Source organism: Helianthus annuus, chromosome 9 (assembly GCF_002127325.2).
Source record: "Helianthus annuus cultivar XRQ/B chromosome 9, HanXRQr2.0-SUNRISE, whole genome shotgun sequence".
Taxonomy (NCBI): domain Eukaryota; kingdom Viridiplantae; phylum Streptophyta; class Magnoliopsida; order Asterales; family Asteraceae; genus Helianthus; species Helianthus annuus.
Genome location: NC_035441.2, coordinates 187,495,586 through 187,567,674, shown reverse-complemented (window position 1 = coordinate 187,567,674; position 72,089 = coordinate 187,495,586). Strand labels below are relative to the sequence as shown.

The 72,089-nt window shown below is 39.7% G+C and overlaps 4 protein-coding genes and 1 non-coding gene across 5 annotated transcripts in view; 3 read left to right on the top strand and 2 right to left on the bottom strand.

Annotated features, from left to right (window-relative positions):
• The window catches only part of LOC110875142 (alpha-ketoglutarate-dependent dioxygenase AlkB homolog), an 18,496-nt gene extending 15,830 nt beyond the window's left edge, over positions 1 to 2,666 (top strand). Inside the window, exon 2 of the mRNA XM_022123350.2 lies at positions 2,391 to 2,666. Coding sequence (XP_021979042.2) covers positions 2,391 to 2,666 — 276 coding nt within the window. The remainder of the gene's footprint in view (positions 1 to 2,390) is intronic.
• Positions 2,667 to 12,065: 9,399 nt separating this feature from the next.
• On the top strand, positions 12,066 to 14,556 carry LOC110875141 (alpha-ketoglutarate-dependent dioxygenase AlkB). The gene is made up of 5 exons (XM_022123349.1): positions 12,066 to 12,212; positions 12,655 to 12,747; positions 13,202 to 13,405; positions 13,616 to 13,918; positions 14,145 to 14,556. The coding sequence occupies exons 1-5, from the start codon at positions 12,129 to 12,131 to the stop codon at positions 14,418 to 14,420; spliced, it is 960 nt and encodes a 319-aa protein (XP_021979041.1). The 5' UTR covers positions 12,066 to 12,128; the 3' UTR covers positions 14,421 to 14,556.
• A 9,652-nt stretch (positions 14,557 to 24,208) lies between these two features.
• LOC110876979 lies at positions 24,209 to 24,918 on the bottom strand. Its single transcript, XM_022125135.1, has 3 exons — positions 24,828 to 24,918; positions 24,609 to 24,756; positions 24,209 to 24,512 (listed from the first exon to the last, which is right to left on the bottom strand). Exons 1-3 carry the CDS (start codon positions 24,916 to 24,918, stop codon positions 24,209 to 24,211), a joined length of 543 nt encoding a protein of 180 aa, XP_021980827.1.
• A 13,256-nt stretch (positions 24,919 to 38,174) lies between these two features.
• On the bottom strand, positions 38,175 to 38,280 carry LOC118482441. Its single transcript, XR_004868479.1, has one exon. It is a non-coding gene; the product is annotated as a small nucleolar RNA R71 (small nucleolar RNA).
• A 5,545-nt stretch (positions 38,281 to 43,825) lies between these two features.
• On the top strand, positions 43,826 to 46,644 carry LOC110880227. The gene is made up of 2 exons (XM_022128813.2): positions 43,826 to 44,085; positions 44,418 to 46,644. The coding sequence occupies exon 2, from the start codon at positions 44,421 to 44,423 to the stop codon at positions 46,128 to 46,130; it is 1,710 nt and encodes a 569-aa protein (XP_021984505.1). The 5' UTR covers positions 43,826 to 44,085; positions 44,418 to 44,420; the 3' UTR covers positions 46,131 to 46,644.
• Positions 46,645 to 72,089: the final 25,445 nt, after the last annotated feature.

Here is a 72,089-nt window from a genome sequence, read left to right as displayed (position 1 = left end):
TCTTCATAAACGGTCGAAATTTGCATGTTCTGAAAGTTAAAGACTAAAATTGACAAATTTATTAAACTTTCAAACTGTCGGACGGTGTTTGATTGTGACATGGTCATTCGTGTGTCATTTGTTTATACTAACTATTCCAAGCAGTTGTTCTCATTACGCGTTTAGATTTCTTGCATGTGCAGATTCTAAAGGCTAGGAGAACATGGTCGATGACAAGCATTGGAATGAAGACACGACGTGAAGGCGCTCAAAAGATGAAGATGATCGAGTTGCCGCTGACCATCATCAACACCACAAGGATCTCACTTCATAAAGATCAAGTTTCTCACGAGCATAACTCAAGGGGGAGCTTATGTTAAGGGGGAGTTTGTCAACACACTTCCTACATGATACGGGTAGTTTGTTGATACACTCTCTGCTTTCAAGACGTGAAGACTTTGAAGATCCTCCGACATTAAAGACTCGAAAGGACATCCGAGACTTGAAGACATGAAGATCAAAGATGATCAAGATCAAGACAAATCTGCAAACATCGAAGATCGAGACAAAGCTACAGCCAAGGGGGAGTTTGTTAGTGCACTTGTGTCTGTACTTTGTCTGTATTCAGTCACGTTATAAACGATGTCTATGTTAGTCTTGTAAGTTTGACCAAGTCAACTATCCTCCTAGTTTGACTTGGCCAAACAGTTTGTTTATGGTTGTCATTTGTCTGGCTCGAAGGATGCTCATCGAAGGATAATGTTGATCCTTCGATGAACTCGAAAGATGAACTTTCGAGGGATGATTCGATAGATCATCCTTCGAGGTTAATGCAGATCCTTCGAAGTCTTTGTAATCGATAGATGATCCTTCGATCACCTATCAGATCCTTCGGACAAGACAACCTGGGCTGGGTATATATATACCCATGCAGTGTATGTTGTAAGATAGATGCACACATAGAGAGTTGAGAGCATTCTGTCCGAAACACACACACACATAGTGAGAGTTTGCAAGTTAGATTTGTAAACATTGTGCTTGTAACCGGAACCTTCATACGTATTAATACAGTGGTGTTAATCGGTGAACCCTTGTGTGTTTGTCTTTCTACTTGCTTCATCCCGGTTTGCTTGCTAGCTTGGATTCCGCACTCGCTAGTGGGTTTGTATAACAAGGTTTAGGTTCGTCATCCTCCGAGAGGGACCTACACATTGGAAATCCAATGTTTCTTTCTGCTACCGGTTAGGTTTGAAGATTAATGTATCGAGCGATATTCCTACATGTGGTTATAGGTCGGTTCGCGTTAATTTGATTCGGGAGTAGTTTGAGGGGGAGGATCTACAGTGTTTGATGTTGGATTCTTCGGGTTTCTCAAAGCGGCTTTAAGTGATCGTCAGCAAGTCTTTAATTAGAAGGGTTGAAGATCGCTGTGCTCTACCAGAAAGATCAAGTCTCAGCCAAAGTTGAAAGCTGACATGATATCTTCAGTTAAAGGGGAGTCTCTAAGTGCAGTATCCGGTGATTGAAGTTTATCGATGCCACACAGAACTGATGCAACAGTTAAGGGGGAGACTGTAAGTGTAGTTCCTGCCGGGTAACTGTCGCTTATCAGTTCTGATCAACCAAAGCAGAAGTCCAAGTTAAAGTCAACCATAACGAAGAATTCAAGACCACATGAAGACCCGCATTGATCAAGGGGGAGTTGTTATTGCACTTTGGGTGAAAAGTGTATGGCTTCCAATTGTTAGGGTCTTTATTGTACAAGTGTCCAAACTTAGTCCCTAAGAAGTTCCTAGGGAGAATTTGTCCCTAGGAAGTTCCTAGGGAGAACTTTTGTCTGAGTTTTGGTGGAGATTTGGTTTGTCCGAGGTTTAGTCCCTAGCCTATATATATGTGTGTATTGTGTAGATTAGGGCAACGATTTGAGAGAAAGCTTGGTGCTCCTCTCCCAATTTGTTCATCCTTCTGTGTGAATTCTAGAGAGAGAGACTATGTGTTAGTGAGAGAAAGCTAGGGTTTAGATCTTTGTGATCTAAACCAGCTTGTAGATGATGTATACTCCTTTGGTTTGTGTAATCTGTGATGACTGATTCATAATAAAGAGTTCATCTTCTACATTTTTCTATCGTGTTCTTCATATTTTGTTCTTCATGTCTTGAATCAAGTGCAATGTTTGATGTTCGTCATCGATCCGGTGCTTTCACATATATTTAATCATAAAATTAGGAGTTCTTGAATAGTTTAAAATTTTTAGAGTTCTGAAACGATTATATAACCTTAATAGACCATGTTGTAGATGATAATTCCTCACACGACACAAACTTAAATGGATTCGATACGACACAAATAACCCCTAGGCAAATGATATTAAATACTAGTGTTATTTTTTGAGCGTTTCTGTTTGAATGTAGGATAATGATGAGAGCCCTGATTCTCTAGAAAGAGGATTGCCTGTGGTTTCCATCTCCATTGGTGATATGGCAGAATTTGTGTATGGCCATACTCCAGATAAAAAAGAGTTGAAAAGTGTAATGTTGAAGTCAGGTGATGTATTGATATTCGGTGGCAAGTCTAGACTAATTTATCACGGGGTGACACAAATCTATCTGTACACATCTCCTGAGCCATTAATAGAAGAAAGCGGGCTTAGGCCAGGCCGTCTACCCCTTACTCTAAGGCAATTTTAAGCCTGATTGTTTTTCTAGAAGTGTTGCTTTGTGTTTTATATCTATCATCCTCGGGATCCTGTCGGTGTTATTTGTTTGAGTTTTAACAGTAATGTTTCGTGTTTGTCATAGAGTAATTTGTGTGTTGAGCCTGTACTTTGGTTTATTTTAGCTTGTTGAGTTTTATCTATTTAATTTTCTCATCAAGAATTATCTTCTCATTGTTGTTGTAAACCCTTTTTAAAAAAATAAAAAGACAGTTTCTCAATTTTCTTTTTTTGAAAAAGTTTTTAAATAATGCTTTAAAAAAACTTTTTAACTAATAATAAAAGACGACAAGATAAACAAAAAGAAGTTTTGTATTGATTATATTATATAGCAATACAAAAACGATAAATGAAATAGCAGTTTCCTATAGAGAAGTTTTGTATTTTTACTAGGCAAATTCATTCCTTGTCTGGCCTAATTTCTTTGATCAACACTAGACTGGATATTGATAACATGTCATATGAAGTTTATTTTATTGTCTGAGACTGTTATTCATCTTTAAAATGTCCTATGGGTTTTTATGTAAATCATCACCTGCTATTAGTCGGAATAATGCTACATTTTGTGACAAGAGCATGCACCTAATCTATAAATGCAACCCTCAGATTCATCCAAAGTTCAAATTAAAAGTCTTTAATCGTACTCTCTCTCTGGTTTTTTTCTCTCACGTGAACTAGAAAATGGGCAACGTGAGCAAAACATTATCTGAAGAACATTCACAAATAGAGGACGGAAAATGAGGTGTAGCGTTAGCGTAGATGACAACGAATACAGTATTGTTAGGTGATATTTTTACATTTGCATAAACTTAACACAATGCTTTATCTGTATCCATATAAGTTTTTGAGGCGATCTGTAACACCCTTTTAAAAATCTTCCTACCCATCGTCTAGATGACACATGACAATTACATCGTCAATTGAGCCCGAATACCTGAGGTATGGATACATATATATCTGGGCTATGAAGTAGAGATGGGCATAAAAACCGGTTCCTACCCGATTCCAGTGGACCCGACCCGGACCCGGTTCCGGTTCCTACCCGATGCTCAGAGGAACCGGTCCCAGGTTTAAAAAACCCGACGGGTATTACCCGGTTCCCATTTTTTCTAAAAAAAGTCAACCGTACCCGGTTCCTATCCGTACCCGGTTTCTACCCGTACCCGGTTCCTACCCGTACCCGGTTCCTATCTGTACCCGGTATGTTACCGTTGGAACCGATTCTTATATGGACCAGACCGTTGTACCCGGTTCCTTGATATATGGTAACTCATTTAATGCAAATCTGACCGTTGGAACCGGTTCCGTTATGACCGTTGGAACCGGTTATACTATAAATATCACATTTTTTTTTATTTTTTTTCACAACTCATCTTCTTCTTGTATCTATTTCTTCACCTTCTTTACATATTTCTAATGGCTTCCAAGAACTCTAAAAGCACAAACTCCCCATCCGTCAATAATGTTCCAAAAGGTTCAAATGCTCCATTTGTGGTGGGAACATTATCGCATAGCCGCAATATGGATGTTTGGTGCAATTGGGATTTAGTCGAGATGAGCGATGGTTCGCAAAAGGCTCAATGCAAATATTGTGGCTCCTTGTTAAGCAAGGATTCTAATTCTAATTTAACGAAGCATGCGAAAAAGTATTGCAAAGCTCTAAAAGATTTGACACCCGGTCAAGTTCAACTTTCAAAAGATGGTAACATTTTCCGCTACGAACAAAAGATAACTCGTGATAGGATGGCGAAGTTGGTCATCAAAAAAGCGTTGCCTTTTGGACACTTTGACGACCCCGATCTCACTAAGCTAATTAGGGAGACTCTTCAACCTAGCTACAAACACGTAAGTCGTCGAACTTTAAAACGTCATTGTTTAAATATATGGGAAAATGCAAGAAAAGATTTAATTGCATTTTTTCAAAATTTAAAGACTTGTGTAAATTTAACTAGTGATGTGTGGTCGGCTCCACACGGTTTACCCGAATCATACATTTGTGTCACCGCTCATTGGGTTGATCCCAATACATGGCAAATGATGAAACGTACGATCGCATTTGAAGAGTTTCCTTCTCCTCATTCGGGAGAAAATATTTATAAAATTATGAATGCCACAATTATAAAATATTGTTTAGAGGATAAAATATTTTCAATATCTTTCGATAACGCCTCAAACAACTCAAATGCGATCCAAAAACTAAAGTTGAAGTACAAACCAATTTGTGATGGTGCTTTTTTTCACACAAGATGTGTTGCTCATATTATTAATTTAGTTGTGCAAGACGGTTTAAAAAATAAATTTGTAGCGGATTTTATTATAGCTTTTAGAACTATGCTTCAAGATGTTTTTAAAAGTGGTAAAGAAAGATATCAAGATTATAAAAAACTTTGTAAAGAAGTTAACCAAAAATTAATTGGTCCTAATTGGGATATCCCAACTCGTTGGAATTCAATTTGTCATATGTTTGAAATGGCTTTAAAACAAATGGGCACTTTAAAAGCATTTCATACAACTTTAAGTGATGACCACCAAGTCGACCCTTTTCCCGACACGGCTTGGAATAACATTCAAACACTAAGTGAATTTTTAAAAGTTTTCAAAAAATCAACAACTTTAATTTCCGGTGTTTATTATCCCACTAGTTCTCGAGTTATTTCCGAATTATATTTGATAACAACTAATTTTAAAAAGTTTGAAAACTCAAGTGACATGTTGAGGAACATGTTGACACCAATGATCAATAAATTTAAAAAATATTTTTTGGACTTACCACCCGTATTTTTATGTGCCGCCGCTTTAAACCCAATTTTAAACGTAGCGGGTGTTAACGCGTTAGTTGATGAAATTTACGACAAGTTGGATATGCACGAGGAGGATCCAACATTGAAAGCCAAAACTAAAAAACTTTTCGATGAATCTTTGAATAAACTTTATGATCATTATTTAAAAAAATATGGGGAAAAAATCATACCATTTTTAATGGAGCTTCATCATCGGCCTCTAAAGATCAAACAATTGCCGACCCCATCATAACCATGTTGAACGTCGTTAGAGACGAAACGGCGAAACAACAAAGGGGTAACGAACCATCTAGTGAACTCGGCCGATATAAACTAAGGGATGATGCACTTACTATGACGGACGAGGAGTATAATAATTTTGACATTTTGGCATGGTGGAAGTCTAAAGAATCGGAATTCCCGATTTTAGCCACCATGGCTCGTGATTTACTAACGGTCCAAGCTTCCACGGTAGCTTCGGAAAGTGTTTTTTCTCTTAGTGGTAGGGTATTGTCGATTAGAAGAACAAGATTAACCCCGGAGTCGCTAGAGATGACAATTTGCCTAAAAGACCATTTGGACGGCGTTGATTGTGTTCAACATAAGTCGAGTCTCGAAGACGAGGTGGAGTTGGAGCACAAGATTATTGAAGAAGAGGATGAAGAGGAAGACGAGGTAGAGACCAATGATTCCGAAGACGATTGTAACGAAGTGCCCGCACCAAAGCGTAGCGGAAGTGAAAGTGTCGCACCGTCCTCAAGCAAACGAGCAAAAAAATAAATTATAGGAACCGATTCTGATCAGTCCCGAAGGAACCGATTCTGATCAGACCCACGGAACCGGTTCTGTTAAACGATTTTGACTACCGATTATGATTACCGAAAGAACCGACTTTTTGTACTACTTAAACGATTATATATGCGAATTTTTTTTTCCACAAACGAGCAATTATTTCACAAACATAAGACTTAAAACATAACACATCAAACACTTCAAACATCACACATAAAACATAAGACATCAAACATAACTAAACAAACGCATCCACCAAACTACATATTAGAAGAACCGGATCCTTCACCCTTTTCTTCCTTTTTTGCCTTTGTCACCGGGCAATGTTTGTCGGTATGCTTCTTGAGGGTGGAGTTTGCCGCCGCCTTCATGAACTTACCACAATTCTTGCAACGAGCCATCTCATGGTTATCCGACATCAAACACAAATCAAAATTTTTCCAAATAGCGGGGTTACGCTTGGTTTCTAATTTCAAAACAACTCCTTCTTCCGATGCCATAGTGTTCTTCCGGGTTTGATTGTTTGAATGTAAATTGGAAATGTTTGAGAAAGAAGAGTGATGGAAGATGTAAATTGGAAATGTTTGAGAGTTTGATGAAAAAATCGATTTTTATATTTGAAAACCGGTTCTAACGGTACAAATTTAAAAAAAAAAACAGCTTTTCAGCCGGAACCGGTTACTAACAGTAGCCGTCAGTCGCTTTTTCTGAAATACGCAGTGGAACCGGTTCTGCACAGTACCCGTAACCGGTTCTGCACAGTACCCGGACCCGGTTCTATAGTACCCGAAACCGGTTCCACCGGTTCTAAAAAAAATGACGTGTACCCGGGTTATACCCGGACCCGGTTCCACTAACAACCCGGTTCCATTCACTTGTACCCATACCCGGTTCCGGGTTGGAACCGGTTCCGGGTTGGAACCGATTCCAGGTTTTAAAAATACCCGAAAATGCCCATCTCTACTATGAAGAGGCATGCCACTAAGCCTGAATACGTTGCCGTTAATCTCATTTGGGCCAAGGATTAGACATTCTAATCTCAGCAAGCCTTTTTTTTATCAGTCTCATATGGACTTATGATGGATCAACCACTTTTGTCTTGGATGAGTAATCTAATCTTTTTGGGGCATGTGGATTGTATGTTCATGACTTCATGGTTTCGTTAGAATAACATGGAAGCCTGAATGGCAGATGACTGGACTTAATAGACAAACTTAACGATCGCCAATGGAAAGAAGGAAATGTGTAAACAAATTTGAACATAAAAGACAAGTTCTGTTATTACCTCAGTTTAATGACAAAAAATTTGAACGAAAAGTGTAATTAACTCTAAAAAAATATAAAATAAGATTTTTTTTATATTTCTTGGAAAAATTAACACAAATTATGCAAAATAACATAAAATATAGAACTTAATACAAACTAAAAAGTCTACCCGCGCGTGGGGTGAATTTTTTTTTTACGATTTCATCTGTTACAAAGCGATGGCAATAAACACACAACAATACTTGATCAAAACAAACGATGAATTAAAATGAGCAACCAAATGCCAGTTCCAAATGCAGGTTGTAGACGACGAATGTGTTTTGGTCAAAACTGGGAACCAGAAACTAGGTATAAGAACCGTTACATTAGTAGTGGTTATGAACCAATGTCGGTTCCAAATGAACTTATCTCACTGGCTAAAGCTGCAATTCAAGATGCTCAAATCCATCTGGATGAACTTCCTTCAATGTGCCCGAATACCTGTTTAGCTGGTTTTTTTATCAATCCGATGGTCGACTTGGCCTTCATCAGGTTAGTTTTAAGTTCTAACTTGTACACACACCCCCTATGCATGTGTCTTAGCTTTTGACTTGTATACTTTATACACACTATTATAAAAAGGAAGTAAAATGATTCAAGTATAAGTTATATATCGTCGACTTAACTTGCCCAAGTAGTTTTGTTTCAACTAAAGGGTGGATTTGAAGTTTTTATTTGCCAAAATAGTTTTGCTAATTTACTAGAAACTTCAAGGTATGTTGTAACCTGAAATATTAACAATTCAGATTAACTTGTAAAATGTTGGACTATTTTTCACCTTAACATGATTTGTGAAGGGGTATGGTCCCAAATCTCGCACCAGACTTGAGCGCGAGTCATCATCACCCAGCATCATTGTCCCAATCGATGAATGACTTACCGCGGTTCGTGTGGGCACGCGCGAACCCGGTTTGCTTTCCCTCTCGGGGAAAGATGAGAAAATTAACTCACCTTGTATATGAAAATGACTGTTTTCGTCAACATACAAGGGGTGCGGTGATTACTACCATAGATGATAGTGGTTTACTACATTCACTTTCTATCAAACACGTTTCCATGTGATGTTCCTGTGCGGGCGCGCGCAGAGCGCTGATGGAAATGTTGGCACCTGTGCACAGTTTACCGCACATACCGATGCGGTGCAAAACCGCATCCTATTGTTATACAAGTGGAACTGTCACCTTGACTTCCGTGACAAACCAGCAAGTGATATGCCCGTGCACTGACAGCAGCGGTCAGCTGACCGCCCAATGCGCAACTGTCCAGCCCACATGCATAAAGCTGGTGAAAAGACTGACAACCCCAACGGCCCACGTGGCGGGTGTTCGTTCGTGTAACCGGTACAACAGGAGAGAGAGAGAGAAGAGAGAGAAAGGAAGTTTAGAGAGAAATTGAGATTGCAGAACTTTCTTTTCTTTTTATTATTAACTTTTCATTATTTATACAATAGTCCCTTAATATAAGTTGTTTTAAAAAAGTAGTCCCTAAAGAGGAGAAATGACAAGAATACCCTCATGTGCAAGGCACATGACCAGATTTAACCAAAAATTTTAACTGGATTTGGACTAAAGGACATAACGTGCAAGATTTTGGAACATTAGTGTCACACCCCAACCGATGACGAAAACATCGGGGTGAGGCACTGAGCGAAACAGATTGTCCAGGAGAAATTCATAACAACTAATTTACCAGATAATTACTATTATGTCTCATACCATAACTTATCTAAATAAAGCAGTTATTACAGACATAGATATCTCAAAGACAAATTATAGTTCCGACAACTCAAAATATTAATTGTTTGTTTCTAGACTCTTCCTAATCTTGATTCCACAAAAGATAGCAAGCATCCTAGCATCTCAAACACCTGTCACATACGTTAAAATAGAGTTCAATACACATAGTGTAAAGGTGAGCATACAAGTTTAATAGTATAGATAGATAGCGAAACCGTTTACGCATAATCAACATGTAACATGTAGCAAAGTGAAGCTAGTAAGTTATCGAGAATGAAATATGCAGAGACGTGACTGCGAGTTGTAGAATGCGCAACACATATCACCACCGTGACACATGAAGCAATACCCTTAGCAACCCCCGTCCACGACATGTGCTGAGTCCAAACTATAGTACTATCGTTGCTAAGGTGTCAGACAACAATCAATGTATTAACATAACATACAAGCATTAATCGAGTAACAAATATAACATGCAGTAACGGTTAGCGTATAAAAGTGTTTGCATTGTGTGTCGATTGTGATTTGAATTAAGTAACGTATGTAACACCCAAAAGTGCGTAAAGCAAAAAGGGATCGAGTATACTCATAGATTGTGTTTAGTAAATAAACACTCTCTTAGATTGAAGGGAGCGCTGAGTGATTAGCCTGAACAGTTAACGATAGCATAAGCGATGAACGGTGTGTTAAACGGTGCGAGTGGGTAAGGAGTGACGGGGGGTCATCCGATTGGATGACAATCCGGACGGATGGTCATCCGGTCAGATGGCCATTCGGTCGGATTGTCATTCGCTTGGGGAGGATATGTTTGTGTATGATGGCTTTGAAGTTTTTGTTGTAGCATTTTAAGATGAGAGAAGTATCTCTACCTTTCAGGTCGTCCGGTCGAACGGTCGTCCGGTCGGATGGCCGTTCGCTCGGATGGCGATCCGTTCAAACACCCGATGAAAATGGTGCTTCAATTAAGATTTTTTAACTTCTGATTAACAATAATCTAGACTTGTATCCTCGTTCTCAAAAAGGTTTGTATTTTAGAAAAAGAGTTAACTGCCATTTTCGTCCCTGTGGTTTGGTCACTTTGGCCATTTCAGTCCATTTTTCAAAAATGCGCCATTTTCCTCCCCGACATTCTGGAAAGGTGCCATTTAAGTCCAAAAATGATAACCCAGTTAAGTCAGTTTGTAAATAAGGACTGATTGTGTAAATTTGTTAACATAAAGGACCATTTAAGTAAAATGTATAAATATTTATATAATTATAAAATCTATAATATATAAACACACAAATCACTGCTCTCTCTCTCTACTCTCTCTCTAAACCACCACCACCATCACCTTCACCTCCACCGCCGGTCAACCACCGCTACTGAACACCACCGCCGTCATCATCCTCCGCCGTCATCATCAACCACCATCCCAAAAACACCACCGCCGTCATCATCCTCCTCTCCTCATCATCAACCACCATCCTAAAACACCGCCGCCGTCATCATCCTCCGCCATCATCATCAACCACCATCCCAAAAACACCACCGCCATCATCATCGCCACTCTCTCTCTTTCTACTCCCTCTCTCTCTAAACCACCACCACCACCACCATCACCATCACCTTCACCTCCACCACCACCACCATCACCTTCACCGCCGCCACACCAGACCTCCGCCGCCACCAACTGAATCGGCAACGCCGATGACGGAGAAGGTTACGGCGGCAGATGATGACCAGCAGCAGAAGCCCTAACGTTCGCCTCTGTTTCAGGTAGTTGAACTCTCCGATCACCATTCTGCTCAGATCCGTATGATTAAACAAGCCCTAACGTTCGCCTCTGTTTCAGGTAGTTATCAGTTGATTTATTCTATGTTTGTTATCGGTTGTTATAAGATTTGTAATTGTTAATTAGGTTTTTGAGAATTAAGTTTGACTTATAGCTGATCACCTCTGCAAGTCTCGCCGGAAAAACCATCACCGGAGCTTAGTCGAGCCGCCATTCCAAACGATACCGGATCGGTTTTACTTGTTAAATCAGTATGTTATTACTTATATTATGTTTCTGCAAGTTTAATTACATTATAATCATGTTTTGAATCGAAATCGGATCGGGTTTGACTTTCGTTGACTGTTTTGGGGAAGACGATGAACAGTAACATGTTCAAATATTTGAATTTTCATTGACTGTTTTGATGGTGGTGGTGATTGCAGACCATTCATTTCCATCTCCGTATTCTCCGATTCACTCCCACCGGCGACCAAACCTGCAACTATCATCATCTTCCATTTATCTTCTTCATCATCGTTGAACCACCCTGTTCACCGTGACATCCTCTTCTCCGATCAAACTACATCTCCAGCATAGAGAGAGAGAGTAGAGAGAGAGTGGTGGCAGTGGCTGTGGTGGCGGTGGTGGCTGTGGTGGCGGTGGTGGTGGTGGCAGTGGAGTGGTGGTGGTGGCAGGGCTAGTGGTGGTGGTGTTACAAATTTACACAATCAGTCCTTTATGTTACAAATTTACACAATCAGTCCTTATTTACAAACTGACTTAACTGGGTTATGATTTTTGGACTGAAATGGCACCTTTCCAGAACGTCAGGGAGGAAAATGGCGCATTTTTGAAAAATGGACTGAAATGGCCAAAGTGACCAAACCACAGGGACGAAAATGGCAGTTAACTCTTAGAAAAAAGAAAAAACTTAATTCCGTTATGCTTTCTAAACGGCGGAGTATGAGTTTGGATTACAATCCAATTTGCCAAAATAAAAAGGCAGGCCCATTAGGTGGTCAGGGGATGAATATAATACGTGGCGGCTGTTGTTAATTAAACAACCATGCATACCCTGCTTCTTCTCCAGAAATCAAATCGTAACGTAACGATGAGCTTGTGCAGACCCATGGTATCCACATCTTTTTGGGTGAGCGATTCTCTTCGTCTTATAAATTTATTATTATTATTCTTTCATACAATTTTTGTTTTGCTGAAGCTTTGGTCTGTAATCATCATCGCTGACTGATATGTTTATATGAGTTAAAAGAAAAAATTAGGGCTCCAACATGACCAAATCAGTCTGTATTTGATACGAACAACTACACTGTTGCGTTGTCAAATGTGGACTGACTTTTCTATTTGTCTGTGGCCGGTCAAGTTTGTTTTGTTCATATGTTTGTTTTATATATTTTCGTTGCTATGTACGGGAGTAGTGGGTAATTAGTTATTTCAACTTTGTCTCTCGATCGATCAGTAGAATGAGAAATTGTTGAAATTTGTCCAAGTAGAAAAAGGGGTTGCGGTGCCCGTCTACCTTTTGTTTTGATGTAGTTTTTTGGTGAAATATTAAATTAAAAACTCATTTGCAGGTAAAACCCACGCAGGCGGACCGCAGCTCCCATCCTCCATCGTTTCTCACACTCAACCACCCCCCTCCATCGTTTCAATCAATCGGAATTAAGGTAAACTTTCTATGAACGTAAATTCAACTTTGCTTTTAAGTATTTGGTTTCTAGTGGTGATCAAGTTAAGATATTTTCTGCATTTTAAATAGATTTTTGTGCTTGCTCGTACACAATGACAACGCAGTAACCTCCTGACCTATAAATCTTTATACAAGACATCAATCAAGTTCTGTGCATCACATCTGTAAACCATTTTGTCTGAAATGTCACTTTTGCAACACCAGCTTCTTGTTTGATTTCTGATGTAAAAACATTTTTGTTCAAAATGGTCTTGAAACCAAACTTTAAAAAAAAAGTTGTTGAGACAACAAACCTGTCGACTTACAATTTTCAGATATAAACCCACCATCCCGCCCTCAATTGGGTTTATGAATTTATCGTTCCTTGAATCTACGGCTACCCATTAGAGATAAATGACATTCATAATCAAGAACATTGTATATACATGCAGGATGCATTCCATGGTTCTTTATTGAGGGAGTGTCACTGCATTCCTTCAAATTGGCCTACTGAAACAGTACCATATAGTTTATTGGGGGATTGGCGGATTATCAAACAGCCACCAGGTGAAAGGACCCCGAGCAAACTTTCAACTTATGAAATACTTGGACCCGGAATGATTATCTTGAAGAATTACGTCAGCCTCACGGACCAGGTGTATATGTATCTATCAATATTATGAATATGCTGTAGTAGATTTTGAACTACAACTACTATATCTTTCCTTTTTTTTTTTTTTTTTGCTTTTTGGAAGGACATTTCTCTCTAAAAAAATACTCTTGTTTGCAAATTACAAACTTAAATTGTGATTCCGGAACAATGCTTTTCCATAAATCAATATTTTGACTCGAATCTAATCTATTAGGTTGATATAGTGAACATATGTGAAAAGTGGGCCGCAGGTCCTGGGGGGTTTTACATGTACAAAAGTGATGAAGATCGTCGACGACAAATGTGTTTTGGTCGAAACTGGGAGCCGGAAACAGGGTATAGGAACTGTTACAGAAGTAATGGTTTTAAACCACCACCGGTTCCACATGAATTTATCTCATTGGCTGAAGCTGCAATTAAAGATGCTCAACTCTATCTGGATGATCTTCCTTCAATGTACCCCGATACTTGTTTAGTCAGTTTCTATAAAACCAATGGTCGACTTGGCCTTCATCAGGTTAATTTTCCTATTAACTCATTGATTTTCATTACTATTTTATTTCAGAAGTTAATTTGTTACGTAATTTTGTGGGTCATGTGAACTATATTATTATGGAAATGATAATAGACTATCAACCCTTGTTTAACTAAAGTTATTTGATACATAGTTTATATAATGTAATGCTAATAGACCCGTTCGTGTAAATAGAGAGTTAATTATTGAGTGTTTTTGTTGAATATAGGATTGTGATGAGAGCTCAGATTCTCTAAGAAGAGGATTGCCTGTGGTTTCCATCTCCATTGGCACTACTGCAATATTTGTGTATCGCCGTACTGAACATAAAAGAAAGCTGAAAGATGTTTGGTTGGATTCAGGTGATGTATTGATATTTGGTGGCAAGTCTAGACATATTTATCACGGGGTGGAGCACGTCGGTTGCAACACATTTTCTGATGATTTATATCTAGAAAGCAAGATGAGGTTGGGCCGTCTATCCCTTACTCTACGGCAATTCTGATCTTGTTTGAGTTTTATCATGCCATGTTTCGTGTTTGTCATAAAGTAACTAGTGTGTTGAGCCTGGACTTTTGTTTATGTTATTTGAGTCAACTTTAAATTATAATTCCTCTTAATATATAGGTAATTTGGAGCTACGGGGAGAGTATTTGAATAAGGGTGGGGCTATTGATACACCCTTATTAGGCTATTTTGACACCCTTCATCTTCACGGCTCATATAGATGAAGGGTGTCAACATTCTCATTCACCTATACGAGCCTTATACTTCTATACAAGGCGTCTAGGGGAATGTGAATGTTTTTTTTTTGTCTGCCTGTTATAGGATTCGTATAACAGGATACGAGTTGCATAGGTTGTTATACAATCGTATGGTGATTTTTTTTTATGCAAGATTTAGATGTAAATGTGTAAAGTTATACGATCGCATACATCTATACGACCTGTATGGGTTATTTATATAATATTTTTTGTTTTGGCTGTAAGTTATTAAGGCGAATAACAATTCCGACGCTAGGATCTTTTTGACTAGATCTAAGAGTAAGTTACTCGCCGTAATAAAGTCTGAAATGGGAGTTTTACAGGCCTGAAGGCGTTTCTCCAACTGCATATCTATCACCTCGCTATAGTGTTAAAATTTTTAAAAATAATTTAGTAATAAAGTAACTTAAGGTAATATATAATAGCACACGTAATTATAGGAATGATTGTTAGCATATAATTGTAATTATCTTGTATCCATAATTATCCCTATACCTTGTATTATATATTTGGGAGATAATCAATGAAAAGGGACACGGTCCATATTCCTTTATGGTATCAAGAGACCAGGCTCTCTTCTAACCCTACTGCCGCCATCCCTCTTCTCCTTCTTTTGTTCGACAGCCCCATCTCTTCTTGTTCCTCATGGCTGGCGATGACCAACCCCTCACCACCACAAACACCTCTCCCATTACCATCAAATCTGAAATCCACCCTGCCACCACTGTCACAAATATTAAAACCATTATCCCCTTCGTTCTTGAGATTGAATCCAGCCAATACTCTTCTTGGGCAACCCTCTTTACCCTTCACTGTCGCGCACATCTGGTTGAAGACCACCTTAAGGCCAAACCCGAAACTACCACAGCCGAATCCTCCTTCGAAACCGCCACATGGAACCGCTTGGACGCCATTGTTTTACAATGGCTCTACAGTACGATTTCTAATGACCTCCTCCACACCATCATCGACAAAACTTCAACCGCACACGATGCATGGGTGGCCATCGAGGAATTATTTCATGATAATAAGGCCTCGAGAGCCATCTACCTCATGCAAAAATTTTCAAACACCAGGTTAGATGGTTTTCCCAATATCTCAGCCTATTGCCAAGCCCTTAAAACCTTAGCCGATCAACTAGCTAATGTCGATGCTCCGGTCACCGGTGAGCGGTTGGTTCTCCAACTTATCGCCGGTCTTAATGATCAATACGAAGGCATTGGCACTATCCTCACCCAACAACGACCTTTGCCATCCTTCTACAACGCCCGTTCACAACTTATCCAGGTTGAAACCCGTAAAAACGAACAAGCCTTGTTAGCCTCCAAGACCGCCTCGACCGCTCTAACCGCTCAAACCACCCGCTCCACCAACTCCGACTATTCCCGTGCTCCATCCGAGCCCACTCGTGGCCGAGGCCGCTCAGGCCGCCGAGGCCGAGGCCGGGGTTCCTTTGGTCGCGGTCGATACAACCAGGCTCCCTATTACCCGAACCAACCATATAACCCATGGCAGTCTTATTGGCCCACTCCAAACTACAACCCATCGGCCCAATACCCAGCTTACAATCCATCCGCCCAGCCACCTTATTGGCCTGCCCCACCATGCCCATACCCATCCACCAACCGGCCCTCCCACCCGACTGATCCAGCACAGCAGCCCGGCCTTCTAGGCCCACGTCCACATCAAGCCCACCTTGCTTACAGCCCAACTGACATTGAACATGCTCTCTATACTATGTCTCTGCAGCAACCGGATTTGACTAAGTACATGGACACGGGCGCTACATCCAACATGTCTAACGAACAAGGTGACTTTCATACTTTTTCTAATTCGTGCATTTCTAATAATATTCTTGTAGGTAATGGCGACACCATACCGGTTCTTGGCCAAGGCACCAAATACCTACCCAAACCCTTCCCACCCTTTATACTTAAAAATGTGCTTTATTCTCCCAAACTTGTTAAAAATCTTATTTCTGTCCGTCGATTCACTACGGACAACTCCGTTTCTGTGGAATTTGACCCGTTTGGTTTTCTTGTGAAGGATCTCAAGACCAAGACCCCTCTTCTTCGGTGCAACAGCAGCGGTGATCTCTACCCTCTGGTGCTCGGGTCATCCACCACTCAACCTACTGCTCTTGCTGCAATTTCCTCACAACTCTGGCATCACCGGCTTGGTCACCCAGGACGGCCTTCTTTGACTACATTAAAAACTTCTAGTTCAATTTCTTTTGATAAATTTCAGAATAATGTATGCCAGTCTTGTATTTTTGGTAAAAGTGTTCGTTTACCATTTTTTCCTTCCAATAATATAACTATTAAACCTTTTGATATTGTTCATAGCGATGTTTGGACCTCCCCAATCATCAGCTCATCTGGCCATAAATATTATGTGTTATTTTTGGATGACTTCACTAATTTTTTGTGGACTTACCCAATAACAAATAAATCTAACGTCTTCCCTTCTTTCTCTCACTTCGCCTCTATAATTAAAACCCAGTTTGAAACCACCATTAAAACCTTTCAATGTGATAATGGCCGTGAATATGTCAATACAATGTTTCAAAATTTTTTCACTACAAATGGAATTCTTTACCGCCTCTCTTGCCCCTATACCTCCTCTCAAAACGGTAAGGCCGAACGCAAAATTCGCACCATAAATAATATGGTTCGGACCTTGCTTGCCCACGCTCACCTTCCCACCCATCTCTGGCACTTTGCCCTCGAAACTGCCACATATTTACTAAATATCCTACCCTCCAAACAAACCCGGAACAACACCCCCACCGAACTTTTATATCACACTACACCCACTTATGATCATCTCCGCGTGTTCGGGTGCCTTTGCTACCCGCTCACACCCTCTACCACCATCCATAAACTCGAACACCGCTCACAACCTTGCGTGTTCCTTGGATACCCGCCCACCCATCGCGGATATCGCTGTTTGGACCTCTCTACAAACCAAATATTTCTCTCCCGCCATGTTGCGTTTGATGAAACAACATTTCCGTTTCACCAAGCCATCGGGCCTGCCCCTACCTATGACTTTCTAACCGATGCCTTTCCTTACCACTTAAGCCCTCATATCACCACTACTAGTCCACTACTTAATCCTTGTCCACCTTCAGCCGGCCCAACTTCAGTTTATAGTGGCCCAACCTCCTCAAACCCATCTACCAGCCCGCCACCTACCCCTTTGGTCCAACCGGCCCAACCGACACCATCTCCCCAGCCCACTGCCTCCACGGCTCACCCAGCTACACCTAGCCCACTTGCTACTCAACCGATCTCATCACCCCCTGCCACCTTAACCACTCACCCGAATCCCCCACCCACCACTCAACCCACCCGCACCATTCATACCCGCTCCATGAGCGGGATACACAAACCCAAGTTACCCTTCAACTTACATGCCACAACTCAACCCAAGCCCGTCCGACCCATTCCCAAAAACCCTTCCGATGCCTTACGAGACCCGGTATGGTACTCCGCCATGTCTACAGAATATAATGCATTGATTAGAAACGGTACATGGGAGTTAGTACCACGTTCACCCGACATGAATATCGTACGGAGCATGTGGTTGTTTAAGCATAAATACAGGTCCGACGGTACATTGGAACGCTATAAAGCAAGATTAGTATGTGACGGTCGGTCGCAACAGGTGGGTATTGATTGTGGGGAGACGTTCAGCCCGGTGGTTAAGCCCGCGACTATCCGGACTGTTCTATCACTGGCTTTGTCAAAGGGTTGGGCGGTTCATCAACTGGACGTGACGAATGCGTTTTTACACGGAAACCTACACGAGACCGTTTACATGCATCAACCTATGGGTTTCCGTGATAAAAACTTTCCTGATTATGTTTGCCTCTTGCGCAAATCTTTATATGGCCTGAAGCAGGCCCCACGGGCATGGTACCAACGCTTCACAGATTATGTTCTCACCATGGGTTTTCGTCACAGCAGGTGCGATGCGTCCTTGTTCACTTACACACAGGGGCATGACACTGCATATCTATTATTATACGTTGATGACATTCTTCTTGTCACCTCGTCTGACGCTCTTCGTCACCGTCTTCTGGCCAGCCTTGCAGCTGAATTTGCCATGAAAGACCTCGGTCCTCTCAGCTATTTTTTGGGCATCTCGGTCTCTCGGAATGCAAACACTATGTTCTTGTCTCAGAAGTCCTATGCCACTGACATTATTACACGTGCCGGGATGCAGTCTTGCAATCCGGTTTCTACTCCGGTCGACACACACGCGAAGCTCAGTACTACATCCAGCGACCCTTTTCATGATCCCACTTTATACCGCAGTCTAGCTGGGGCACTGCAGTATCTCACTTTCACAAGGCCTGACATCACTTATGCGGTTCAGCAGATTTGCATGCATATGCATGCCCCTTGTGTAGATCACTGGAATGCACTTAAGAGGATCATACGGTATATTCAGGGCACCTCTTCCTTCGGCCTCACTCTCGGTCCGACTACCGCTACTTCCTTAGTAGCCTATACAGATGCTGATTGGGCCGGGTGCCCGGACACTCGGCGTTCTACTAGCGGCTACTGTGTCTACTTCGGTGATAATTTGATCTCCTGGTCCTCCAAACGCCAGGCGACTGTTTCTCGTTCCAGTGCCGAAGCTGAATATCGTGGAGTCGCAAATGTGGTTGCGGAAATTTGTTGGCTCCGAAATCTGCTTCTTGAGCTCTCTCTGCCTCTCACGAGAGCTACCATGGTTTATTGTGACAACGTTAGTGCCATTTATCTATCTGGCAACCCAGTTCAGCATCAACGCACCAAACACATCGAGTTGGATATACATTTTGTGCGTGAACAGGTTCAGCGAGGTAATGTCAGAATTTTTCATGTGCCCTCTCGCTATCAGATTGCGGATATTTTCACTAAAGGTTTGCCGCGGATTTTATTTGAAGACTTTCGTGCCAGTCTCAGCATACGGTCACCTCCCGCTTCGACTGCGGGGGTGTAATAGCACACGTAATTATAGGAATGATTGTTAGCATATAATTGTAATTATCTTGTATCCATAATTATCCCTATACCTTGTATTATATATTTGGGAGATAATCAATGAAAAGGGACACGGTCCATATTCCTTTAATATATTTAATTGTTATTACAATACACATTAAACGATGGTGACACAAGTAAACATTCAAACGACTATAACTTACCTAATCATAAAAAGAAGATAAATACACCCATAACACTTGCCATCACCGGCCAACCCTTTAATGTTCTGAACTAGATATACCCCTCCCACCTTATTTCTGTCCGTCGATTCACTACGGACAACTCCGTTTCTGTGGAATTTGACCCGTTTGGTTTTCTTGTGAAGGATCTCAAGACCAAGACCCCTCTTCTTCGGTGCAACAGCAGCGGTGATCTCTACCCTCTGGTGCTCGGGTCATCCACCACTCAACCTACTGCTCTTGCTGCAATTTCCTCACAACTCTGGCATCACCGGCTTGGTCACCCAGGACGGCCTTCTTTGACTACATTAAAAACTTCTAGTTCAATTTCTTTTGATAAATTTCAGAATAATGTATGCCAGTCTTGTATTTTTGGTAAAAGTGTTCGTTTACCATTTTTTCCTTCCAATAATATAACTATTAAACCTTTTGATATTGTTCATAGCGATGTTTGGACCTCCCCAATCATCAGCTCATCTGGCCATAAATATTATGTGTTATTTTTGGATGACTTCACTAATTTTTTGTGGACTTACCCAATAACAAATAAATCTAACGTCTTCCCTTCTTTCTCTCACTTCGCCTCTATAATTAAAACCCAGTTTGAAACCACCATTAAAACCTTTCAATGTGATAATGGCCGTGAATATGTCAATACAATGTTTCAAAATTTTTTCACTACAAATGGAATTCTTTACCGCCTCTCTTGCCCCTATACCTCCTCTCAAAACGGTAAGGCCGAACGCAAAATTCGCACCATAAATAATATGGTTCGGACCTTGCTTGCCCACGCTCACCTTCCCACCCATCTCTGGCACTTTGCCCTCGAAACTGCCACATATTTACTAAATATCCTACCCTCCAAACAAACCCGGAACAACACCCCCACCGAACTTTTATATCACACTACACCCACTTATGATCATCTCCGCGTGTTCGGGTGCCTTTGCTACCCGCTCACACCCTCTACCACCATCCATAAACTCGAACACCGCTCACAACCTTGCGTGTTCCTTGGATACCCGCCCACCCATCGCGGATATCGCTGTTTGGACCTCTCTACAAACCAAATATTTCTCTCCCGCCATGTTGCGTTTGATGAAACAACATTTCCGTTTCACCAAGCCATCGGGCCTGCCCCTACCTATGACTTTCTAACCGATGCCTTTCCTTACCACTTAAGCCCTCATATCACCACTACTAGTCCACTACTTAATCCTTGTCCACCTTCAGCCGGCCCAACTTCAGTTTATAGTGGCCCAACCTCCTCAAACCCATCTACCAGCCCGCCACCTACCCCTTTGGTCCAACCGGCCCAACCGACACCATCTCCCCAGCCCACTGCCTCCACGGCTCACCCAGCTACACCTAGCCCACTTGCTACTCAACCGATCTCATCACCCCCTGCCACCTTAACCACTCACCCGAATCCCCCACCCACCACTCAACCCACCCGCACCATTCATACCCGCTCCATGAGCGGGATACACAAACCCAAGTTACCCTTCAACTTACATGCCACAACTCAACCCAAGCTCGTCCGACCCATTCCCAAAAACCCTTCCGATGCCTTACGAGACCCGGTATGGTACTCCGCCATGTCTACAGAATATAATGCATTGATTAGAAACGGTACATGGGAGTTAGTACCACGTTCACCCGACATGAATATCGTACGGAGCATGTGGTTGTTTAAGCATAAATACAGGTCCGACGGTACATTGGAACGCTATAAAGCAAGATTAGTATGTGACGGTCGGTCGCAACAGGTGGGTATTGATTGTGGGGAGACGTTCAGCCCGGTGGTTAAGCCCGCGACTATCCGGACTGTTCTATCACTGGCTTTGTCAAAGGGTTGGGCGGTTCATCAACTGGACGTGACGAATGCGTTTTTACACGGAAACCTACACGAGACCGTTTACATGCATCAACCTATGGGTTTCCGTGATAAAAACTTTCCTGATTATGTTTGCCTCTTGCGCAAATCTTTATATGGCCTGAAGCAGGCCCCACGGGCATGGTACCAACGCTTCACAGATTATGTTCTCACCATGGGTTTTCGTCACAGCAGGTGCGATGCGTCCTTGTTCACTTACACACAGGGGCATGACACTGCATATCTATTATTATACGTTGATGACATTCTTCTTGTCACCTCGTCTGACGCTCTTCGTCACCGTCTTCTGGCCAGCCTTGCAGCTGAATTTGCCATGAAAGACCTCGGTCCTCTCAGCTATTTTTTGGGCATCTCGGTCTCTCGGAATGCAAACACTATGTTCTTGTCTCAGAAGTCCTATGCCACTGACATTATTACACGTGCCGGGATGCAGTCTTGCAATCCGGTTTCTACTCCGGTCGACACACACGCGAAGCTCAGTACTACATCCAGCGACCCTTTTCATGATCCCACTTTATACCGCAGTCTAGCTGGGGCACTGCAGTATCTCACTTTCACAAGGCCTGACATCACTTATGCGGTTCAGCAGATTTGCATGCATATGCATGCCCCTTGTGTAGATCACTGGAATGCACTTAAGAGGATCATACGGTATATTCAGGGCACCTCTTCCTTCGGCCTCACTCTCGGTCCGACTACCGCTACTTCCTTAGTAGCCTATACAGATGCTGATTGGGCCGGGTGCCCGGACACTCGGCGTTCTACTAGCGGCTACTGTGTCTACTTCGGTGATAATTTGATCTCCTGGTCCTCCAAACGCCAGGCGACTGTTTCTCGTTCCAGTGCCGAAGCTGAATATCGTGGAGTCGCAAATGTGGTTGCGGAAATTTGTTGGCTCCGAAATCTGCTTCTTGAGCTCTCTCTGCCTCTCACGAGAGCTACCATGGTTTATTGTGACAACGTTAGTGCCATTTATCTATCTGGCAACCCAGTTCAGCATCAACGCACCAAACACATCGAGTTGGATATACATTTTGTGCGTGAACAGGTTCAGCGAGGTAATGTCAGAATTTTTCATGTGCCCTCTCGCTATCAGATTGCGGATATTTTCACTAAAGGTTTGCCGCGGATTTTATTTGAAGACTTTCGTGCCAGTCTCAGCATACGGTCACCTCCCGCTTCGACTGCGGGGGTGTAATAGCACACGTAATTATAGGAATGATTGTTAGCATATAATTGTAATTATCTTGTATCCATAATTATCCCTATACCTTGTATTATATATTTGGGAGATAATCAATGAAAAGGGACACGGTCCATATTCCTTTAATATATTTAATTGTTATTACAATACACATTAAACGATGGTGACACAAGTAAACATTCAAACGACTATAACTTACCTAATCATAAAAAGAAGATAAATACACCCATAACACTTGCCATCACCGGCCAACCCTTTAATGTTCTGAACTAGATATACCCCTCCCACCTTTATTTTTTCGGTTTTCGAAACGATAACCTTCCACACACCACTTAAGCTTTTATTTACCGGAACCGGGTATCGCCAAATGCATTTAGCAAGCAGAGCCTTATTGATCTCTTTAAGATTAGACGAGCTAAGACCCCCATATTTGATAGGTGCCGTAACGCTCTTCCATACGACCCGATGGAGCTTTTTTAACGTCACATTTCCACCCCAAAGAAACCCCTTAATAATCGCCTCCAACTCATTTAGGACAACCATCAGAGCTTTGAAAAGGGATAAATAATAATTAGGTATGCTTTCTAGAATCGATTTAATGAGTGTAACACGCCCCCCGATCGATAAAGTCGACGCCTTCCACAAAGCAAGGCGAGTTTCGAAGATATCAAAAACAAACTTCCAATTATTAATCCTAGACATTTTAGCTCCCACTAACATTCCCAAATGAATAAACGGGATTTCGCCCATCATGCAATTCAATTTCGAGGCCATTTCGCTCACCTCACTAGTCCCCGTAACTGTATAAGTAAGATTTTATCATGTTTATTCTAAGACCCGAGCAGAGATAAAAGCATCTAAGCAGTAACGCCACATTTTTAATATTAGAAGCTCTTCATTCCCCCATCATAACACGGTTGTCTGTGTAAAGAAGGTGTGTAAGAGTCGGACCTTCATTAGGGAGCTTGACACCCCTAAGAGCCTCCACCCTACTCGCTTTCCTTATCATACTTGAAAACGCCTCCATCACAATAAGAAAAACAAAGGGTGTGATCGGGTCTCCTTGCCTCATTCCTTTGTGGCACGAGAACTAGAACGTAGTAAAGCCATTGACAAGAACCGAAGATCTAGCCGTTGAGAGAATTCCATGGATCCATCTACACCATTTATTCGGGAAACCCAATTGGTCCATAACCGACGAAACGAAATTCTAGTTAACATTATTGTACGCTTTACCAAAATCAATTTTGAATAGAAAAGCATTACTACCCCTTTTTTTTACCCATAAGATGACCTCATTCAAGATAAGAGTACCATCTAAAAACAACCGATCTTTAATGAAAGCTGTTCGATTTACCGAATTCACTGACCCGGTCACTTTCTTTAATCTATTAGACAACACTTTCGACACCACTTTGTTCAGGATACTGGTTAAGTTAATAAGGTGATAATCTCCAAAACCACCCGGCTCTTTAATCTTTGGGAGAAGCGTAATAAACGAGGATGTGCAACCCCTAGAAAAAGTTCCAGATTCAAAAAAACATTTAATTTTTTTTTCGAAATCATCTTCAAAGAATCTCCAAAAACGCTTAAAGAACTGCATATTAAACCCATCTGGGCCCGGAGCCCTCTCACTGCCACATTCGAAAATCGCAGTCTTGATCTCCTCCTTCGAAAATTCACCAATCAGACCATTCGCTTCCTCTTCCGATAATTTTTTCTCGAACGAACACTCGAGATTCGGTCGTACTAGAGAGTCTTCACAATTTTTTTTCCAGAAAAAATTGAAGACAACTTTTTTTTATTTTTTTTCGGTTTAGAAATCCAACTGTTCTCAACCATCAGATCGGGGATAACATTAGACGCCTTCCTTTTATTGACCAACCCATGGAAATATGCCGTATTATCGTTACCCTCCATAGCCCACTTAGATCTAGCCCTTTGCTTCAAATCTTTAAGAGTAAACTGCAATTTTACCCCATGGGGTTTGGGGTGATTGGCATGTCTACCCCCCCCCCTAAGGAAATAAATGCAATTTTACCCCCCAACGTTTGCTCTTATGTCGCAACTTTACCCCCCGACGTTAATTTGGCTAACTGGTCTGTTAGATTTAATATGAAATAACTATTTTACCCTTTTATTTTACCCCCAACATTCCTGTTATGTTGCATAATTACCCCGCATAGGTAAATCACTAAAATGGCCTTTCTTATTCCCCCCCTATACTTTCTGTTAAGAAGCAATTTTACCCCTGGGACATCCAAATCCCTTCCCGCCACCACCCAGACTCAATTCATTTGCAGCATATTGAATAACTTAATAATCGAAACCAATTAATAACTTATGATGCATATTGATGCAATTAATAACCCCTGCTCCTAATCAACCCATTGATTCAATTCATTGCTCACATATTGAATCAATTCATTTGCAACAACTGTATACACATTTTAGCATCAGTATACACATTCAAGCAACTGTATACAACACATGATTCAATTCAATTCATTCAAGCATCAGTATACACATTCAAGCAACTGTATACACATTGCTCACATATTGATTCAATTCATTTTAGTCTATCTGTAATCAAATGCACATGAAAGGCACATACAGCAACTGTATACACATTTTAGCATCAGTATACACATTCAATTCATTGCTCACATATTGATTCAATTCATTTTAGTCTATCTGTAATGCAAATGCACATGAAAGGCACATACAGCAACTGTATACACATTTTAGCATCAGTATACACATTTAATTCATTGCTCACATATTGATTCAATTCATTTGAGTCTATTTGTAATGCAAATGCACATGAAAGGCACATATCTGACCCAAACTGTCATTTTAGCATCAGTATCCATTGTGGACTTATGCCCGAACTGTCATCTGCATGTTATGCCCCAACTGTAATGCAAATGCACATGAAAGGCATCTGAAAGGCACATACCTGACCCAAACTGTCTGTTGATCAATCTGATTAACTGGACTTATGCCACTAGCATCTGTATGATCATATGGCTAGACAACAGATTAAATGAGTGAAAAATGGGTCAGTGTGTGTTATTTACATGTGCACAACAAATTAAATAAGTGAAAATGTCAACATAAACAATGAGAGTGTTGCCCGTTTTGATCAATCTGCTGATCAAGCTACCAACATTGACCTAGATTAGCTAAGTACTTGGTGACAAAAGCTAACAACATACCCAAAATCATCATTTTACACAAAATGCATAAAGGGTTCCAACAACACTGCATAAAGGTAACCAAGCTAACAACATACCCAAATTCATCATCATCATTTTAGTCAAAAGCTAAATAAGTTAAGTTTACCTACATAGTACACAAAAGCTTCGATTAAGTTAAGTTAACCTATATATTACACAAAAGCTAAATAACTACTAGAGTAAACATCCGCTCAACTCTCCAGTGGATAATGGAAGTTGAGGACAGGCCTCCCAAACACAGAGACCACCAGGTGGACCACCAATGATGAGCTTGATAAGCTCATCATCAGGTCAACTGTAAAAAAAACCAACAGTGAACCAAATCAGACCCTAACCCAGTTTATAACATGATAATGACTAAATCTGACCCTGATTAACTAACATTGGCCGATTATACATGCGGTGTGGCAGATGAGATAGCGGATTAGCCAACAAACAACCGACATTTTGTAGAGAAGACTGATCGGAGGAGATAGCGGAGGAGTTGTTGTCGCCAGAGGAGAAGACTGATCGGAGGAGAATCCTGATTGCCGGAGAATCACTGATCGGAGGATAAGCCTGTCGCCGAAGAAGGTGATCACAGGTTGAAGGACGATGGTGGGAAAGTGGGGGTAATTCTGCTTTGTTATGTTACTTATAGGGGTGTTGTAGAGAAGAAGCGTCACATTAATAGCAAAATGACATATTTACCCTTTGACCATCAGCTTCTTATGTTGACTTTAAGCCAAATTAAGACCGGTGGGTAAAGTTGCGACATAAGAGTAAACGTTGGGGGGTAAAATTGCATTTATTTCCTTAGGGGGGTAGACATGCCAATCACCCCAAACCCCAGGGGGTAAAATTATAGTTTACTCAATCTTTAATTTTATTGTCTTCAATATCTAACAACCTTTTCTTGTTTTCCAAACGAACCCATTCCTCTTCATCAGTTAGTTCTTTATCTTCCATAACCGCCTCTAAGACCTCAAACTTTCCTCCTCTTCCACTTCTTTAACTCTCAGATCATCCCTCCACACTTTAATTTTAGTACTAAAAAATTTTAACTTCTTAATAAAAGCTTGGCCAGGAGGACTTATCGACGTATATTCAGAGAGGGCAGACACCACAATCTGCTCGAAATCCTGCCTATCCATCCACGAACTAAAAATCTGAATGGTTTCTAACCAAAATTCAAATTTTAGACCACTAGCAGGAGCGGACTATGATCCGAATGACCCCGAAGAAGGGCCTTCAGAAACGTCTCCGGCCACAGGTTTTGGAAAGCCTTGCACGTGAGAATCATGTCTATCTTGCTGAATTTTCCCCCCCCTTTCCCCTTCAACCATATACGTAAATTTGCTCCCTTTCATATCAAAATTACACAGGTCCTCCTCATAAATAAACCTATTAAATTCTCTCACACATTGCGACTTAAACTTAGAGTTTTTCATTCTTCAGAACTTCTAATGTAACACCTCGTAAAATCGTACCCAATAAAATAAAGACACGTGTCATGTAAAACAAACGTGTCAGGAACCCGGATCAAATAAAGATGTATGGTAGGATTTAAAAAGGGCGTCATGTTGTTAAAATACCTCTGAACGACCCAAGGGCGACTTGTTATTAAAACACCTCTGAGCGACCCAAATCGTAAATCCCAAGATCCTTAAATCGTTCTGATAAACATCTGATATATTAGCCGGATTGTTTCTAGATAAATAAAATTCCATTTTATATGGAAAATAGGATTCTATAAATTGGTTGCTACAACCTTTGGTAAATAAATTTTGGATTAAAAGAATTTCACTTGAAAATTTAATTCATGTCCAACCCTCAAGAGAATCCAAGATGAATTCTTGGAAATTCCGTCACTACAAGCTTGCCGTAAGGATCCAAAATGTAAAAGTTCATGCAAGGCATGCAAAGGCCTGCCCATATGGTCCCCTACTACAAAGAAATCATAAAAATTCGAACACTAAAAAGTTGCATGGTTAATGCTTGGGAGTTTGCAAAATTTTAGCTTCTGGTCGTCGGATATGGACCGTATGGCCCTAGGCTTACGGTCCGCAAGGAGCATATCTGGGCGTATCAGACCAGAGTCGGTTACGGACCGTAACTGTATAAGCATACGGTCCGCAAGAGAAGCATACGGACCGCAAGGGTTTTGGCTTACAGTCCGTAAGGCTGTCGTTGGCAGCAAGTTTTGGACAGCTGCCTGTCTTTCAGGTTGCACCGCCTTATTAGTGTGGTATTCGAATTCAGGGGCTTGATAGGCAGTATTTAGCCACATAGGGGCACCTGGGATCATCTCACAACAATTGTAGAGTTACTTGTCAAGATCTTATGTCATTGGGTGCACTATATAAGAGCTTGAAGTTGTGAACTTTAGGACTTGCTCATTTGCAACATTTCAAGCATCCCTGGAACTTCTCTGGACAGCAATCAAGACTCTCTTAAATCCCTAATCATACTTAGGACTCTTGTAAGTATCCTTAACCTCCCTTAACCCGGTTTAGCTTAGTTAATTAGTTAAAAGTCAAACCATCGTAATTAAGGTTTGACTTCGAGATTAAACAATAATTACTCAGTCAAATCTCGAATTAAAAATACCTATAAGTAGGTAATTATATGGGTAATAAACCCTTAAAAGGGTATTTCCAGATTCCCACTCTAACTATGTAAATTGTCGAGTCAAAGCTTACTTTAAAAAGTCAACAGAATGCTAAATTTCAAATTTATACATAATTAGCAATGTAGGATATATGCAACCTGTTTGATCATTAATATAACTTGGTAATTAATGTAAGAACATGTCTAAACATGTTCAACTCGACAATTTTCAGTTTAGACCCGGTTTGGAATCGAAAGTCGCATAGTTTGACTTTCGCTTTGACTTTCAGTTCTGACCCGTTTAAGCCAAGTTTAGGATTGCCTTAGAGCTTATTTTGGACCTAGTTACATGTTAGTATAACCCTCTGTGATTATACGGCTCGGTTCACTAGTTGTCTAATTATTATGCAAGTTTCCGTTAAATGCTCATATGTTGACCATTATGCCCAAACGACCTTTAAATGTGATTTTTGAAAATGTAAAAGAGTATACATCTTAGTTAATGATTTATAAACTTGTACCTAAGATTTGACATCAGTTTGAGGTCTAGATTAAGAGTTATGCTCATTAGCGTAATTAGAAGCATTCTTAGTAATTAATTAGCGTAATTAGCATATAGCCTATCTAAACCCAAATTCTAATATCAAACTTTATACCTACTGATATATAATAATATTTTGGGATTTTTAGAGATTTTTATTTACTTTTAGGCTGAGCATAACTTAGAGTTTTAAGCTTAATTCGGTTATTGTCGGTTTTGCACTTTTAGGCTATAAAATGAGTTTTATAAATCCTTTTGACCCCAAACCTTTTTCTACTGATCTAATATGATAAATATATTATTTTGAGCCTTCTGAAATTATAAAAATATCAGCTTTTCTTTCGAAACCCGGAAATGGCTCCAAATCGCCTTTTTAGGCATTTTTACGACATAGTATGTATCAAAATTAGTTTATATGTATAAGGGTTGGTACCTACTGATATATTCAGTAAACTTTTATATTATAATAGTAAACAAAAGTTTTAAACTCAAGTTTCCAGTTTTGACCTTTTAGGCTTATATGAAATTATCAAAATGCCCCTTCGGTGCATAGGATGATTATAATTAATAAAGTTCACATATATATATATATATGATACCATACTATTATAACCCATTAAAATAAGTATATTTACTGATTTATCCAGATATGTAAATCAGGTTACTAATTTAACTCTTTTATACCCTTTAAAATGACTAAAATGCCCTTTCGGGGCATAGTTTGAGTTAAAAACCACTTTGGGCATAACAGGAGATACCTTACAGATATCATAACATATTTAGTGCATATCAATTCAGGAAACTTGTATATGACTCTTATGGTTACTCGTTACGAACCCTTCGCGTTCGGATCGGCCTATGTAACTAGTTTACACATATTAGCCGAAACGGGTCAAACCATATCATTTTTGTCTCAAAATCCAGAATGTGATTATGTTACCCATATTAATCGAGCATGCAAGCTTGTCGGGTCAAAACCACATTCTAATACGGTCTTCGCTAAGTTATGCGATTAAACGGTATTCATTCTTTGAAACTAACCGGTCTAAGCTTAGGCTAATTTAAAGACCCGTTAGGATTCTAATAGGTTATTATAAACCTTCGTTCCAGAATAGGAGATCCAGTAAAAGATACGTGCACTTGCTTATTGTGAAATATACTTGCAAAGGTAAATACTTTTAACTTATTTTCCCTTATACGGGCTTGGGGTACGGTATATAAAATACCGCTTGGTCGGGAATTTGACCTTAATCGATTAGTGGTTAAGTATTATCAAGATGACCCGTTTGAAAATTTGTTTTCTTTGTTTTACGCCTTTGAGAGTTTAATGACCATGTCCCGGATATCCTTGGCATCATTCATGAAATGGCCACGACCTTGACACGCGGGTGTAGGCATACACCCGACAGTGTGTCCATATTTATTAAGGTATACCCGCTGGTTTCCCACCGCGGGACTATACTATGTGGTGAGTCTATTAATCTTAAACCCGACACGAACCGGGCGACTAAACGCATAACAAACATGTAATTCTTTTACAAGTTTAAACTTGATTAATTATCCCAAGTTATAAAAAAATTTGTTCCATGTGCATTCAAATCAATTTTTAAAAACATTTTCAAAATGAGCCAGTTAAATTGTATTTACCAGTGTAAAAGTGTAAACTGACGTATTTTCCCCAAAAAGATTAAGTGCAGGTTCTCCACGTAATAGGATGGCCTCTCCTTAGCATCGTTTAGAGTCTCGCAAGCTTGGATGCAATAAATCTGTTGAACAATTCTTTTTTTATTTTGATCCGCCTGTGGATCTGTTTCAACTACTTGTGATACTTGAAATATTACAATTTGTTGGTTGAAATAAATCTATCTTTTTGCTTCCGCTGTGCATTTATAATTTGTGTTGTTTGACTATGATGATATCAACTACGTTACGATACTCCCCCACCGGGCCCACCGGTGACACGTGGAAAATAGGGGTGTGACATCTAACAACATTAACATCCCCTGACAGAACCCATAAACCAGCCCCCGAGTTCTTAACAGACAACAACCAATCCCATAAAACCCTCTTATCAGCAGGCTTTTGAGGGGCATAAGTATTCACAATATTCACTATCTCTGAATAGCCTTTGACCGATCCCGAGATAATGAGAAAATTGGGATCCTTATGAGTAGAAATAAGGGAGAACATACCTAGATCCCAAAAACAAAGAAGACCCCCTGACCTACCTGTTGGATTAACGAATTCCATCTTCCACTCGGACCGCCCCCAGAATTGAGCGATGTCCATATCGGGGATGTCCGAACGTCAAGTCTCTTGAAAACAAATGAATGACACCTTCTCTGCACTTTTTAACTCCCGGCCATCTAGCTTTCTTGTCAACGCCAAATGTCACACCCCGACCTCCACGTGTCACCGGTGGGCCCGGTGTGGGGTACAGTGACGTGGTTGGCATCGTCATAGACAAACAACACAATATAATAATGCACAGCGGAAGCAGAAATAGATTCATTTCAACTTTAAATAAAATGTATTAATAAACATCATAAGTAGTTGAAACGGATCCACAGGCGGATCAAATAAATAAGATAAATTGTTCAACAGTTTATTTGTCGTCCGAGCTTGCGAGACTATAGTGGACGCTCTTAGGAAACAGCCAGCCTAGTTCGTTTAGTACCTGCACTTAACCTTTTGGGAAAAATACGTCAGTTTACACTGGTAAATACAAATCAACTGACTCATTTTGAAAATGATTAAAAAATTGATTTAAATGCACAAGGCATAAATATTTTTCTTAACTTTGGATAATTATGCAATATAAACTTGTGAACGAATTACATGCTACTCGTACATTTGGTGGCCCGGGATCTGCTGTCCGGGCTAAAGATTAAATGACACACCACATTAAAGAGTTATACACGTCGGGTGTACGCCTACACCCCGTGCTCTGGTCGTGGCCATCTCGTAAGATAATGCCAAGGATATCCGGGACACGGTCAATAACCCCCCAAACCCTTAAAGTAAAACAAGACTGTTTAAACGAGTTGAACAAACTATTCAAGACTGTACACCCAAGGGCGCAGGATTTGTGCGCTCGATCAAGCGGTATTCTATATACCGTACCCCAAGCCCGTATAGGGAAAATAAGTCAAAATGTATTTACCTGAGCAAGTATGAGTCACAATTGGTAAGTGTAGGTAGCTTTTACTGGGCCTCCTAATCTGGAACAAAGGTTTATAATAACCTATTAGATTCCTAACGGGTCTTTTATTTAAGCCTAAGCTTTGACCGGTTAGTTTTAAGGACGATACGGCACAAGCGCACGATTAAGCGAAAGACCGGATAGAATGTGATTTAGACCCGACAAGTTTGAATACTTGTATAATATGGGTATACTAAATACATTCTGGATTTTGAGATAAAAATGATAACGTTTGACCCGTTTCGGTCAATTTACGCAAACTAGTTACGTAAACCGAACCGAACGCTAAAAGGGCGTTACGGGTAGCCAAAAGAGTCAAATGCAAGTTCCCTGAGATAATATGCTTTAAATATGATATAATATCAGTAAGTTATATTCTATTATGCCCCGAATAATTTTAAACTCAATTTATGCCTTAGAAGGGCATTTTGGTCATTTAAAAGATTATAAAAGAGTTAAATTAGAGATCTGAGTTACGGGTCTGATTTATACAGTAAATATACTTCATTTGATATATTATAACAGTAGAGTATGACCCGTATACAAAACTTATCATTTAAAATCAAACTATGCACCGTAGGGGTATTTTAGTAATTTCACAAGGGCTAAAAATGCCAAAACTGGAGATCTGAGTTCAAACATTTATACTTACTGTTATTATATGAAAATATACTAAATACATCAGTAGGTATGAGTCTTATATGTTTAAAATGAGTATAACGCTTACTATGCGCTAAAAACGCTTAAAATGCGATTTAGAGCCGTTTCCGGGTTTTTAAAAGAAAGCTGAGATTTTTATATTTCCAGAATGCTCAAAATAATTTATTTAACATATAAAATCAGTAGAAAAAGATTTGGGGTCAAAAGAATGTATAAAACTCATTTTATGGCTTAAACGGTCAAAATCGGCATAAACCGAAATAACTTAACGATCTAAGAAACGATCAGCCAAAAAAAATAAATAAAAATCATCAAAAATCCCAAAATATTATATAACATCAGTGGGTAAAAAGTTTTATATCAAAACGTGGCCTGAAATAAGTCATACGCTAAATGCGTCGTTTATTAAACATAAAGCTTTAGTTTTACGCTATTGACCATAACTAAAAATCTGGACCACCAACTGGTCTCAAATTTTCGGTGCAAGTTTATAAACTAGTAATAAAGATTTCTACTCTTTCACTTTTCCAAAAATCACGTTTTATATCAAAAAGGGCAAAATAGTCAACTTTAAGCATAAATCGGAAACATGCAAATGAATCGGTTAAGCATAGACTCAAGATGTAAAAATTCCAGAAAGTTATACTAAAATATAAATGGTCAAAAATAAGCTCCAATACAGATCTCAAACATGCATGCACGGATCCGAATCGATAGTTGACGGGTGGTCCTTTGGACAACCCTTAAGTGTGTTAAAACATGAAATAATCCTCCATTTAGCCGTGTAATTATCTTGAATTAGATAACTACGATGCTTATGTTTCAGGTGCAAATTAGGAGATAAGAGATGGATAAAAGGCAGCTTATGGATGCTTTGGTGAAAACGGGTCGAGAGAAGAACACAAGACAAAACAAAGAAGTGAAGGCAGCTTGGTACCGTAAATTACGGTACTGCCGTAATTTACGGTGGCCCATTTTCTCATTTATGTTGCACCGTAACTCCACCATTCTCAGTGGCTTGATCCAAGACGGCAAGAGGGACCACAACAACAAGAGGGAAGCAGTAGCGGCTCGTTCGGGTTTGGAGAATGGAACGATATGATGTCGTCCATTTTTGGGCCCCCAGGACCGCGTTATTATTGATCAGGTGGTATTCTCTCTCTTGTATAGTTTGTATATATTTGTTGGTTTATGTTGATTATGGTGGGAGGATGGGTGGTGATTGATCATATGATTGATTGTTGGGTTTGGTTGGTTGGTGGTGTTGTGTTTAAAATGAAAAACATAAAAAAAATATAAAATAAAAAAATACAAAAAGAAATTTGGGGTTTGAGATAAAAGCTTTTTGTGGATGTTGATTGAAGAAGTGATCAAAACCTCCCAAGCCATACATTGGGGACAATGTATCCCAAGTGTGGGGATGGGGGGAATTTTTTGAAGATTTTTGAAAAAAAAATTTTAAGCCGAGCAAAACAATGTGAAATCTTGTCGCCCCAAATTATCCCCAAGTCAATACACCGGCAACCCTTATTACCCTTTTCATTCTTGGTAAGAGTTGTAGCCACACGTGTATATAAATAATCTTTGATGAGAGTGGCTACGGGTGGGGGTGCGTTAGAACTTGTGCTTGAATGCAATTTGAATCCTTTGTTAGACATGAATGTAGAAAGGATAAGGGCACTAGGTAGCCTCGTCGTTGGTGTGAGTGAGTGTGGGATTTGGGGGGTTGGACCTCATAAGTTATACATATGAGCATGGTAGTGAGAGGGGCGGGGGTTTGGTCATTTAGTTGCCCATTTTGTGCCTTAAAAGCTTATCGTTTGCTTCCCCTAGCTACTTACTTGAAAATTCACCCAAATTTGACCCGGTCTTGTAGTATTAGTGATAGAATTAGTAGTTTTGTGAGTTTGAAGTAGTTTGGTTAGCGTGTTATTGTATGATGATTGAAAAAAAAAAAAGGAAAAGCAACGAAAAAGAAAAAAAAAAGAGAAGGTTTCTTTGTCTTGTATATAATAATGCGTATTTGTTAGTTGGTTTTTGGTAGTTGTAATAAAAAGACCGGGTCGAATTTTCGCTACTCATATATATTCCATTTCCTACCCATACACCTAGCCACGTTACAACCTTTAAGCCCCTTTGATTTGCATTCATGTTTGACCCGTTATAGGAGGATAGTTGATTCCGGTACAAGCTTATGATTGCGCAACCACCCGTTTGCCTAGTGTGTGTCTAGCTTATCTTTGCTAGTTTCCACTTGTAGCCGAGAGGAGAGAATTTGTGAGGGGTGTATTGCTTGGGCATTAAAAAGGGGGATTGGTAAAGAAATTGCATGATTTGTTTGGCTTGATTTGATCACTTGTTTCGAAACTATGTTGATGAGTTGCTTGGGACAAGCAACGGTTAAGTGTGGGGATGTGACGGGTGGTCCTTTGGACAACCCTTAAGTGTGTTAAAACATGAAATAATCCTCCATTTAGCCGTGTAATTATCTTGAATTAGATAACTACGATGCTTATGTTTCAGGTGCAAATTAGGAGATAAGAGATGGATAAAAGGCAGCTTATGGATGCTTTGGTGAAAACGGGTCGAGAGAAGAACACAAGACAAAACAAAGAAGTGAAGGCAGCTTGGTACCGTAAATTACGGTACTGCCGTAATTTACGGTGGCCCATTTTCTCATTTATGTTGCACCGTAACTCAGTCTCACTTCACCGTAACAATTTGATGTCCACCGTAAATTACGGTGGAGCCGTAATTTACGGTGGAGCCTGAACGTGAAAAGTGTAACTGCCACAATATACTCGTTTTGGGTTGTGTCTTTTGGGATTATCTGATCATTGACGGTTCTTGGACACTTTGGGGGCGAATTTGGAGAACTTGTTGGGTTTGTGAACATTTCCAAACATTCGGTTTGTGTTTTTAATTTGTATGAACATTAGATTGATGTTGATGATGATTCACCGAGCCATGTCCGGCTAAACTCTTCGGTGATCATCCTAGGTGAATGTTTCTAAGACTTTTGTGTGTTTAATTTCTGCATTTCTAGAATGATATTTTGCGTTGCTTGAATGTCATGGTGTATGTTTGATTGTTTGTAGTGTGTTAATCCGTATTACAATTTCTAGTCTCGATCGTACGTTCTTGGTGCCGTTGGCAACTGAGATATCACGGGAAGGGTTAGGGTTGGTTATTGGTTAACAGGTCATCGGGAAACAACCTCGCGTTATTTAATCCGAGTACTTTGTTCCCTTTTATCACTTCAATCACATATACACGAGTTATGTCTATGTAACTCTTTCTAGTGAAATTGCACACAACTGTTTAAAGAAACTGAAACCTAGGGTGATCATTGTTCTCTCCTTATTGTTTAAAACCAACTTTGATTTGATTTAGTTCTTAATTTAGTTTTCTAAAACAACAATCCACAATCTTGAATTTTAATTTTCTGCAATTTATTTTTAATTTTAGTTTAAATACAAAGCTATACAATCAACACATTTTCCACATACTCCCTGAGTTCGATACCCTACTACCGCTAACTACAGTTGTTTAGGGATTAAATTTGCGTGACCCACGACATCACGTCAAATTTTGGCGCCGTTGCCGGGGAGTAGTGCGCAACGTGTGTTAGTTTAATAGTTTTGTTTGTTATTTTCGGGTTTACGCTGGTTGTGTTTAGTGTGCAGGTACTTCAGGTGTATGCATACTAGAGGCTCTCACAGGTCATCACCGCTATCGTTTGATCCGGAAATTGAAAGAACGCTACGACAAAACCGAGTTTTAGTGCGAGAAAACAAAATCATTGGTTCACCCACTTCACCCATTACACCGAGAAACATCATGGCTGATTCTCAGATACCACCTACAACCAGTCAAACAACCTCATCCTTTATACCTACTTCCACCCAACCATCACCAAACACTACATTACCTAATACCACCGCTGGATTTACACCAACCAATTCCACTCAACCAATCACCACTCAAAATGAGCCTACCATCACTTACGATCCATCCACCACAATCCCACCATTATCTCACTTCTTTCCCCCAACTACGGGTCAATCATCATCTACCTTCACAATTGCACCCAATTCAACTATTGTGCATACTACTCCATCCTTTAGACCATAACAATCGGGTTTTCAGTATTCAAACATTCCATTTGGGCAAACCTCGGGAATGCAAGGGGGTGATTATGATGAGGGATTTGAAGACTTTGAGGGGTATGAAGATGATGGGTATGGTTATGGAGATTATGGTGATCAAGGGGATTTTGGGTATGTTCAGAATCAATCTCAAGGGATGGCGAGTGTTGGTGGAATGCAACATCAACAACTTATACCACAACATATTCGGCCAAGACCACAAGGGCCACCAATGCCACAACCGATTCCATTGCAACAGGTCCGGCCACAACATGTACACCAACAACCATTTCAAAGACCGCCTCAGCGCCCACCGATGCGACCACAACAGTTTCAACAACCGATCGCACCACAAGGGCAAGTACCAAGACCGAATGGGCCGATTATTCCGAGAGGTAGGTATGGTGTGCCACGAAGACATCTTAGAGAAAATGTGAGGGGCATTGAAGCACATTTTCGACCGGTAATTACACAAAACCCTTCACCGGTAGTCATTCCTCATAATGACCAAGGGCGCACGTTCGAAGTGAGAACTAACTCGCTACAAAGTTTACCAAAATATAAGGGGTTAGCAAATGAAGAGCCTTATTTTCATTTAGAGGCTTATGACTCAATTTGCAACACCCTTGGGAGTCAAGGGTTTTCAGCTGACGACATCAAATTAGTGTTGTTTCAATTTTCGTTGGAAGAGAAAGCTAAGAAATGGTTCTATACATTACCTTCAGCATCAATTTATACATGGGGGGAGATGCAACAAACCTTTTTGGATGAATTCTACACCGCCCAAAAGACTAATGATGCGCGGAAGGGGTTGAGAAGCTTTCAACAACAACACGGTGAGATGTTCCATGAGGCGTTTGAGCGTTTTAACATGATGATCAAAAATTGCCCTCATCATGGAATTGAGTTATGGGAGTTGATGAACGCTTTTCATGAGGGGTTAAGTGCCGAAGATGCACGGGATTTAATGTCTATCACCGGAGGGACATTTGGAACGAATTATGAGAATGAAGATTGGGAGTTTTTGGAGAGTATGGCAACTACATCAAAAAGGAAAGCCCAAGCTTCGAGGAGAGCCCGACCGACAACTAACCGACCACAAGTGCATGCCATAGATGAAGGTAATGTTCAAACTACTAATCAAATTTATGATGTGTGTGCTTTGTGTAATGAAATAGGTCACGCGGCTGAAAATTGCCAAGGAATGTTGGAAGGGCAATATGAGGAAGTTCATGCGGTCCAAGGTCAAGGCCAAGGAGGAGGTGGTAGGAACTACAACAACATGAATTCTAATACCTACCACCCCGGGTTGAGGAATCACCCGAATTTTAGATATGGGAACCCGTCAAATCAAGCGAACCCAAATTTTCAAGGTAGCCAAGGTAATTTTGGTTCACGGCCATCTTATAATAACCAAGGTGGGTACCTGGGCGGAAATAACCAAGGGTATCAAAAACAATACCAAACGGGTCAAGATCAAAGGGGATCTTCGGGTGGAAATGAGGTGATGGAGATGCTTAAAAGCATGCAATTGGAAATGCAAAAGCGGAATCAACTTGATGAAGTGCGGATGCAAAAAGATGAGGTTCGCGATAAAAGCATCCATTCACTAACAACCCAAATGGGTCAATTAGCGACCGAGGTGGCGGAATTGAAGAAAGGTAAGGGTCAACTTCCAAGCGACACAAAGGTAAACCCTTCACACGGTTCGTCACGAGGTAATGTTAATATTAATCATGTTAGTGTGTTAAGAAGTGGGAAAGAGTTTAAGGCCAATTTGTCACCCGAATTGGTCGAGGGGGTGGTTGAGGACATCACGGGAATGGAAAGTGATGATGAACCTTCACCGGTTAAACCAAAAGAAATAACTATTAAAAAACCGGGGTTGGGTGAAAGTGAAAAGAATGAAGGTGAAAAGATTGAGGGTGAACTGAGTCAAGTGCCATTCCCATCGGCTTTACTTGACCCGGGAAAGAAAAATGTTATTGTGTCAAGGGGTCCTCAAAAAGAGGAAATGTGGGATATGTTCAAACAAGTTAAAATAAATCTCCCACTTCTTGATGCAATAAAACAAGTTCCCGCTTATGCAAAATTTTTAAAAGAATTATGCACACAAAAGAGGCAAAACAAGAAAAAAGTGCCTAAGCGGGTAGATTTGACCGGGCAAGTGAGTGCGGTGTTGAATGGGGAGCTTCCTCCTAAGCTCCAAGATCCAGGCACGCCATTGATTAATGTACAAGTTGGTAATTTTCAAATGGCTAAGGCATTGCTAGATCTTGGAGCCGGAGTTAGCATTTTACCGGGGGGATTATATGACCAATATGACTTTGGTCCATTAGCAAGGGTGGAGACGACGGTTGTTTTGGCCGATTTGTCTCATAAGTTGCCCCGGGGTATGGTTCAAAATGTTATTGTTAAAATTGATGAGTTTTACTACCCGGTGGACTTTTTGGTTTTGGACTACTCATCGGCGGACCCTAAACAACAACAGAACATAATTTTGGGTCGGCCATTTTTAAGCACCGCACATGCTATTATCGATTGTAGATTTGGTACGGTTGATATGGCATTCGGAAATCGAAAAATGCGTTTGAATGTTTTCACTAACAATTCTAATGCTAACGGTGTTGATGAGTGTTTTATGGCAGACATAGTAGATGGATGCAACCCGCATGAGTATGAGGAGGATGGTTTGGATATTTGCCTGTGTGATTTTTCTGAACAGGTACATGCTTATGCACTACGGGTTGAAGAGGAAGCACAAGATGTGATGGCGATGAAAGAAGGTAGACCACCATGGACTCATCAATTCGAGGGTCTACCGGTGGAAATCGATTCGGGTACAAAACCATCGTTGGAGGAACCACCAAAGTTAGAGCTCAAGGACTTGCCGGGCCACTTGAAGTACGTATTTTTAGGGGATAATGACACTTTGCCGGTCATTATTGCCTCTAATTTGGAAGTGGCACAAGAGCAAGCGTTGATGGAGGTGTTAAAAGCGAACAAGGGTGCTATTGGATGGACGATTGCCGATCTCAAAGGAATTAGTCCATCCATCGTCATGCACAAAATTATCACAACCGAGGATGCCAAACCGACACGAGAAGCTCAAAGGCGGTTGAACCCGAACCTAAGGGAGGTAGTAAAAAAGGAGGTAATTAAATGGTTGGATGCGGGAATCATCTATCCGATTTCGGATAGTGCTTGGGTGAGTCCCACCCAAGTTGTGCCTAAGAAGGCCGGCATTCAAGTAGTCAAGGACGAAAGTGGTGAACAAATTGCCACCCGACCGGTTACCGGATGGCGGGTGTGTATTGATTACCGAAAACTGAATGCCGCCACTTCTAAGGACCATTTCCCGCTACCTTTTATTGACCAAATTATTGAAAAATTGTCGGGTCAAAAATATTATTGCTTCTTAGATGGGTATTCGGGTTATAATCAAATTGCCATACACCCGGATGACCAACACAAGACCACCTTCACATGCCCATACGGCACTTTTGCCTTTAGGCGAATGCCGTTTGGGTTGTGTAATGCTCCGGCAACTTTTCAACGATGTATGATGAGTATTTTCTCGGACATGGTTGGAGAGTCGCTCGAAGTGTTCATGGATGATTTTTCCATTTTTGGCACCACTTTTGATGCTTGTCTCAATGAATTGCAAAAGGTTTTAAAAAGGTGCGTTGAGAAAAATTTGGTGCTAAGTTGGGAGAAAAGTCACTTCATGGTGCAAGAGGGCATTGTGTTGGGACACGTGATTTCGGAAAGGGGGATGGAGGTGGATAAGGCAAAGATACGGGTAATTTCATCATTGCCACCTCCTAAAAATGTTAAGGGTGTACGGTCATTCTTGGGACACGCGGGTTTTTATCGACGGTTCATTAAGGGTTTTAGTGTTATCACCAAACCCTTATGCAATTTGCTATTAAAAGATGTCCCGTTTGACTTTACTAATGAGTGCATGCAAGCTTTTACTGTTTTGAAGGAACATTTGGTCAAAGCACCTATCTTGCAACCACCTGACTGGTCAAAGCCGTTTGAGATAATGTGTGATGCAAGCGATACTACTATTGGTGCAGTTTTGGGTCAACGGGTTGACAAGAAGCCGGTGGTTATTTACTATGCAAGCAAAACTTTATCCGAAGCGCAACTTAACTACACCACAACCGAGAAGGAGTTACTAGCAGTGGTGTATGCTTTGGATAAGTTTCGCTCGTATATTTGGGGAAGCAAGGTAGTGGTTTACTCGGATCATAGTGCGGTTCGGTACTTGATGGAGAAAAAGGATGCAAAGCCGCGGTTGATTCGGTGGGTCTTATTGTTACAAGAGTTTGATCTTGAGATCCGAGACAAAAAGGGATGTGAGAATGTTGTCGCGGATCATTTGTCCCGAATCCCGTTGGAAGGTGTAGATGATGCAAGTGAAATCAATGAACGGTTCCCCGATGAACAATTGTTGGCCGTTTCTACTTATGTTGCCCCTTGGTATGCTCATTATGTTAACTATTTGGCCAAGGGTGCGATTCCAAATCATTGGACTAAGAAGAGACGACAACAGTTTTCTAGTCAAGTGAAGCAATATATATGGGACGAACCCGACTTGTTCAAAATCGGGGCTGATCAAGTGATAAGAAGATGTGTTCCCGAAACTGAAGTTTTAGAGATATTGACCCATGCTCATTCATCCGCATGTGGGGGCCATTTTAGTGGGAATAAGACAGGCTATCGGGTGTTATCGAGTGGGTTTTATTGGCCCACGATTTTCAAGGATGCTCGTGAGTATGCCCGAAATTGCATCAATTGTCAAAGAATGGGAAGCATTTCGAAACGTGATGAAATGCCGTTGCAACCAATTTTGGTAGTGGAGGTATTTGATGTTTGGGGAATAGACTTCATGGGTCCTTTCCCAAACTCAAATGGGTTTTTATACATATTGGTTGCGGTTGATTATGTGTCGAAATGGATTGAAGCTATTGCCACAAGGACCAACGATCATTCCGTTGTATGTAAGTTTGTGCAATCCAACATTTTTTCTTGTTTCGGTGTACCTCGGGTGATAATAAGTGATGGTGGTTCACATTTCAAAAATTTCAATTTTGGAAAGTTGTTGAAGAGATATAGTGTGAATCACCGTGTGGCTACACCGTACCACCCACAAACAAGTGGTCAAGTGGAGGTATCTAACCGGCAAATCAAAGAAATTCTAATGAAAACGGTTAGAACGGATAGGAAAGATTGGTCAAGCAAGCTTGATGATGCATTGTGGGCATATCGCACGGCTTTCAAAACCCCACTTGATACCACTCCGTATCGAATGGTTTACGGGAAAGGATGTCATTTGCCTATGGAGTTGGCACATAGGGCATATTGGGCAATTAAAACAGTGAATGCGGACTATGATGAAGCGGGTCGGGCGAGGAAGCTTCAACTGAATGAAATTGAAGAGATAAGGGACCAAGCGTATGAGTGTGCATCCGCATACAAAGACAAACTGAAAAAGGTTCATGATGCGAAGATAAAGAAGAAGAACTTTGAAGTGGGTCAAAAAGTGTGGTTATACAATTCAAGGTTGAAAATGTTCGCGGGGAAACTCAAGAGCAAGTGGATGGGCCCTTATGTTGTCCGACGAGTGGGAAGGTTCGGAGATGTTGACATTCAAGATGAGCGAACATTGAAACAACAAACGGTGAACGGTCACCGGTTAAAGCCGTATTTGGATGGCAATGACATCAACAACTTGGAGCTTGACAAAGCGGGCTACATCTTACGCCCGGTCGAGGAGGAACAACCATAAAAGGTCCAGGTTTGGTGGTAGTGTACATAGTAGTTTCGTTTTATTTTGTTTGTATAGTTGCACAATTGCCTTAGTTCCTCGAAGTCCGTGTTCGAAACAAGTGTGGGGATATTCGGGTTGCAAATTGCTCTACATTGTGTTGAGGACAACACGGGATTTTTTGAGGGGGTAGGGTAATTCTTACAAGTTTTTGAAAAAAATTAAAAACATAAAAAAAAATTGAAAATTTAAAAAAAAAAAAAAAAAAGTGAAAAATGGATGCCCAGTGTCCACCGTAAATTACGGTGGAGCCGTAATTTACGGTGGAGGTTAAAAAATGTTGGATTTTTATGGTGTAAACCTCCTGTGTTACGGTAAAAAATTTCAGGCCGGAGTGTACCGTAAATTACGGTAAGGCCGTAATTTACGGCCAAGGGTGAAAATGCTTGGGATTTACGGTATAAACAGACTGAATTACGGTACACATTTGACATCCAGGTCTCATCGTAATTTACGGTGAGACCGTAAATTACGGTACGCAGTGATTTTGTTTCCGTCGATTCAGTTCTGCATTTATATAAAAAAAAAAATATATATATATATATATATATAAAACCGAAAACAAACAAGCTGGTCACGTGATTAAACCCCAACCACTCATTCATTCTTCACCTTTTCACCAACTTCTTCTTCTCCAAGAACCTTCATCTTCCTTCTTCTTCCACCTTCTTTCTTTCATCAAATCTTCAATATTCGCCCAAATCAAGTGAGGTTTTGGTCTAAATCGACTAATTTTTCCCAAGCTTCGTGATTGTGAGGAGGAATTCCAGAGAAAACGCGGTTTTGGGGTCGAAGTTTGAAACCCTAGGTTGAGATAATTTGGGGGTTTTGGGATTTTTAGTTTCACAAGCATCCTCTCATCTTGAAACAAGGTATGAACACTTATTTTACTATATTATGAAGATGCATTGTGAAAAACAAGGTGATTTAGGTTATATGTTCTTGCTCACTTGCTTGTTGCTAGGATATGAGTATGGAATTGTTATTGAACATGGTTGATGGTTGTAGATGTAGGAATTATGGTTAAAGTAGTGAACTTTTGGGATGTTCTAAATTGTAGAGACACCATGCCCAATTTTTGAAAAACCCTTGATACACTTTGGGTTCACTAACATCTACAACCATGGCAACAAGCAAGTGTGGGGATGATTTGTGAAGAGAATGTTAATTTTTGTGTTATTTTGTTGTTTCTTCATGTGTGTAGGAAATGGCAAAGACAAAGGAAAAGCCGGGGTCAAGTTCATCCTCGTCAAGAGGCAAGGGCAAGGAGAAGGAGCAGCCATCGAAGAAGAGGCAATATCTTGGTAGGGTTAGTGAAAGCGAGGAAGAGGAAGAGATGCAGTTAGACCCAAGTGATAAACCGGTGTGGAATTCGGGGTCGTTGGATGACCAACCCGAAATTTGGCAGCCAACTCTGTATAACGACTGCATGAACAAGTTAAAGAATAAAGCAGCCGCATTCATCTGTGAAAGAGATGTTGATGAGCCTCAGTTGGGCCAGTTCGGGGTGTATGACAAGTTCCGTGCTTTGGGTTGGGAAGGAGCACTCAAGTGTTGGGATAAGGATAAGAGCAATTTGTTTTTGACTGAGATTCAGGAGTGGATGGCAACGCTTAAATGTCACAACTTCCACAGGCCATCACAAATGAAGTTGGTTGGGATGGTACATGGGGTACCAGTTGAAATGTCATTCGATACGTTGAAGAAGTTGGGAAAATATGATAGCCTTCCAACTAGGGAGTACATGATTCCCACGCTTGATGATTTATTGCTCAAACCCGAGAAGCACGTGACATGGAACAGTATGTTGGCGGATTTGTTTTTACCCGGTAGGTATGGTGGCGTGTTATACCGAAAAAATCTGAAGATAGAAGCCAAGCTCTTGCATACGATCTGTTTACTTAATGTCATCCCAAGGAGAGGGGATAAAGAACAGGTGAGGTTTCCAGAGATACCTGTTCTGTATTCATTGATGCACGGGTCCCCACGGTTTCCAATACGCTACCTGATTATGCACCATTTGTGGATATGCCGGAACAAATACGGGAGAGACATTGTCCCGTACTGCCGCATCATAACGGGCTTAATGAAACAGCAGAAGGCACTCACATCTGAAGACCGCGGTTTAACGAAAAGGCACTTGCCTTTTACTTTGGATAGGTTGGGAAGTGTTTGGACTTATACTTCGTCTGAACGTTATCACAAGCTGAAATCGGAAGGTCAACGGTGGAGGGCGTTGAAATTGGGTGCAAGGGAGTTGTTACCGGGAGAACCGGATGAACCTGAAAGCGATGAAGAGTTAATTCCAAGTGGGGATGATGATTACGCAGACGAGCCACCGGGTGGTGCAAATGTTGGTTTTGGGGCTTTTCATGGTGGTCATGGTGGCACATTTTACGACTATGCGCAGCAACCATATGAGCCGGGGTGGGCTTATAGTGGTTCAATGCAGGAGGTGATCGAGAGCCAACGCCCGCCGGCGGCCATCTTTGATACTTGGTCGGGTCCGGAGAGGTCGTTATTTGATCAAGGCACGCGGAATAGCGCTAGTATTGAGCGGGCGCTTAAACATAGCTTCGACCGCAATGAATCGTGGCACCGGACCCACGCATATTCGCAGGAGGTGGAAATGAATAACCGATATCACGATGATCAGATGAGGCGGATGCATGCGGACTGGCATGCTGGGAGGCCGGTGGTTGAGGATCCACAACATGTGGATTACGCCTCATTGCCACCGTATGATGGCAGCGTTTCGTATCCGACTCCACCACTCCACCATTCTCAGTGGCTTGATCCAAGACGGCAAGAGGGACCACAACAACAAGAGGGAAGCAGTAGCGGCTCGTTCGGGTTTGGAGAATGGAACGATATGATGTCGTCCATTTTTGGGCCCCCAGGACCGCGTTATTATTGATCAGGTGGTATTCTCTCTCTTGTATAGTTTGTATATATTTGTTGGTTTATGTTGATTATGGTGGGAGGATGGGTGGTGATTGATCATATGATTGATTGTTGGGTTTGGTTGGTTGGTGGTGTTGTGTTTAAAATGAAAAACATAAAAAAAATATAAAATAAAAAAATACAAAAAGAAATTTGGGGTTTGAGATAAAAGCTTTTTGTGGATGTTGATTGAAGAAGTGATCAAAACCTCCCAAGCCATACATTGGGGACAATGTATCCCAAGTGTGGGGATGGGGGGAATTTTTTGAAGATTTTTGAAAAAAAAATTTTAAGCCGAGCAAAACAATGTGAAATCTTGTCGCCCCAAATTATCCCCAAGTCAATACACCGGCAACCCTTATTACCCTTTTCATTCTTGGTAAGAGTTGTAGCCACACGTGTATATAAATAATCTTTGATGAGAGTGGCTACGGGTGGGGGTGCGTTAGAACTTGTGCTTGAATGCAATTTGAATCCTTTGTTAGACATGAATGTAGAAAGGATAAGGGCACTAGGTAGCCTCGTCGTTGGTGTGAGTGAGTGTGGGATTTGGGGGGTTGGACCTCATAAGTTATACATATGAGCATGGTAGTGAGAGGGGCGGGGGTTTGGTCATTTAGTTGCCCATTTTGTGCCTTAAAAGCTTATCGTTTGCTTCCCCTAGCTACTTACTTGAAAATTCACCCAAATTTGACCCGGTCTTGTAGTATTAGTGATAGAATTAGTAGTTTTGTGAGTTTGAAGTAGTTTGGTTAGCGTGTTATTGTATGATGATTGAAAAAAAAAAAAAAAAAAAAAGGAAAAGCAACGAAAAAGAAAAAAAAAAGAGAAGGTTTCTTTGTCTTGTATATAATAATGCGTATTTGTTAGTTGGTTTTTGGTAGTTGTAATAAAAAGACCGGGTCGAATTTTCGCTACTCATATATATTCCATTTCCTACCCATACACCTAGCCACGTTACAACCTTTAAGCCCCTTTGATTTGCATTCATGTTTGACCCGTTATAGGAGGATAGTTGATTCCGGTACAAGCTTATGATTGCGCAACCACCCGTTTGCCTAGTGTGTGTCTAGCTTATCTTTGCTAGTTTCCACTTGTAGCCGAGAGGAGAGAATTTGTGAGGGGTGTATTGCTTGGGCATTAAAAAGGGGGATTGGTAAAGAAATTGCATGATTTGTTTGGCTTGATTTGATCACTTGTTTCGAAACTATGTTGATGAGTTGCTTGGGACAAGCAACGGTTAAGTGTGGGGATGTGACGGGTGGTCCTTTGGACAACCCTTAAGTGTGTTAAAACATGAAATAATCCTCCATTTAGCCGTGTAATTATCTTGAATTAGATAACTACGATGCTTATGTTTCAGGTGCAAATTAGGAGATAAGAGATGGATAAAAGGCAGCTTATGGATGCTTTGGTGAAAACGGGTCGAGAGAAGAACACAAGACAAAACAAAGAAGTGAAGGCAGCTTGGTACCGTAAATTACGGTACTGCCGTAATTTACGGTGGCCCATTTTCTCATTTATGTTGCACCGTAACTCAGTCTCACTTCACCGTAACAATTTGATGTCCACCGTAAATTACGGTGGAGCCGTAATTTACGGTGGAGCCTGAACGTGAAAAGTGTAACTGCCACAATATACTCGTTTTGGGTTGTGTCTTTTGGGATTATCTGATCATTGACGGTTCTTGGACACTTTGGGGGCGAATTTGGAGAACTTGTTGGGTTTGTGAACATTTCCAAACATTCGGTTTGTGTTTTTAATTTGTATGAACATTAGATTGATGTTGATGATGATTCACCGAGCCATGTCCGGCTAAACTCTTCGGTGATCATCCTAGGTGAATGTTTCTAAGACTTTTGTGTGTTTAATTTCTGCATTTCTAGAATGATATTTTGCGTTGCTTGAATGTCATGGTGTATGTTTGATTGTTTGTAGTGTGTTAATCCGTATTACAATTTCTAGTCTCGATCGTACGTTCTTGGTGCCGTTGGCAACTGAGATATCACGGGAAGGGTTAGGGTTGGTTATTGGTTAACAGGTCATCGGGAAACAACCTCGCGTTATTTAATCCGAGTACTTTGTTCCCTTTTATCACTTCAATCACATATACACGAGTTATGTCTATGTAACTCTTTCTAGTGAAATTGCACACAACTGTTTAAAGAAACTGAAACCTAGGGTGATCATTGTTCTCTCCTTATTGTTTAAAACCAACTTTGATTTGATTTAGTTCTTAATTTAGTTTTCTAAAACAACAATCCACAATCTTGAATTTTAATTTTCTGCAATTTATTTTTAATTTTAGTTTAAATACAAAGCTATACAATCAACACATGTCACACCCCAACCAATGGCGGAAACATCGGGATGAGACGAAGTGTGAAGATTGCTAGAGACATCATAACGCTATTTGTGACAATATTTAGAAAATCCAAATTTCATTTCATTTCATAACTTCAAATAGTCAACATTACAAGAAATTCAAATACGACAAGTTTAACAAAACAACATGATAACATAACAAAATTTTGATACAACATTTTAAACCCTAACGTCTATATGTGTATCTAGGCATCAACGCTACTTCATTTCATAGCATCATCGTCCTCAACCTGTAACATGTTTAAAATAAAGTTCAATGCAAAAGCAAAGGCGAGTATACAAGTTTGATACGTACATAGCAAAAGATAAGTTTGAACAATTCCTCATAGCAAGCATGTGATTCAAGATAAACATTTAAATATGGCATGTGTCTAACATATCAAACCAAGAAAACGCAATATGCTCAAGACATAACCTCAAGTTTACGGGCGGGTCGTTAATCCTATAGCGCTACATATGTCAAGGTTTGGCTCGTACGAAGTTAATGATAAGTTCAACACATAAGAATAACCCAAGTTTAAAGTATCAAGTCATCACGTATACAAGCATGTTATAGGAACGTTCATGTGTTTAACAAAGTGTTCATGTGTAAGTTAATAGGTAAACATGTTACACCCCAAAAGTGGTAAAAGTAAAAAGGGGGAAATACGAGTATACTCACAAATTTGCATATGCTTTCCGATTATCCAATGTGACGAAATTGATAAGGTTAGAAGGTTGAATATGTTCGTGTAGGGATTTAGGAAGTTAAAACGTAAGAATATAGGTATTCGAAAGTAATCATCCTTTAACACCAAGTACTTGTTCTTGACACTATGAAACCTCAAGGGTTAATGTTTTCATGAGTAATATACTCATTAGAATCGTAACAAGTCTTATGTCTTAGATGATGTTATTCTAATATCTTGACGAATGAACACAAGTCCACCATCAAGGGTTCGAATAGTATATATATGTATAAGTATTATGTATTATTTAGTCCATTAGTCAAGTATGAGGTAGAAGATAAATCTTCATTTAGGTACCTCTATTGTGTCATAGAATTCATGTAGGAGGTAGGAAGAACAAACTTCCATTTAGGTACCTCTTATGGTTCACCACTACACTTGATGTAAAAACATACAAGGAGGGTCATGAACTAATATCAATACAAGAATAAGAACAACTACACTATGAGAAATCATCAAGTAATGTGGGGATTCTATGTTGGACAACCCAAGTTAGTCCATAATCACATCTTCATCAAGCTTTAAGCTTGAACATCACTTGTGGGTTAAAAACCCTAAACAAAACAGAATGTATATGAGGTTTAACCTCTGATTTTGAATGTCTCAACCTTGTTTTTAAGCCTAACTAACCATAGAAGTGGTTATAAGCATAAGGACATAGGTTTGAGATGAGTTAGACTCAAGTTGAACAAGTTTTAGTAAAGGTTTAATCAAAATAGAAACAAACAGTGAACTTTGGAGCCTTTTTGCCGGAGTTCCAGGGACTTATTTACTGTGAAAAACCCATGGAATCGAAGTTAAGGTCAATCCAAGCACATAGGAAAAAGAATCAACCAAATCGGATAAGAAATGAGTGAGTTATGCTCACTTTAGTGAAGGCTGCACAATCTGCTCGAATTTGTGATTTCAGCTGCGATTTTGAGTGATTTGGGAGTAAGATTTGAGTTTGTAAAGTGGTAAGGAGGCTGAGATTAAGTTGTATTTATAGGGGGAAGGATTAGGGTAAAGTTGGGTTGGCAATAAATATAGTTAGTTGGGTGTTAATAGTAAAAAGAAATAACTTAACCAGCCATAAAATGGTGTCCGGTCGCTAGGCTGTAAACAGCCCAAAGTTGTTATATTTTTCTTTTGTTAATTGATCATTAAATTAATGCTTGCAAGGTAAATTATGTATATAATATATAATGAAGAATTATGCACATGGGTTGGGGTAATTAATTGAAAAAGACAAGTTGTTGTTTTGAGATGTTTGGCCGAAATGACTGTTACCAGTCATAGATATTCTATTTTTCCTTTAGTTAGCATATATTTGTTGTATGTTAGTGATGCACAAAGTGCAATTTTGATACTACAAAAAAAGGTGATTTGAAAATAAAAAAAAGGAAAGCATTTAGGTAATATGTAAGCTGCGATTGGCAGTAGTCTTTTTTTTTATTCCTTTTTATTTTTTTTTCTTTTTTTTTTTGTTAAGATCAACAACTCTACGTTGATGTATACAATTATTATGTTATTATTATTATTATTATGTTATTATTATTATTATATTAGAATTTAATCACGTATTTAATAGTTAACAAGCATGTATAAGTTATGAGTACCAGTATGTCGTGTATTGGTTGCGCGTATGCATTCGAGATTGGTAACGTATAACCCGAGTATTGCAACACGTATAAGCATGTATATAAAAAAAAAAATAGTATTCCATATAAAAGATTCATTTCATTACGATCAAAGTCACGGATTTACAATGGCTTGAAACGAGAAGACGATTACAAGAATACAAGATTTCTAAAATTCGAATTTCAAGCAAAGGTTTCTAAATGTGGAAAGTATGAAAACGCAGGGCGTTACAGTCTCCCCTCCTTTAGAAATTTCGTCCCGAAATTTAATCCAGAGGAAGACTTGAAAGAGTTTTGGCAAAAGATGATTTTTTTAAAATTGAAATTATGAAATTTTAAAATATTTTGAAAAGTGCGAACTTTGAAGAACGAGAAAAAAAAAATAGGTTCGTAAAGGGATCTTTATATATAGAATGGGTTGAAATCAATAAAAGTGAGGTAGCTTGCGTAGGAAGTTTTAAGGATAGTAAAAATCACACATTACAAAATTGTTTATTGAAAGGGACAAGAAGGTTTGGTACTTTAAATAAAGTGATAACGGCCTACTAAGTATGTTGCACAAGAATAAAGAATAGAAAATCGGTTCTAAAGGTAATAAGATAAGTTAGGATTCGAATGTTTAAATAAGCTTGATTCTGAACGAGGTTCGTATGAAAGAAAGGATAATGGAGAATAATAGGAGTATGGGGCGTACGATTGACTCTTAATGAAGGCAAGTATAAGAATAGCGTAAGTGTTAGATGGATGAAAAGTAGTGTGTTAAGAATGAAGTCTCATCGTGGATAATCGGATATAATGCGTTTGTGAGTTGTTTAAAGTTTGTATTAGGTCAAAAGGTCTGCGAAACACTGAATTTCTCATGGCACGTTTTACGAAAGTTTGGTAACATGGTGAAAACACTTATATATAGGAAGTACCAGTGGCGTATCCACCATGTTTTGACCATGTTATGTCCATCTCGTTATTCGGTGTCATGTTACATTCCGTGTCTTACCATACATAGTAGTACACTCTATGGTTCTCATACGCCTATCACTATAATCCCGTGTGCACCCGTGATTATATTGATCATCGTATGGTCCGCATAGCTTGTACTAGTTATGTATGAATTAGGGTATACATAAAAAAAAATTTTAGAATGTGTACGTACAAGAATGTAGTATGTAAGCAAATCCATGCTTACGTATGTGTGGGACCCACGCAAGCGAATCCCTCGGGTTACGCTCGCGTATAGGTACGAATGTATGAATCATGAAAGTATGAGCATAAACAAAAAAAAAAAACGTGTAAGTAGTATGTGTACCAGCAGAAGTGTAAAACGTATAAGTAGTATGTGTATAAGCATAAGCATAATACGTATGGATATAAGCGTAGGTACGAAAACTAAATATCGCGTATATAGTGTTTGTTGGGTCATCACGGATTTAAGTGTATAAAGGCGTTCAAAAGGTCGAGCATGTAAATACGAATGATATAAATGATGTTATCGCGAGGTAACGACCAAAATGTGTACGATGATATGCATGTATAGTTGTTTAAATGAAACATTGAGTTTATCGAATCAAAATTAGGTTGACCTTGATTGGAAGGGTAGAATATAGCTGTGTATGTAAGAGGATATAAAGTATTAATTGGTTAGGCATAATGTATTTTTGTAATGATTGAAATGCTACTTTTGTAAAAAAATTCATGTAAGTCAAAGATTGTCGGTTCCCATGAAGACTTCTTGCCCGCGTGTTTTGTAAATTGGTGTAGGAAAAAGGTTTTTGTTTAAAAAGTAGGTTCGTTTCATCAAATAAGAAATTATGAATTTAGGAGGTCCTTGTGAAAACTAGGATCCTTAGAAGAGATTTTTTTTTTTGCAAAAGGACTTAGTAATGTAAAAAAAAAAATAACAAATGATTTGTTGATGTTTGAAAAGGGTATTTGGTAAAACAATCATATAACTTCTATAAAATCTTATAAGTATTTGGGAAAGGTTGGTTGGATTTTGATTAAAAGTAGAAGGTGGGCATGTTTTAGTGATTAAGTTGAATATGAAGTTCATGGGCAAGAGTTTCATTGAACCGCTTAAATTGATGGGTAGCATTTCGTAAGGTTTTGAAGTTCGGGTAATAAAACGTTTTAAGACATGATTATGAATTTCGCGTATATGAGTTGAGTGAAAATAGATTGTAGAATAAAAAGTACGTTTGATAAAACAATGTATTTCGAAATCTGTATGAGTGGGTATTTTTAAATAACATTAAACAATTTGGGTATAAAGTATGATCGAGTTTGCATAATAAGATGTTTCGAAAGAGAAGTTTTGGTAACGGTCACCTAAGTTAGGGAATCACCCCTAACTCGTTGGTGAGGTCGTTTTGAGGAAAGGGGAGTGGAGCTAATCGTCAAGGTAAGGAAGTCACTCCAATCTCGATGATACCTCTCCACTAGTTGTTACAAGGAATATGAATTTAAATTATATGAAAATCATGCATATATAAATGTATCGAAAAGGTTCGATATGTTGTGCGTGTGAAAAGAGAAATCAAAGGTAACTCGAGGTTGAAAGATTGCATCGTATAAAATGAACAATAGAAACACATGTTTGACCAAAGTTTGGAGTGTTCCAAATGGAACTTTGACTAACCAAAGTGGTCGAAAAGTCTTTTGAATTTGAGGAGCATGCTTTGGCCTAATAGGTAAAATACTCTCGCCGACAAGTCGGTTAACGGTATTTACCCTTCCGGTTACTACATGTCCCAAATTAATCGAAATTTCGAGACTTGGCGGGATTTATGAAAAAATCAAGGAGTGGAACTAGTCGACAAGGTGCGGGTTTCACCCCTATCTTGACGATTTCGTATCCTAAGTGTGGTTGGTACTCGTCGGGTCAAAATTTAAATTTCGACATGTTGACGAGGGTCCACTAGAATTTGAAATTTGAGATTTGCCATTTAGATGTGGATTTCACTCCTAGCTCAAGGGCGATATCTCGTGTAAAAAGAAGAATAGATAGATTGAGAGTCGTTCACTAAATTGTGGGTTTCACGCCTATTTTGGTGAATTCGTCTCATTTGTACAATATGAGTGTTGTCGGATTTAGAATAATTAAGTAAAATGCATGAGGGAAGTGTGTGTTGAAGGAAATACACAAGCAAGTATAAACACATAAGAAAGCATATCAAGAATGGTGCTTAAATAATGAAATGATAAAACAAGTGTTAACACATAATAGAACAAGCTTTAATGCGTACGAATAACATGTCAAATATTACACATGAGTAATATACATGTTTAAAAGAACATAAATAAGTAACAAATAAGGTATCATGTAGTAGTCCAAGCAAAGCATACGAATAAGGCTCTAAAACTATAGACTAGGTAAAAGCATTCCTACTTTTCCTAATTCCCTATAGTTATGGCTCTGATACCAATCTGTCACACCCCAACCAATGGCGGAAACATCGGGATGAGACGAAGTGTGAAGATTGCTAGAGACATCATAACGCTATTTGTGACAATATTTAGAAAATCCAAATTTCATTTCATTTCATAACTTCAAATAGTCAACATTACAAGAAATTCAAATACGACAAGTTTAACAAAACAACATGATAACATAACAAAATTTTGATACAACATTTTAAACCCTAACGTCTATATGTGTATCTAGGCATCAACGCTACTTCATTTCATAGCATCATCGTCCTCAACCTGTAACATGTTTAAAATAAAGTTCAATGCAAAAGCAAAGGCGAGTATACAAGTTTGATACGTACATAGCAAAAGATAAGTTTGAACAATTCCTCATAGCAAGCATGTGATTCAAGATAAACATTTAAATATGGCATGTGTCTAACATATCAAACCAAGAAAACGCAATATGCTCAAGACATAACCTCAAGTTTACGGGCGGGTCGTTAATCCTATAGCGCTACATATGTCAAGGTTTGGCTCGTACGAAGTTAATGATAAGTTCAACACATAAGAATAACCCAAGTTTAAAGTATCAAGTCATCACGTATACAAGCATGTTATAGGAACGTTCATGTGTTTAACAAAGTGTTCATGTGTAAGTTAATAGGTAAACATGTTACACCCCAAAAGTGGTAAAAGTAAAAAGGGGGAAATACGAGTATACTCACAAATTTGCATATGCTTTCCGATTATCCAATGTGACGAAATTGATAAGGTTAGAAGGTTGAATATGTTCGTGTAGGGATTTAGGAAGTTAAAACGTAAGAATATAGGTATTCGAAAGTAATCATCCTTTAACACCAAGTACTTGTTCTTGACACTATGAAACCTCAAGGGTTAATGTTTTCATGAGTAATATACTCATTAGAATCGTAACAAGTCTTATGTCTTAGATGATGTTATTCTAATATCTTGACGAATGAACACAAGTCCACCATCAAGGGTTCGAATAGTATATATATGTATAAGTATTATGTATTATTTAGTCCATTAGTCAAGTATGAGGTAGAAGATAAATCTTCATTTAGGTACCTCTATTGTGTCATAGAATTCATGTAGGAGGTAGGAAGAACAAACTTCCATTTAGGTACCTCTTATGGTTCACCACTACACTTGATGTAAAAACATACAAGGAGGGTCATGAACTAATATCAATACAAGAATAAGAACAACTACACTATGAGAAATCATCAAGTAATGTGGGGATTCTATGTTGGACAACCCAAGTTAGTCCATAATCACATCTTCATCAAGCTTTAAGCTTGAACATCACTTGTGGGTTAAAAACCCTAAACAAAACAGAATGTATATGAGGTTTAACCTCTGATTTTGAATGTCTCAACCTTGTTTTTAAGCCTAACTAACCATAGAAGTGGTTATAAGCATAAGGACATAGGTTTGAGATGAGTTAGACTCAAGTTGAACAAGTTTTAGTAAAGGTTTAATCAAAATAGAAACAAACAGTGAACTTTGGAGCCTTTTTGCCGGAGTTCCAGGGACTTATTTACTGTGAAAAACCCATGGAATCGAAGTTAAGGTCAATCCAAGCACATAGGAAAAAGAATCAACCAAATCGGATAAGAAATGAGTGAGTTATGCTCACTTTAGTGAAGGCTGCACAATCTGCTCGAATTTGTGATTTCAGCTGCGATTTTGAGTGATTTGGGAGTAAGATTTGAGTTTGTAAAGTGGTAAGGAGGCTGAGATTAAGTTGTATTTATAGGGGGAAGGATTAGGGTAAAGTTGGGTTGGCAATAAATATAGTTAGTTGGGTGTTAATAGTAAAAAGAAATAACTTAACCAGCCATAAAATGGTGTCCGGTCGCTAGGCTGTAAACAGCCCAAAGTTGTTATATTTTTCTTTTGTTAATTGATCATTAAATTAATGCTTGCAAGGTAAATTATGTATATAATATATAATGAAGAATTATGCACATGGGTTGGGGTAATTAATTGAAAAAGACAAGTTGTTGTTTTGAGATGTTTGGCCGAAATGACTGTTACCAGTCATAGATATTCTATTTTTCCTTTAGTTAGCATATATTTGTTGTATGTTAGTGATGCACAAAGTGCAATTTTGATACTACAAAAAAAGGTGATTTGAAAATAAAAAAAAGGAAAGCATTTAGGTAATATGTAAGCTGCGATTGGCAGTAGTCTTTTTTTTTATTCCTTTTTATTTTTTTTTCTTTTTTTTTTTGTTAAGATCAACAACTCTACGTTGATGTATACAATTATTATGTTATTATTATTATTATTATGTTATTATTATTATTATATTAGAATTTAATCACGTATTTAATAGTTAACAAGCATGTATAAGTTATGAGTACCAGTATGTCGTGTATTGGTTGCGCGTATGCATTCGAGATTGGTAACGTATAACCCGAGTATTGCAACACGTATAAGCATGTATATAAAAAAAAAAATAGTATTCCATATAAAAGATTCATTTCATTACGATCAAAGTCACGGATTTACAATGGCTTGAAACGAGAAGACGATTACAAGAATACAAGATTTCTAAAATTCGAATTTCAAGCAAAGGTTTCTAAATGTGGAAAGTATGAAAACGCAGGGCGTTACAACACATTTTCCACATACTCCCTGAGTTCGATACCCTACTACCGCTAACTACAGTTGTTTAGGGATTAAATTTGCGTGACCCACGACATCACGTCAATAGTCTACGAAAAGTCGTTTTAAGAGACTTTCGGTTCCGATTCGTATTTATACTAAAGATTGTCGAGTTGATTATGACAAAACACATTCTTATATTTATTATAAGTTATTTATGATGATCAAACTGATTGCATGTCATCTACATTACCATTTAAGCTATTTTTCACAAAAACGATTTCTGTTGACTTTTTAGAAACAACTTTGACTCGACAAATAGCATGCTTAGAGTGGGAATCAGAGAATACCCTTTTGAGGGTTTGTTTCCCACGTAAATACCAACTTATAAGTGGTTTCAATTTGAGAAATGACAGAGCCAAACTCGTTTAATCGAAAAGTCAAACTATATGAACAACGGTTTGACTTTTAACTAATAATCAAAGCAAGAACGAATTATAGAATGATATGAAGGCTTACAAAGGTCCTATTGAAGCTTAGTTAACACTAGGAGGCTGCCTTGTCGTTCAGAATTGCTCCAGAATGCCTTGAGAGCTTTTGCAAGTTGTGGGTGTTCTTTGTTTACAAAACAAGTGCTCAAGAATTGATGAAATGATCTGATTTATTGTGTTTTCAGGAGTTGTAAGAATACAACAGGTGTCCCAACATGCAAGAGCTTCTATTGGTGAGTTATGGAGGTGCTGCAAGCTGTTTCCCATTCAAATTTCGGACCCAAATGGCTGAATTCGCGAAATACTGTATCTGGGCCTCCTATACGGACCGTAAGGTCCTACCCATACGGTCCGCAAGGACCTGGTCAGAACCAGCAACTTTCTATAATTGGCAGTTTTGGCCCCCGACCTTCGTACGCGATGATTTGCTGCTTATCTTGACTCGTAAACCCCCAAACTTGGTTTTAAGAACCTTGGGACATTTAACAACATGGTAATGTCCTCGGATAACTTTGCGCTCAACCGAAAAGCCATGAAATTCGACGTTGACGCTTTTAACCCCTCAAGTACGGTTTTGGCCATAACTTTCTCATACGTTGACGAAACTTCATGAAATTTTTACCACATATTCTAGTGAGTATATTTTAGCATTACAAAGCTTCGGGTCTGCCAAAAGTTCACTCAGAGGTATAAATTAAACATGTTGACACTTTTAGCCCCTGTAGTTTGTAATTCCTCACTTTTGTGCAATTTCCGCGTCGTATGATCCATGAACCATCCGTTTAAGGTTATGAACATTATGTAGGGTTATTATAGAGTCTATTTATCCATTGCTGACACTTTGGACCCTTACGTTCCATAGTTTTCACTGTTTGTCAACTTTAGTCCCTCTAAAGTGTGTTTTCACATACCGGAACCTTATGACACGTGTCAATACATCATTGGACGGAAATTTTCGAGGTGTTACATCCTCACCCCCTTAAAAGAAATCTCGACCTCGAGATTTACTGAAACAAATGAGGATATTTCTCTTTCATCGTGGATTCCACTTCCCACGTATATTCGGGACCTCTACGGGCATCCCATTTGACCTTAACAATAGGCACGTGCTTCCTCTGAAGCTTCTTCACCTGTCGATCCTCAATCAACAAAGGTTTTTCCACAAACTTCAGACTCTCATCTATGTGTATATCTGTATGCGGTATAACCAGTGATTCGTCAGCGAAACACTTCTTTAAATTACAGATGTGGAACACATTATGAATAGCGCTAAGTTCTTCAGGCAAGTTTAACTTGTAAGCAACTGCCCCGACACGTTCGATGATCTCGAAAGGTCCTATGTATCTCGGGCTTAGCTTGCCTTTCTTACCAAATCGCATCACCCCTTTCCAGGGCGATACCTTAAGCAACACTTTATCACCTACATCGAAGTGAAAGTCTTTGCGCTTAGGATCCGCATAACTTTTCTGCCTATCCCTGGCAGCTTTCAAACGATCGCGTATCTGAACGATCTTGTCCGTCGTCTCAAAAACTATATCTGGTCCTGACAGCTGGACATCTCCAACTTCTGCCCAACAAATGGGCGATCTACACTTTCTACCGTATAGGGCCTCAAAAGGCGCAGCTTTTATGCTGGAATGGTAGCTATTGTTGTAGGAGAATTCAATCAGTGGTAGGTTCTTATCCCAACTACCACCCAAGTCGATCGCACATGCACGAAGCATGTCTTCCAAAGTTTGAATAGTACGCTCACTCTGACCATCAGTCTGAGGATGATAAGCCGTACTAAAATTCAAACGAGTGCCCAACGATTGTTGGAAACTCTTCCAAAAATGCGACGTATATCTAGTATCTCTATCGGAGATAATAGATACAGGTATACCATGTAGCGCTACAATTTTATCGACGTATAATTGAGCTAACATATCGGAGCTATACGTCTCCTTGATGGGTAGGAAATGAGCTGACTTAGTCAGTCTATCTACTATGACCCATATGGTATCATTTCCCTTTTTCGTCTTCGGCAACTTGGTGATGAAATCCATTGTCACCATTTCCCATTTCCACTTGGGAATTTCAGGTTGTTGAAGCAAACCTGACGGCTTCTGATGCTCGGCTTTGACTTGCGCACAAGTCAAACATTTAGCTACATGCTCAGCTACTGACTTTTTCAAACCAATCCACCAGTAGTTTGACTTCAGATCCTGGTACATCTTATCAGCTCCAAGGTGAACGGAATATTTAGAGCTGTGGGCTTCCTGGAGGATAACATCCCGAAGTCCTCCATATACTGGAACCCATATTCGCCCATTTAGTCGTAGCATTCCATCTTTGTCGTAGGATAACTGCTCCTCAGTTACTCCTAACTTTTCTTCAGGATAGTTAGCTTCCAACACAGCTTCCTTCTGTGCAGCTAACACCCTTTCGTTCAAATTATTCCTTATTTCAATGCGCTTGGCATTGATTCTGATCGGTTTCACCCTTTCCTTTCTGCTTAAGGCGTCGGCAACTACATTGGCCTTGCCTGGATGGTATCTTATTTCACAGTCATAATCATTCAAAGTTTCCATCCATCGCCTTTGACGCATGTTCAATTCCTTCTGATTGAACAAATGTTGAAGACTCTTGTGATCCGAATAAATTATACACTTGGTTCCATACAAGTAATGTCTCCATAGCTTCAATGCAAATACAACCGCACCCAATTCCAAATCATGGGTGGTGTAGTTCTTCTCGTGCACCTTGAGCTGTCGAGAAGCGTAGGCAATGACTTTGCCTTTCTGCATGAGTACACAGCCCATGCCAGTATGCGATGCGTCACAGTACACCACAAATTCTTCTATACCTTCGGGCAATGTCAACACTGGCGCATTGCTCAGCTTCTTCTTCAGAATGTCGAAGGATTCCTGCTGCTTAGGGCCCCAATCAAACTTAATCTTCTTACGAGTCAACGAAGTTAGGGGCGCAGCAATTCTTGAAAAGTTCTCAATAAATCGCCTATAGTATCCTGCCAATCCGAGGAAACTGCGAATCTCAGTAGGAGTCTTCGGCTCCTGCCAGTTCATGACTGCTTCTACTTTAGCGGGATCTACTTGGATACCACGCTCGCTTACTACATGTCCAAGGAACTGGACTTCTCGAAACCAAAATTCACACTTCGAAAATTTGGCATAAAGTTTCTCCTGATGCAAAAGCTTAAGAATACAACGAAGGTGTTTCTCATGGTCAGCTTGGCTTTTCGAATAGATAAGGATGTCGTCTATAAAGACGATGACGAATTTATCTAAATAAGGCTTGCAGACGCGATTCATGAGATCCATGAATGCGGCTGGTGCGTTAGTGAGTCCAAAAGGCATCACTAGGAACTCGTAATGTCCATAACGAGTCCTGAACGTTGTCTTGTGCACATCTTCATCCTTGACTTTCAACTGATGATAACCTGACCTCAGGTCGATCTTTGAGAAGTAGCTTGCTCCTTGCAACTGATCGAACAGATCGTCGATCCTGGGTAACGGATACCGATTCTTGATAGTGACCTTATTAAGCTCACGGTAATCGATGCACAGACGCATCGATCCATCCTTCTTTTTAACGAACAAGATTGGCGCTCCCCAAGGAGACGAGCTAGGCATAATAAAACCTTTAGCCAATAGATCATCCAACTGCGTCCTCAACTCCTTCATCTCCGTTGGTGCCAATCTATATGGTGCTCTTGCTACAGGCGCCACACCTGGAATGATATCTATCCGAAACTCCACTTGCCTATCCGGTGGCAAACCGGGTAGTTCTTCAGGGAATACTTCAGGATATTCTGAGATAACAGGGATATCCTCAATCTTCGGCTTCGGCTCATCACTGGTGACTTGTGCCATATAGATGACACATCCCTTCTGTAGGCATCTGGATGCCTTGAGCATGGACACTTGCTCAGGCAATCCATGCTGGGTATCTCCTTGAATAGTGAGTGACTCACCAGACGGAGTCTTCACTACTACTTGCTTTCTGTTGCACAGAATCTGGGTTTGGTTACGCGATAACCAATCCATGCCTATCACTATGTCGAATCCAGCTAGCTTAAAGGGAAGTAAGGATAACGGGAAGGAATGATTCCTAATGGATATAACACATCCATCTAGAACAGTCGAGGCGGTTTCTATGGTTCCGTCGGCTAATTCCACCTCATATTTCACACTTAAGGTTTTAACAGGAAGGTTTAACAATTTACAAAACTTATCATCTACAAACGACTTATCAGCTCCTGAATCAAATAGGACTCTAGCAAAAACATCGTTTACAAGAAACGTACCTGTAATGACGTTGTCATCAAGAACTGCTTCCTTGGCGTCCATTCTGAAGACTCTCGCATTGGTCTTCTTTCCCTCATCGGCTTTCTTTGCATTCTTTGGGCAATTTGGCCGGATGTGCCCTTTTTCGTTGCAACCAAAACAAGTTGCGTCCTTAATCTTCTTGCAATCTAAGGCTTTATGGTCTGTGGACTTGCAGATTCCACATCGCTTTTCGTGAGACTGGGATTTCGCTTCCAAACGACATTTCCCAAAATGGTGTCTCTTACAGGTCTTGCATCTGGGTTTCTCACCCGATTGATGATCTCCTTTCTTGAATACCGACCCTTTCCTATGGTCGTTGTTCCCTCTGTGTCGTTTCTCAGATCTTCGTGAGGTGTCATCCTCACGTTTCCTTTTGTTTTCCTCTGAGCTCTTCATAGCTCTTAATCTGACTACATCTTGTGTGAGGGAGAGGGATAGATCAGCTACTGATCTGAATGTCGTAGGCCTTGATGCCTTAACGCTCGCTTTGATCTCTGGTGCCAGACCCCCAATAAATCGGGCAATCCTCCGCAGCTCCGGGCTCACCAAATACGGCACTAATCGAGATAAGGTGTTGAATGTAGTGAGATATGCCTGACAATCGAGGTTCTTCATTACCAGGGATACGAAATCCGACTCAATCCTTTCGACCTCATGCTGCGGGCAGAAATTCTCTTTGATCAGGGCCACAAATTGTTCCCATGACATGCTGTACAGAGTGGCCTTACCGGCGGCTTGTAGGAGCGACTTCCACCATGCAAGCGCATCTCCTTTAAATGACTGGGACACGTACTTCACGACGTCCCTATCAGCACACCCGCTGATATCAACCACTGTATCCATCTCATCAATCCACGTCATGCAGTCAACTGCTCCTTTTTCCCCAGTAAAATCCCTGGGTTTGCATGAAACGAAATACTTGTACGTACAGGACTTGTTGTGCGTATCATGCTTCAGCTTGATTTCTTGCTTAGGAATACTGTTGTGGTTGGAGGAGTGATTATCCTCCTCATCCTTCTTCGGCTCACTTTTCTTAGATGGCGGCTTACTATGAGCCTCCGAATGAGTCTTGGGCTTGCCATGCGTTACAGTTTGGGTCCTACTCCGAGTCCCGCTAGATTCTCTGAATTGCCTATCCATAGCTTTGGCAACAACGTTTTCTACCAGTGCTTGCAGTTCCGCACCAGTGACGTGAATCTTTGCATTATCTGGGTGTTCCCCAGTATGACTGTTGGTTTCCTCCGATTTGGCCATGTAGCTTTAAGCTACATAAAAGTAAGGACAAGGTCTATTTAGAAACCTAACAGTATTATCGTTCTAGACGATTTATTAACCATGGTATTAATAACCATAATAGTTAATTTATTTAGTTTCATTCAGGGCTTTTATTAGCAACTATATTATGGAATGAAATATATATTGGCACAATAGGCCTAGTCACTTCGGTCAACTACTAAATTTTAAATTTAGATTTTTATAGGATTAGCATTGTATAATTAACAAATAATCCTTTGCTTGGCAGAGAGTCATAACCACAACTGCCTTTTTGCTTCATATGACATAGTCATAACCCGTAGGTATCAAGTCATAATCAGACTTGTATACAGATATAATCTGTAGATAATTTTATTAAAAGGGTGGCTTGTGTGATTTTACAGATCACGCTTAGCCAGGAATGTTAACATGTTTACAGATGTTAACAGAGGTTTGAATCTTTTCAACCAGGTTTTACCGTATTGGCCAGGCCTGTTAATAAGACATTTAAGCTAGGCTTTACCTTACTAAGATTCTTATTAAATGGCAAATCAAATAAATAATTGATATTTTCCATTTATTTGAATATTAAATTCATGCACATAGATAAAATGAAATTTAAATTAACCATTAAAATAAGGTAAACTAGTACAACTTCGCCCTAAACGGGACTTTTCTCAAGTAGCATGCCCACGCAGGGGCTAAACCAAATAACAACAAAACAAACAAACAGACAATACAAACCCACGCAGGGGTTAACAGAAATAACATACCCACGCAGGGGTAGAATAAGAGTAATATACCCACGCAGGGGTAAAATACAGGAATAAATGTCCACGCAGGGACATGAGTAAATGAGATAACAATCAAAGGATTTAATGATCCTTTTTACTCTTACCCTTGATTAAGTCCACCATCTTCTTGAACATACCGCGGTTGTGTCGGCGATCTTCCCGCATCTCATGTTGCAACTCATGTCGCACGTTGTTTATCCCTTGCAGGATTTCTTGGACCTGCGGCGGCGACATCATAGGTGCCGGCGGCGGTGGATGATACTGCTGTGGCTGAGAAGGCTGCGGCTGCTGATATCCCTGAGGCGGGAACCCAAAAGTAGACTGCCCAGCGGCCCATGTGCCTCCAAATGGACTATCAGGTGGGAGAGAGCTGTAGTTGGACGCTATCCAGTATGGGTCTCCTGTATAATCATAACCCTGAGGGTATATCTGCTCAAATGGGTTAAACGGCGCTGAGCTAGCGTAAGCCGGGATTGGCTCTCCAAAGTTCTGCAGCGGCAGAGGCGGGATCGGCGCAGAAGTAACCTCTGAGACGGGATGCGGGGACTCTCCCATCTCGGACTCCTCGTGAAGAGGCGAGTAGCGGCTGCTACCAATGTGCGGAGGGGTACCAATGCGAATCCCTCCTCGCGTAGACATACGCGCGTTCCTCCTTGGCCTCTGAGGCGGAGGAGGCAAAACTGGAGGTGGTGGTGGTGACGGAGTGACCACGTCACGCCAGAAAGCCTCGGATGGGTCCTGCTGCAGAGGCGGCTGCTGAAGCTGCTGCTGCTGAGAGTGGTGCTGAGAGTGCACTGGAGAACTGTGGTAAGACTGGTGCATGGGGGAGTTGTGGTAGCTGGGGGTATGAAACCAATCGTGCTGCCTAAACCTCTCCTCGTAGCTGTCAACACCATTGTAGGGTGATCCCCTAAACGGTGACCCATCGGATATCTCAATGGGATGGTTAGGCGTGCCTGACGGCGGCAGGGAAGGGTCAGTGTCCTCGTCGACCTCCATCTCGTGGCCACCAGAGAAGTGGTCTTCAGATCCTAGTGGGTTATGACCCACTGGCTCATCCAAGTAGGCATCAGGGTTGTACAAGCCCTGATATATGGGTGCTGGGTAGTGGTGAGGTGACTGGTGAAGAGGTATGAAAGATCCATGGGAGTCATGGGGCCCATTTTCAGAGTGTGGCCCAAATGAGTGGGGTAGGGATGGCGAGGTACTCAATGATACCGAGTGCCTGGCTGGCTCGGCGAATGATCTCCAAAGATCATGGGCAGCAGTGTTGTGCGATGCTGATGGGGCTCGCCTGTGCGAAGGCCCTGCCTCGTGGTCAAGTGATGTGGCGAATCCTCCTCGTCCTCGTACACGTGGCGGCATGATGAACCTGTCAAAAATCAAACAAGTTGCACAACAAAATATATAAGACAAAGCTAATAATAATAAAAATAAAAATAAAAATAAAATAAACGAAATGTTGAACATTTCCTAAGTTCTTTGTCTAGACTCGAAAATCGAGGAATGTGCAATTGTGTAACTGAGATTAAACACAAAGGACTAGTGTTTAATTCACTCAGCGTTGGCTCTGATACCAACCTGTCACACCCCGACCTCCACGTGTCACCGGTGGGCCCGGTGTGGGGTACAGTGACGTGGTTGGCATCGTCATAGACAAACAACACAATATAATAATGCACAGCGGAAGCAGAAATAGATTCATTTCAACTTTAAATAAAATGTATTAATAAACATCATAAGTAGTTGAAACGGATCCACAGGCGGATCAAATAAATAAGATAAATTGTTCAACACTTTATTTGTCGTCCGAGGTTGCGAGACTATAGTGGACGCTCTTAGGAAACAACCAGCCTAGTTCGTTTAGTACCTGCACTTAACCTTTTGGGAAAAATACGTCAGTTTACACTGGTAAATACAAATCAACTGACTCATTTTGAAAATGATTAAAAAATTGATTTAAATGCACAAGGCATAAATATTTTTCTTAACTTGGGATAATTATGCAATATAAACTTGTAAACGAATTACATGCTACTCGTACATTTGGTGGCCCGGTATCTGCTGTCCGGGCTAAAGATTAAATGACACACCACATTAAAGAGTTATACACGTCGGGTGTACGCCTACACCCCGTGCTCTGGTCGTGGCCATCTCGTAAGATAATGCCAAGGATATCCGGGACACGGTCAATAACCCCCCAAACCCTTAAAGTAAAACAAGACTGTTTAAACGAGTCGAACAAACTATGCAAGACTGTACACCCAAGGGCGCAGGATTTGTGCGCTCGATCAAGCGGTATTCTATATACCGTACCCTAAGCCCGTATAGGGAAAATAAGTCAAAATGTATTTACCTGAGCAAGAATGAGTCACAATTGGTAAGTGTAGGTAGCTTTTACTGGGCCTCCTAATCTGGAACAAAGGTTTATAATAACCTATTAGATTCTTAACGGGTCTTTTATTTAAGCCTAAGCTTTGACCGGTTAGTTTTAAGGACGATACGGCACAAGCGCACAATTAAGCGAAAGACCGGATAGAATGTGATTTAGACCCGACAAGTTTGAATACTTGTATAATATGGGTATACTAAATACATTCTGGATTTTGAGATAAAAATGATAACGTTTGACCCGTTTCGGTCAATTTACGCAAACTAGTTACGTAAACCGAGCCGAACGCTAAAAGGGCGTTACGGGTAGCCAAAAGAGTCAAATGAAAGTTCCCTGAGATAATATGCTTTAAATATGATATAATATCAGTAAGTTATGTTCTATTATGCCCCGAATAATTTTAAACTCAATTTATGCCTTAGAAGGGCATTTTGGTCATTTAAAAGATTATAAAAGAGTTAAATTAGAGATCTGAGTTACGGTCTGATTTATACAGTAAATATACTTCATTTGATATATTATAACAGTAGAGTATGACCCGTATACAAAACTTATCATTTAAAATCAAACTATGCACCGTAGGGGTATTTTAGTAATTTCACAAGGGCTAAAAATGCCAAAACTGGAGATCTGAGTTCAAACATTTATACTTACTGTTATTATATGAAAATATACTAAATACATCAGTAGGTATGAGTCTTATATGTTTAAAATGAGTATAACGCTTACTATGCGCTAAAAACGCTTAAAATGCGATTTAGAGCCGTTTCCGGGTTTTTAAAAGAAAGCTGAGATTTTTATATTTCCAGAATGCTCAAAATAATTTATTTAACATATAAAATCAGTAGAAAAAGATTTGGGGTCAAAAGAATGTATAAAACTCATTTTATGGCTTAAACGGTCAAAACCGGCATAAACCGAAATAACTTAGCGATCTAAGAAACGATCAGCCAAAAAAATTAAATAAAAATCATCAAAAATCCCAAAATATTATATAACATCAGTGGGTAAAAAGTTTTATATCAAAACGTGGCATGAAATAAGTCATACGCTAAATGCGTTGTTTATTAAACATAAAGCTTTAGTTTTACGCTATCGGCCATAACTAAAAATCTGGACCACCAACTGGTCTCAAATTTTCGGTGCAAGTTTATAAATTAGTAATAAAGATTTCTACTCTTTCACTTTTCCAAAAATCACGTTTTATATCAAAAAGGGCAAAATAGTCAACTTTAAGCATAAATCGGAAACATGCAAATGAATCGGTTAAGCATAGACTCAAGATGTAAAAATTCCAGAAAGTTATACTAAAATATAAATGGTCAAAAATAAGCTCCAATACAGATCTCAAACATGCATGCACGGATCCGAATCGATAGTCTACGAAAAGTCGTTTTACAAGACTTTCGGTTCCGATTCGTATTTATACTAAAGATTGTCGAGTTGATTATGACAAAACACATTCTTATATTTATTATAAGTTATTTATGATGATCAAACTGATTGCATGTCATCTACATTACCATTTAAGCTATTTTTCACAAAAACGATTTCTGTTGACTTTTTAGAAACAACTTTGACTCGACAAATAGCATGCTTAGAGTGGGAATCAGAGAATACCCTTTTGAGGGTTTGTTTTCCACGTAAATACCAACTTATAAGTGGTTTCAATTTGAGAAATGACAGAGCCAAACTCGTTTAATCGAAAAGTCAAACTATATGAACAACGGTTTGACTTTTAACTAATAATCAAAGCAAGAACGAATTATAGAATGATATGAAGGCTTACAAAGGTCCTATTGAAGCTTAGTTAACACTAGGAGGCTGCCTTGTCGTTCAGAATTGCTCCAGAATGCCTTGAGAGCTTTTGCAAGTTGTGGGTGTTCTTTGTTTACAAAACAAGTGCTCAAGAATTGATGAAATGATCTGATTTATTGTGTTTTCAGGAGTTGTAAGAATACAACAGGTGTCCCAACATGCAAGAGCTTCTATTGGTGAGTTATGGAGGTGCTGCAAGCTGTTTCCCATTCAAATTTCGGACCCAAATGGCTGAATTCGCGAAATACTGTATCTGGGCCTCCTATACGGACCGTAAGGTCCTACCCATACGGTCCGCAAGGACCTGGTCAGAACCAGCAACTTTCTATAATTGGCAGTTTTGGCCCCCGACCTTCGTACGCGATGATTTGCTGCTTATCTTGACTCGTAAACCCCCAAACTTGGTTTTAAGAACCTTGGGACATTTACCAACATGGTAACGTCCACGGATAACTTTGCGCTCAACCGAAAAGCCATGAAATTCGACGTTGACTCTTTTAACCCCTCAAGTACGGTTTTGGCCATAACTTTCTCATACGTTGACGAAACTTCATGAAATTTTTACCACATATTCTAGTGAGTATATTTTAGCATTACAAAGCTTCGGGTCTGCCAAAAGTTCACTCAGAGGTATAAATTAAACATGTTGACACTTTTAGCCCCTGTAGTTTGTAATTCCTCACTTTTGTGCAATTTCCGCGTCGTATGATCCATGAACCATCCGTTTAAGGTTATGAACATTATGTAGGGTTATTATAGAGTCTATTTATCCATTGTTGACACTTTGGACCCTTACGTTCCATAGTTTTCACTGTTTGTCAACTTTAGTCCCTCTAAAGTGTGTTTTCACATACCGGAACCTTATGACACGTGTCAATACATTATTGGACGGAAATTTTCGAGGTGTTACACCAAAACCCCTAATATTGATAGATTGGATGTTCATCTTAAAACCGCATTAATACCTTCTTCCTGGATAGCTGCTCCAACCTGATCCTTAAGACCATCCATATTTGTTCCTGCTATTTTGCCAAAGTCGATTGTATCTTGTATCTCCTTATTCAAGAATCTTACATGTGTGTCCTCAACCCACTCGTCGTCTTCTATGTCTTCCCCAGCTCTTGTGCTGACTGTCTCACCTCCCCAATCTGATCAGCCGCCTTCTCATCAACCCTATTGTTAAGGTTATCTGTAATGGATTCATGCCCTTTTCACTCTCATGTCATAGAGTGCATGCCAACTCATGACGTATCACCTTCCAACTTCCCCTGTTTTTTTTCTTCATTTTCACCTACAATAATTTCATCCCCTTTCACTCCACACCACCCACCCAATCATTAGACATTAATTTAAATAATAATGATTATTCATATATCAAATTGTATATGTTATTTTTAAAATTAAATAAAATAACTAAATAAAATTAACAATAAATTTTTAAAAACTAAAATAAAGTGAAATTAAAATAAAATCAATAACAAAGGGGTTAAAGTGTGAATTCCTCTAACCTAAAGGACCATTTAGTAAAAAACAAAACAAAACATGCACCCTATCTTCTTCTTCGACCATACATGTCACCATTCTTCCGCTCCATACACCCACCACCACTGGTCCGCTACCATCAAATAAAACCTCCGACCAAAAAAAACCACTTGCTTCCGATGAACCAGTTGCTTCCACGTGGTTGGGCCCCACGTTTATTCCCCCCTCCACATCATGGTTTTTCTCATGCGACCCCAACCACGCCTTGTCTGGCGGTGTGTTACGCCCCAATCACGCTGCGGCCCATGCCATGTGGCATGGGCATGAGTCCGTTGTGAATGGCCTAACTAGTGAAATCCTTGGTGCAGAAATTCAGTAGGTTCGTGACGATATAGGTAAGGTATTGGAACTAAATATAAAGTCATTATATGCCCAAAAGGGTATCAACACGTGTTTTACATCGATCGAATACCATAAAAACCATTATTGGTTCCAGTTTTGTTGTTGTTCGGCCAAAATGGGTTCGTTTATCTTGGCACATGTACAATACCACACTTGCTTAACTCATGATACCAAAATGACTCTAATTTGAATACAACTTCGTTTTTAACATTGTTCACTCATAATCGGTTCGGTTTATCACGACACCCGTATGGTACCGACACTTGCTATGGCTTACGATACAAAGAAGAAACACTTTATTTTTAATAGAACTTCGTATTCGAAAAAAATTATACCGTAACATTGAGGAAAAAAAGTTCAAACACAATTGCACATTCATATTTCTTTTTTATAAAATAAACGAATATTAGTTATTAAAGAAAAATCAAATTAAATTTAAATTAAGTGAGTAAAAAGCGTTTATTATTTATAATAATATAGCGAGTGAAATTGAAACCTAACACCTGTTGATACAAATATAATGTATCCTTGTTTGAAATGAACCATCAAAACCGTTGGTCATGAACTGCCTATTAGTCCACAACCTGAGTTCGTTGTGAGTTCGGTTGACCAGTCAAGTTCACTTGTGGTTCAGAACATTCAAGTGTGCACCCTAATGTCCCTAAATCTTGTGTATAGTGTAACATTGTGGGACAAAGAGAATATTAAACTAACACTTTGGTCGTAATTGGAGGCCATGATTTCAGTTTCTAGCTATCACATGTAACATGTCCGCATGTGTCATCAATTATGTTGGATTATAAAATTTTGGCCTTAGGTGTCATTTTCTCATTATTTCCTATTCCTTATTTAGTACTTTTATTTAATGTTGATCAACGAAAATATAAGGGTGGGCGGGGTACCCACCGAAACCCACGCGGGGACCCCAGATGCCGAGCGGGACAAGCACCGCCATCACTGCGGTGAGGTAGAGAGAGGGAGTGAAACCGATGGGGGTTCACCGAAGAGAGGGGGAGGAGAGAGGGAGGAGAGAGGATGAGTGGACCAATCAAAACCTTTCATTTTTTTTTTTAATAAAAACCAAGTTACCTAAGAGGGGAGTGCCGCCATCAATTTAGGGTATTAGGGGAGTTGACGTGGCACACGAGGATTGGTTGGGCGTAAGAGGGGGGACTCACCTCTTAGGTGAGCACCCCTTACACCCTAAATATGGACATATAGATGAATAAAGAGTAAATTACTATTTTGGCCTCTGTAGTTTAGTGAGTTTAACTTTTTCAGTTCAGAAATATATTTTTTGACATATCAGACATTGAGATTGCATTTTGTAATATTTTTGACCCCTAACACTAACTTTGTTAGTTTTGTCCATTTAAATGATAGGGTATGTTGGTCCTTTCACACATTAGGGGCTATTTATGTAAATGACAAACTGCTTTTAATATTAAAGAGACTATTTGTGTAATTATTTAAGTTTTATATTATTTCGTTATTTTCACAATTATTATTTAATAAAATACCTTTTAAATATAAAAAGATTTGTTTTATTATAAACGTTGTTTTGTTTTTTAACCTTTTTTTAAAAACATACCATTTTTCTAAAATTGTTCATATTTAAACCATTTGTTTTTTTAAAGTCATTCATTTTTATAATCATTTGTTTTTAAACCGAGCCTCTTAGAACGTTTTTGTAAACCGTTCATTTTTTAGACTTTGTATTCGATAATTAATTATAACAGTTAGAGAAAAAAAACTCAAAAAAACTGAATGATTTAGAAAATCGAAGGAAATAAAAAGTGAACAATTTTAAAAATCAAATGAATTTAAAAACAATCGATTTTAAACGAATGTGTGGTTTAAAAATAGGAAGAGTTTTAAAAAAATGATGTTTATAATAAACAAATAGTTAAAAAGTTAAATTAACAAATGTAAGGTTTTAAAAAGTGAACGAATTTAATAAATAAAAGGTTAAAAATGAGTGAATTTTGAACATTCGAACGGTTCAAAGAAATGCAAGATTCAAAAAAAAAAATGAATCATTCTAAAAAATAGTTTAAAAAATGAGCTATCTTTTCCAAACTTTTGTTCAAAATTGGTTCAATTTTTAAACCTATGTTGATTAAAACCGTTCGCTTTGTAAAACCTTACATTAAAAAACAAAGTATTTTAAAAAAAGAAAACAAAGTTTAAAACCTTTTGTT

What these genes read in the sequence shown, in the direction of transcription:
- LOC110875141 (XM_022123349.1), top strand. Translation starts at nt 12,129, where the DNA reads ATGCATACCCTGCTTCTTCTCCAGAAATCAAATCGTAACGTAACGATG. An exon ending in TTCAATCAATCGGAATTAAG is followed by an intron (nt 12,748 to 13,201) that starts GTAAACTTTCTA and finishes ATATACATGCAG; the next exon opens with GATGCATTCCATGGTTCTTT. An exon ending in GTCGACTTGGCCTTCATCAG is followed by an intron (nt 13,919 to 14,144) that starts GTTAATTTTCCT and finishes TGTTGAATATAG; the next exon opens with GATTGTGATGAGAGCTCAGA.
- LOC110876979 (XM_022125135.1), bottom strand. Translation starts at nt 24,918, where the DNA reads ATGGAGGGTAACGATAATACGGCATATTTCCATGGGTTGGTCAATAAA. An exon ending in CGATCTGATGGTTGAGAACA is followed by an intron (nt 24,757 to 24,827) that starts GTTGGATTTCTA and finishes AAAATTGTGAAG; the next exon opens with ACTCTCTAGTACGACCGAAT. An exon ending in AGGGCTCCGGGCCCAGATGG is followed by an intron (nt 24,513 to 24,608) that starts GTTTAATATGCA and finishes AACTTTTTCTAG; the next exon opens with GGGTTGCACATCCTCGTTTA.
- LOC110880227 (XM_022128813.2), top strand. Translation starts at nt 44,421, where the DNA reads ATGGCAAAGACAAAGGAAAAGCCGGGGTCAAGTTCATCCTCGTCAAGA.